The sequence below is a fragment of the Strongylocentrotus purpuratus genome, unplaced genomic scaffold, assembly GCF_000002235.5.
Source record: "Strongylocentrotus purpuratus isolate Spur 01 unplaced genomic scaffold, Spur_5.0 spur5_scaffold_4, whole genome shotgun sequence".
Lineage (NCBI taxonomy): Eukaryota > Metazoa > Echinodermata > Echinoidea > Camarodonta > Strongylocentrotidae > Strongylocentrotus > Strongylocentrotus purpuratus.
The window spans coordinates 13,922,621-13,994,709 of NW_022145610.1; the positions used below are offsets into that span (position 1 = coordinate 13,922,621).

General features: G+C 37.9%; 3 protein-coding genes and 1 pseudogene across 4 annotated transcripts; 2 read left to right on the forward strand and 2 right to left on the reverse strand.

Annotated features, from left to right (window-relative positions):
- The first annotated feature begins 3,384 nt into the window (after positions 1-3,384).
- Positions 3,385-37,381, forward strand: LOC585901 (short transient receptor potential channel 5). Its single transcript, XM_030997488.1, has 15 exons — positions 3,385-3,573; positions 6,649-6,773; positions 7,555-7,926; positions 10,204-10,332; positions 11,736-12,126; positions 22,126-22,262; positions 25,387-25,617; positions 26,445-26,588; positions 29,023-29,222; positions 29,689-29,896; positions 30,792-30,971; positions 32,976-33,020; positions 34,205-34,432; positions 35,170-35,439; positions 36,958-37,381. Exons 1-15 carry the CDS (start codon positions 3,402-3,404, stop codon positions 36,961-36,963), a joined length of 2,838 nt encoding a protein of 945 aa, XP_030853348.1. The 5' UTR covers positions 3,385-3,401; the 3' UTR covers positions 36,964-37,381.
- On the forward strand, positions 18,175-18,287 carry LOC115929407 (annotated as a pseudogene).
- Positions 37,382-41,980: 4,599 nt separating the features above from the next.
- LOC100889849 lies at positions 41,981-47,052 on the reverse strand. Its single transcript, XM_011666035.2, has 3 exons — positions 46,717-47,052; positions 43,413-44,246; positions 41,981-42,955 (listed from the first exon to the last, which is right to left on the reverse strand). Exons 1-3 carry the CDS (start codon positions 46,807-46,809, stop codon positions 42,050-42,052), a joined length of 1,833 nt encoding a protein of 610 aa, XP_011664337.2. The 5' UTR covers positions 46,810-47,052; the 3' UTR covers positions 41,981-42,049.
- Positions 47,053-55,315: 8,263 nt separating this feature from the next.
- Positions 55,316-65,463, reverse strand: LOC100889773 (midasin). 2 transcript variants are annotated; one of them, XM_003729531.3, is made up of 9 exons: positions 65,348-65,463; positions 62,486-64,299; positions 61,449-61,671; positions 60,937-61,004; positions 59,754-59,897; positions 59,149-59,231; positions 57,941-58,061; positions 56,304-56,429; positions 55,316-55,654 (listed from the first exon to the last, which is right to left on the reverse strand). In XM_003729531.3, the coding sequence occupies exons 2-9, from the start codon at positions 64,224-64,226 to the stop codon at positions 55,521-55,523; spliced, it is 2,640 nt and encodes an 879-aa protein (XP_003729579.1). In that variant the 5' UTR covers positions 64,227-64,299; positions 65,348-65,463; the 3' UTR covers positions 55,316-55,520. The 2 variants fall into 2 exon arrangements, with proteins under 2 accessions (XP_003729579.1, XP_011664338.1); XM_011666036.2 differs by having other exon boundaries at positions 65,281-65,417.
- Between the last annotated feature and the right edge of the window lie 6,626 nt (positions 65,464-72,089).

A 72,089-nucleotide genomic window follows, 5' to 3' on the forward strand; every position in this document is an offset into this window, starting at 1 on the left:
GATTAGTTGATTCTTTGCAAGACAACGGCCTCTTTTTACTCCTGACAAAGCTGGAAAATCAACATCACAAAGCAAATCGGAGCGATCGGAAGCATTTCAGAGTGATTGAAGGGCTGGAAATCAAGATTCACCGGAAACAACGACCATTTTCCAATTGACTGGAGAAATATTTTCTAGTCGCCGGTTGGTCAGTCCCGATTGAGAGGCGTTATTTCGTCATCAAAGTGGAAATCGCTGGACACTTGACCTTGCCCTCTGCTGACCTTGGTAGCTTTGTTACTCAAGGAAACGTATATTCTTGCTATTTTCTACACATTTTGCTCTTAAAAAGCAGGCTAATTGAATCAAATTCCATCTATCCTCCGTTGGGTGCGAGCCAAGAAGCTTATTCTCAGAACTCCATCATCAGTTACTTACACATTTTTGACAAGTTTTTTCTTCCTTCGTTGATCGGCGTCGAAACATAAGCATCCTTGCCAGGTGCCTCACTTCAGACCTTGTGTGTACACATGTGACGTTTACTTATTGATTGAACCAAGAACACTAAGCGTTATATCGATGACATTGTGTCGGGTTGCCGATTTGCGTCCCCATGCCGATTGGCCCACCTGCCTTTGGTAAACTTCCAACCAAAGACCGAAGAGAGAGAGACAGAGAGAGACTGACAAAATGATGGTGAAGAAGATGAGATAATGTAGTTGGATTTGATTTACTCATGGTTCTACGTTCCATTTGAGCAGAGCTGGGGAGTACTTATCCTCTTACGATGGCCAATGTTTTCGCTTTGTCTTTTTAGAGTAAATGGACTTTTGATTTACCTTTTGGTCGAAGAAGCATTATAGATTGACGGATTGACTACATGCATCACCAAAAAGCTTGGAAATGTACCGGAACATCAACATTCAATTGACATATTCCTCCTCAATGGTTCATACCTGAGCACAAGTTCCCTGTTTTTGTCTGGAAAAAAACGTCTCTGAGGTTGTTTCTATTCGATTATATTTTGTTTGTTCATCGCCTTTACAAAGAAGTAGCATTAGGCTGAGTGATAATTCTCACATACCTGTGCATACCTTCTCTGATGCTCCAATGTTCACCCTTCTTGGATAAATCTTTGACAGAAATAAATCTCCCTGGTTTTTCTACCATCCTGAGTTTGCATCTACATCGTACGTTGACCCTAGCTCTCTGTTTGAAAGGGGAGAGGGGAAGTTGACCAAAGCAGAGCGTTTGCAAACGTAACGTCTTACTCAAAATGACTGGCTCGATTCACCAACGGTTCCGTATCTCCAGGAAGATCAATATGAAAGATGTATTGATGATAAACAGTGCAAGCCCCATCCCCCAATATACTCTGCTAGCTGACAACTGACATACTCGCAGATAGATATAGAAACAGGGAGAGATAGAGTGAGGGAGATACTGACAAATATTTACCAGGATATACTTCTTCCTTTTCTGTGGATAATTCCTTGTGTAAGACATCACCGTCAGCCATGGAAACCAGTCGTGACAGTGACCGTAGAGGCGGTGTCCTCAACACCACAGAGACCGTTGTCAACCCAATGGACATACCGAATAACTCCAGTCCGCTCCTACTTCAGAATGAACTCACTCCTTTGGATATTATGATGGGATTTATACCCGGATCTACCGAAACACCAGGAGATGACGACAAAGGAGCAACGAAATCACAACAATCGGTATCTTAATATTTCCACACAAAAAATAGATTTCAAATTACTTCGACACGTAATTTCAGTTTATTTAGAACTGTTTTTCTTGAGAAAAGAAGTGGAAAAATATGAGTTGAAATTCATATTTTGTGGTACCCACCCGGTTTATTTTTTGCAGGAAAATTGATTGGAGATGTAGCTATCATTACCGACGAATTTTAAATTACTATGGTACAATATGATTTAAGAGGGTTCAATACATTGTGTTGTATTTCTAAGGAATAACTGAGGGAAAAGAGAAGGCCTCTTTCTTTCCTTCTTATTTGTGTATACTTTGTTTTTATTTTTTAAACATAGTCTGAATCTACGTAAAGATAAAAGCTCTCTATTTTACCGCTCGGCATGACAATCCTGACCCTTTCTATCACCGTAAAGTGAAGTAAAGTTAATTGAGAATTATTCTGACTTTCCTAGAAATAAATGATAAACATGCCCTCTGTGTGATCTCTATAGTAGCAAGCCGGTAATTGATGGAATGAAAGCAATGGGAATAGCTCCATGTAAACAATTAACAAAAACTCGACGTGGCTATTTATCGACGGTAAGCTGATCGACCAAACAATATGACACATGGAATGCCATAATAATTAAGCTTAAGGTAGACTTACCTTAGTTAAATCTATTTACTGAATACATGGTTGGCAAATTAGAACAATACACTCTTCATAATATTCCCAAAGATTGGGATTAGAGACGTGATGGTAATTTAAATGAAAATTTGGTAGGATATATATATATATCACTTAATCCTAACCTGCTATGTTTTACTCAGGAGTCAAAATATTTTCAAGTCAAATCTTAAACCCATCAAATAGATCTTTCTTGCTCTTGCTTGATTTTCTCCCGTTGATTTTGTTATTGTTTCGTATAGATCTTTCCTGTATGTCTGTAAGTTGGAACTCTCCAAAATATAATCATCGTCATTCGTCAAATTTACAACAAATAGTTTCTTCACCATAATAATGTTTCGGGCTACTACCGGCATGCATTTAAGTCAAAATAAACATGATAAAACTATTGTGATATTCAATTCCATGTGATACTGTGATACAAAAAACACACATAATCTCTACCTTCCATTTGTAATAAACGATACAACTGGTTGGTATTTCAAAAGGTCTAACACGTGTCCAACTAATACGTGTTTAGTAGCTCAGTAATAATTCGTTCAAATGTATATATGTATTCATTTGTATTTTAGCCTGTTGAGAGCTATAAAAGTGTTATTCCTGTGTTAAATGATACAAGGAAACGCCTATCTGGCTCTCAACAAGAATTGTTCACTGTAACTCCCGCTCCTTCCAGATTTTTTCTTTTGAACAGATTTGATATAAACCCATAATATCCCTGTCACGATTACCGACTAATAATAATAATAATGGTGGGTTCTTGTATAGCGCTCATCTGTCAGACTTGACACTCCTGGCGCTCCCGGTTATAACCCTGGCTTTAGCACGGCTGCCATTAAGGCGCTCTAGCATTTCAAGGAATTAATTCCTGCCAGGTACCCATTTACATCACCTCAATTTGTATGCTATTTGGTTTTTACTATTTGAAATGGATAACAGTAACTATATTTTCTTTTTTTAGGATGTTTATTATTTTCATTTACTCATATTTCATTTCTCTTTTTTTTTCCAACAGAAAGGGAGTCCAACTTTCAAGATGTCCCGGATGCCAGAGAACTCGGTCGAATCGCTCTTCCTTCAAGCAACGGAGAGGGGCGACCGAAAGGCCATTATCTTCGCCCTCGAAAACGCCCCAGACCTCAACGTCAATTGCACGGATGCCGATGGAAACTCCGCTTTGGTCGTAGCAATACAAAATGGAAACTCAGGTAAATAGTCATGTTTGTTCGTCTAGATATTTTTTGCAAGAGAAGTACTATTGTAGAGTGTAGTATATTATTCTAGTGTAGCACTGGCCATGTGTACTATTATATATACAGTACTCGTAGAAGTAGTAGAAGTAGAAGTAGTAGAAGTAGTATTAGTAGTACTAGAGAAGTAGTATAGTAGTAGCAGCAGTAGTAGACGTAGTAATAGTAGTTGTTGTTTGTGTAGTATATAGTAGTAGTATAGTAGTAGTAGTAGTAGTAGTAGTAGTAGTAGTAGTAGTAGTAGTAGAAGTAGCCCTGCAAAAATGTTTGGAGTTATTGTCCTACATGAAGGTAAGCATGAGTTCGACCAAATTTAAAGCAGTTATAGGCCCAACGTGGTGCGCTTTTTACTCACTTTGTAGGAAAGGCTGATCGTGATTTGGCAAAACATTATACTAACGTTGAACATGAAATTGCTCTAAACTGGTCGGGCACATAATAATCGCCATGTGGGGCGATTTCTTCCCAACATTTTTTGTGTAAAGTATTCAATGCATTTTGAAACACAGTGGTAATCAAGCAATAGAGTTATCGGTACATAATGAAGTTGTTCAGTTTACCTAAAACAAGATGTGCAAACATTATTACATGTAGCAGGTTATGTACAACTGTCTATGTTCACAAAGGACAGACAGCTACAAACAGACCGAAAACGAATAGCTACAAGTATTTGTATAATATCTCCACAACGTTGCATTGTTAATTACACTGAACAAGATCATCTTTGTTGAATTTTGATATTTACTGTTTGTAAAAATTAACCGATGGAATTCGAAAGAATGACGAAAAAGAAATATTGATCAATTTGGGAGGAGGAGGAGTCGAATAATAAGTGAATACTTAATATGCCGTCGTCGAGTTATTTATGTGTCTAGCAAAGTGCATCGTTCGAAGGACAAGTTTGATAACCCTATTCCAATTCATTATCCCTCACAAAATAGAAATGCCAAAAGCACTGAATATATTAAATACCTTTTAATATCAATTACAGTACCCCCTATGATCTATTGCGATGCAAATCCTCGCGAATTATTGTAATTGCATGATCAGAAATCCCTCAATGGCCGGCGCGGTAATTAATCATTACAATTTAAAGCCTGCATACAGCCTGAGCGGCTAAATTAGATCAAACGGACTTAATTTTGGAACAGTTTATCTCTGTATCCGTGAAAGGCGAACACACTTTCATAAATCCATGGCATGTTTTGAAGAAAAAATCCATTACAAATGACCAAAATAGAATTCAATTGGGCAGAGTTGAAATTATCTAAGGCACGTGGGTCTATTGTTATACAAATGGCAATTAAGACCCATTAACACGTCCACCTTATCCACGTATTTTGTTCCAGTATTGTTTTTTTATTTTATGTTTTTACGATATTTCTCTTGTACAGCTAGCAATTTGAGAATTAATCTGCATGTATTACTTTGACAATGTGAATATCCTGGATCAATCACCGCACCAATTAATAATACTTTAATCTTTCTAAACGTTTTTATTAAATAATCTCCCAATTCATTAGTGATAAATACCTTTCCGACATATATGATGTAGCACCATTGTTAATCGATCCAATTCATTTGCGCATGTCCGGTTTCGGCCTATATTTTCCAAGTATAGTACTTTACAATGGTTCAAAATTTGATTTGCTTTTGTAAAAGACAATCCCATTGCCTAATTTTATTAGCCAAAATTTTCCTGTATAGATAGTCCAAGTGATAGTGTTGAAGGTTGAAGGTGGTTATTTTTATTGGTCGTAACATAAATGCTTGTAAGTAAGCAACCAGACGGCCGACGGCTTTAGGTCCGAGGGACCTGGTAATGAGGATTAATGCCTTACCAAATGGCACTAGCGCATCGACTTGGTTTCGAACCCGGGTCACCGGATTACCAGACCACTGCTCTACCGACTAAGCTATCGCGGCCAATATGTTCTCTCTTCATAACCCCCCCCCCCCCCCCCCCCCCACCTAATAAAAATATTTGCATATTTTATCTAAATGTACACTTTTACATGAATATTTACCTTTAAATAGACCATCAGATCCAATTTCCTATACTGGGGCGAAGTCATAAGTGATCACAGACACACAGAGAGTCGTTTATCCCGGTAACCCAGTTAGACCCATATTCCTCCGACAAAAAATAATTACCCGTTTGATTACATGGTTAATTAACAATCCTATTTTCATCCACATCATGAGATATGACAACAGAAAGACCTAAATCCATGAATTCAGCCAGATTAGTATATAATTAAGCATTTGATAAGATACGTGTATGGCTTTAAATGGCGTAGACATCAAATCCCCTTTTGCGACCCGCAAATAGGCTAATATGAAATTAAACTACAAATGTAACTCGCCTTTCCCATATCACTGTAGATATATCAGTATTAACAGGGGAAATCCTAATTAACGCACATGATTGTACGCCGGGGATAAAAGTTAGGGTCGTGAATTTTAAATGCATGCATCAGAGTGAGAAATGGAAAGATAGAATACAAATGTTTCCGCGGAGTATGACTCTAGGAATTCAGTTAACACAGGTAAATAAGAAATTTAGTGTTCACATTCTTTTCTTCATTTTATCAGTCAGCATCAATTGCGAATGATGACCTTTTAAAGCCCCACTGCACTACTTATATCTACTTGCGTCCTCTATGTAGCAAACAATGCCTAATCGGTGACCGTTGGTCCCCCATGGTCCCCTTTTTCTTATGCCAATTGAAAGCTGATTTGACGAGATAACCACCTGTCAGTGACCATGCAGGGAGGTATAATCCCTCCTGGCCAAACTAATAGGCTTTAAACGTCGTGTTTTTAATCCAACAAACACTTGTTTTAAATTCTTAAAGGTAATACAAAACCTGGTCACTTTCCACCATGTCCACCTGAATGAATTTCAAATGAAATAAGGATATTTTTTTCATATGCACTTTTGCTGAAATAAATTCATACAAATTTATCATAGATATTTTTCTAATTAATATCAATTGACATTAATGATATTTCTTGTATCTTATTTTTCAGATATAGTAAAGTTATTATTGGATCATAACATTCAGCTTGGTGATAGTTTACTACGTGCTGTAGATGCTCAATTCACGCCAGGTGTACGACTCATATGCGATCATATAAAGAAGAAAAATATTCCAGTGAGTATGGCTAATAATTTGTATTACATTAATTAGTATGATAATTCAGAAAGCGGATGGTGATGAGGATGATTCTGATTCTGATGATGATAGCGGATGACCACTTGTCCGTAATGATGATGATGGGGGAGGTGGTGCTAATAATGTTGGTGGTAGTGGTTTTGATGAAGATGATGATGGTGATGATGATGATGGAGGTGGTGAAGATGATGGTGGTGGTCGTGGCTGTACTAATGATTGTGGAGATGGTGATGATGATGATGATGATGAACATGATGATGAACATGATGATGGTGATGATGGTGTTTTTGTTGTTGTTGGTGTTGGTGGTGGTGGAGATGATGATGATGAGTAGAGGAACAAAAAATGAGGATGATGATGATGATGACGATGATGATGATGTTAATGATGATGGTGATGATGGTGGCGATGTTAATGATGATGATGAAGATAATCGTGGTAAAACTGATGGTCACTATTTTGATGATAAAGAATATGACAATGATGATAATGATGATTATGATGATTATAATAATGTTAATATTGATGTTATATTATGATCATGGTGATCGTAAAACTGATGATCAAAAATTAATGATGAAGATGATGAAGCGGTAGATGAAGAATTAAGCATATAATCATGTTCATTTGAAAGAAAAGAAGACGAAAGACGAGGTAAACATTTAGTGAAAAGAAGGTCGTGTGTCCTTTCGATACAGGCAAAATTTGGCAATCGTAGATCATGCTGATCCTAAAATGTGTCTGTCTTTCTCTATTGTAGGAAGCGCTGAATTGCAAGGCGCTGAACGGTGATTTTCACCCCGACGTCTCCCCGCTTGTCCTGGCCGCTCAACACAACAACTTCGACACGATCAAGACGCTCCTGGAGGCAGGAGCCAGGATCAAGGATCCCAGGGAGAACCTGGACCAAAGCGAGGTCCACACCCTCGAGAACTCTGTAGGAATGCTCAATCTCTACAAGGCCTTGGCCAGTCAATCTTATATCTCCCTGACTTCGTCGGATCCCTTCAACACCACCTTTGAGCTGTGTGCCAAGATGCGAAAGCTCATGAGGACCAAATACGAGTTCTGCGATCAGTTCCAGGAACTGGCAGACCAGTGTGAGCAGTTTGCTGCAGACCTACTTGATCAGGTGAGTTTGACTTCATTTCCTGCATCATTTACCGCTAACGTTATGTGCAAATTTGTACAAGTTGACAGATGAATTTTAATACAAGCATTACCTTCTGATAAAAGTGTCAATCTCTTTCAGTATGGGGAGGGGCTTCCCCCAATTGACTACATTATATTGTTCTTTTGCTTCATATCTCATGGTTAATGTCATCCTTCCAAACTTGTCTATCACGGCCACGCAAAACAAACCAAAAAAGTAGTTGGCCACTGTAGACAGGAGGTTCTACAACGCACGTTTTGTTTTAATTCTCGAGGGAGGCAAAATGCATGGCCACTACAGACAGGTGGCCTTCGTAGAGAGGTGGCCACTTAGGCAGACTTAAATGAATACAGCTTTTTATCAAATAAAGTCGGTAAAATGTATATGTTTGAATTTGAGTTTCGGTGTTGATGGGAAACAAAATGACTAAAGTCAAATCAACTTGCCAAATGAAAATATGTAGGGTAGAAAACTTTTTTGTTTGTTTACGGTTGTCAACATGGACGCATACACATTGTCCGTCCCGGTAAATATGGATTGCAAAAGGTTTTAGGAAATTTGTATAAGTGTTGGTGGTCCGATTGACCCATCTTTCGCATGATATACAACGTATTGAACCAGATTCTCTCAAAATAGAATGTCATCGATAAACCTAATATTAGTTTATAACGTTTATCGCTATTTGCTGCAGAACTTGGCATGTATTGCTTAAGCAAAATGTCAATTTATATTTGTGTCGGTCATGGAGGAAATGCGGCCAAATCAGTGCATGGTGCAAATATTGAATCATGTTATTTATAAACATTATGTAGTCATCAATAAATTGGCTTCGACACATTTGCGTTATAATCCCCCAAAATAAAGGGGCGCCTGCTTTAATATACAACATAAGAACAAAGTTGCAATTGCTTCAAAATAAAAAGATGAGAATGTGTGAGCGATGACGTCAGAGGTACGCACGTGACCTAATCGTGTTTTGTTTTTGTCAACCTGTGCTGTGGCGTCGCCATCTTGTAGACGGAAACAGACGGTTGGTATGGCATTGTGACGTCACCTTAACATAGCTATGTGTGATGAAGTTGTCGAAGACCTGGTGGATTCCTCGAACAGTCTATTTACACGCTTGGCGTGGTGTCGCTCATTCCCATTGGTTCAAGCTAAAAATAGGAGATTGTTTTTAATAATACTGGATAACATGTGTTCAGAGTATCTTGGTTTTAAGGAGAAAGGGAAGATAAGTTTCATTGCATCCAAGGGCCCATTTCTCAAAATGGGGTGGCGATCTTCCTTTTGGGGGGGGGGTGGTGATGACAGATTTTAAGAATAAGAGAAATTGATCCCTTTATGTCCCATGAATTTGAATTCTTAATATTTCTGGACAACAAAACTTTGCCCATCTTCTGGAAACATTTCGACCATCTTGTCAGTACATGTGGCCTAAAATACCCTATACCCAACCCCCGTACTACGACACCTCCGGTATACCGAATGTCTTAATATTCTTATATTATATATACTTTGTAAGAGGGGAGGAAATTAGTAACTCACAAAATTCTCTGGTAAAACGGTACGAACCAACAAAAAATAATAATAATCCGCATTCAAATATGGATATTTTAATGGTATTGTTTAATACAATGTTCTTGGTATTTTGGGGGCATCTTAATATAAACACCGGATCGAAATATTCGCTCATCAACTGGCAAATGAAATAATTATTCCTAAATCTAGACTTTCATCTACCGACCACTCTGCAACGTGGTACAGTGGCTGCAACTAAAACGTGGCACAACATCCCACTGTGCCTTAGAGAAATAAATTGCCTTGCCACTTTCAAAATACTTCTTCTAACACACGTCTTCTCTCATTGGTATAACTGAGATTTATTTATTTCATGATTCCACGCATATAATGTTTATTTCTTGTTTCTCTTCAAATCCTGTGATCTTGGAAGCGCTATGATACGTTTTGTTTTTAGCTCTCCTTTAAATAATCTGCATTCAAACCTGTCTATGAACGCCATCCACGGAAAACACAACACGTGGCTACCTTAGACAAATGGCCTTTCTAGACAGGTTCTAAAACACACATAGGTGGCCACTATAGACAGTGTGGTTTTTATATAGAGATTGCCACCTTATACAAACAGGTTTGATTGTATATTGTAAATTAATTTCTATGAGGGGGACGCTTTTCAGATTATCCAATGCTAATTATAAGGTTTTAATTATTTTAATTTTCAATTTCCCGATGCAGGTACGAGATTCGGGAGAGCAAGCCTACATCTTGAACCATGACTCGTATGGCTGGGGTAATCCAAACTCGAACTCTGCCGCTGAGCAACCGAACAGAGTCAAAGCCGCCATTCACTTTGAACAAAGAAAGGTACGTACCAATAATAACAATAATAATAATAATAATCCGTAAGTCCACTCCAAATTTTATTAAACCGAAAATGGAAATTCTTTTAGCCCAATTGATCGTGGGCCCGGCAGCCACTGCATGAGCAGCGCCAGATCGACGTTGCTCTATCTCGAATGACTCACTTTACCCTGAAGCGTCGACATTGATCACACAATGTACCTTGATGGAAATTCGTTTTATAAAAACATTAGCCGACTTTCCCTTGTAGAAAATGTAATTGGGCTAAAGTCCCATTATTGCTCTTGCCCCATATGCGTTATGATACTATTGATGCAGTGAAAATACAATAACACCGAAGATTTCTTTCCGCCCGGTATACCTACCAAAATTACATTTGCCTTGAAATTAAGAGGGAATAATACACATTGTAACTCCAGTGTCAATCTTTATTAATGTTTCCAAAATGTACCTGCTAATTTATGTGACCCAAAAAGGATTTTTTTTTTTCTGGTCACCTTTACTAGTGGTATTTGTGATGTCGCAAATTTGCTTTGGTGTATGGAGATTGGGGCTTTATTTCACGAAACCTGTCATCAGTGAAAAATGGCAGCTTTTGTTATATTAAGCTTGTGAAATCCTTGCTACTGATTGGTTAATAGCAGATTTATCACTGATTCTTGTCATTTTTCATTGGAAAAGAAAGGCTTTGTGAAATGGGTCCGTGGTCATGCAATTTCATTATGAAGGAAAGTGTCTTGAAGCCAATTGACAATTAGGCTTGGTCACATGTCAAATAATTATTGTTGAATAACTGTGAGGGTCTGGAATCATCAAAATGATAAGAACTTGGCCCAGTCTTGCTAACAGTCACGTCCACCGTACATAGGAGCGTACTATATGGGACTACATAAACATGTGACATGAAACTGACAAAAAGTGTCTGTGGTCCACATATTAACTTGAGCTGTTTCGTATCATTTTTCGAATACGCGGGTGTTTGAAGAGCCATCCTCTTCAGGGGACATTTTGTGTATATGATATCATTCTACACTATTATAATAAGAAAGAAGAAGCTTAGAAATTACCATTATCATTATTTTTAAGCATGGTATTTGTATTTTCATAATTATTAGTATCATTATTATTGTTTTTGTTGTTGTTGTTGCTATTATAATCATTATCATTATTATTACATGTATTATTATTATTGCCTTTTCATAATAATAATAATCATCATTTTTATACATCTTTTCTTTTCCTTCTTCGTTACTTCTATTGATTTAGAGTTGACTATTGACTAATCTTTATATTCATGTTTTTTAAACACTCTTAAAAGAGTTCCCTATATCAACATCCATATCTACATCATCCGACTCTTTCCAATATCCTATACCATCTAATCTCACTTTTCTCTCTCCCTGCAGTTTGTCGCCCACCCTCACTGCCAACAGCGTTTGATCGAGCGCTGGTACGCCGGCCTACCGGGCTGGCGAGACATGAGCTCGTTAAGGTCGGGGTTCCTCGTTTTCCTCATGGGTCTGGGTTTCCCTCTCCTCTCCATCGCCTACATCATCTACCCCCGCGGGCGCTACCGTGACTTCCTCTCCATCCCCTACGTCAAATTCGTCTGCCATACGTCATCCATGATCTACTTCCTCCTCCTGCTCCTCTACCAAACGATGGCCGAGAACCAGGTGCGGACGGAGACGGACACGATGACGGACGGTAACGGGACGACCACGGCGACGAGGGCCATTGATTCCAGGTCGGACCCGCCGACGATTACCATGCTACTCATTGTAGCATGGGTAGCAGGTTAGTTAGTTTGTTGATGTGATCAGTTCAGTACCCGAAAATCATAGGTATGGAAAGTAAACATGCAAGATGGGGTGAGAATAAAATTAATCAATGCCTTTCTGAATTAAGAATATACACCCCACCTCTATTAGTGATTAATGGAAAGGTGAAAGTGCTTTAGTCTTCTTTAATTTGTGATTTTTCTTTCTCTCTCTCTCTCTCTCTCTCTCTTTCTCTTTGTCTTTTCATCAAATATAGAGAAGACAAAAATTCCAAGCATATATAGTATATCCAGATAAAGACGATTAACAATGAAAAATCATAACATAATAAACGTAGATAATATAACAAGAATAAAGACACCCTTAAACTCTTCTTGGGTTTACAATAAACACTACTTATTTCAACCTCTTTTTCTCTATCCCACCATTGCATATAGTAGTGGTATGAAACTGTGTATATTACTAATATCGTTAAATGGAGGAATGGAGCTGCATCTAATGACGGCATATACTAGTATTATTATACATGTCTTGAAAATACTAGTATATCTCTTTGAAACTGGGTTTTGCTTCTGTTAGACGTCGTTAATGTTGCATGTGTTTGTATTCTGCTGTTGCCGTTGTGGTATATGTCTTTATCTCGGATAGTCGAAATACTGTAAGAGTTGTATAATGATGTATTCGTTTTAATGCCATTCATGAAAAAATGGATTGCGTGTTGATATCAGAGTCCCTGCCTTCCCCGATCTGTATTTCTGTCGGTAATAAAAACCATAAAAGCTGCCTTGCATTAGTTAAGGAGAACCGTTCGAATCTAAGAAAGATTCCAAAATGATTCATGGTGAAGGAGGGGTATACATGACCACATATTCATTATCGGCAACGGATGGGAAAAGTTAAATTCTGTTTCTTAGGCGGGAGAGGGGTGTTTTGGGAAATCTTTCAATCTTTAACTTAAGGATAGTTTCAACAGAAAAAAAAGAATGGAAAAGAAATGGAAGGAAAAAAAACATCCTAGGCCAAATTGTAAAAAATCTATACATTTCTACTTCTCTTGATCAAAAGAAATTGAACGATAATGTATAGTTTGCTGCGTATAATATTCAGTACTTGACATGACCAAATACAGATTTATTAAAGATGATCAAATTTCACCTAAAGGGGAACAAATTTCAACATGTTCAGTGCAATCAATACAATACAAGTCTGTGAACCCTGGTACTATAAGTCTGCTGCAAATTAAGTCAATATGAAAACAATTCTAGACAGACATTTATCGAGTCATTCAACGTGAAGGCTCTCGAGCGAGACCCGAGACATTCCTCAAAGCATCTACAAAGTGGACTAAATTGATGCCGAATCGATATCAGTTTGTGTATGATAAGGACGTCGACGGGGGAATGCTGCTCGACGCAGGTGCTCAAATCGGCTGCCGTCAAAAGTGACACGAGGCGAAGTGTCATGCCTGCGCTCTGCCGACCAATCGACATCAAGGTCCCCTTTACACGAGAAAAATTATTTTGATAATATTAGCCTACCCAGGGAGGCCTCGATCATCAGCATCCAAGCTGTTCTTCACTCGGTACTGGAATTACTTTTATCCCAGCAATTGCATATATACACCTGGGTGGAGGGTGGCAAATATGGATTAATGTCTTGCAAAAGGACGTTTAATTGTGCTCCGACTATGTTAATTGCAATTAATACCAAGGTCTTATTCCTCACGTGTGAAAGTTCAGCTGATGCTCCGACCGTGTCAATAGCAATGATACATAAACTAATTGAGATCAAGGTCCTATTAACATGTAAAACTTAAGCATTGCTCCGACTGTGTAATTTGCAATGCTAATTGAACCGTGCTAATTAGTAGCAGATCCGATCGGTATGCGTATAATTATGTATGCGGTATGAATTAATGCATGATCATTAGCTGGTTAATAACCATATAAATTGCTCTCTTACCATGCAATCTGAAATAGTATGACTTTTATCTCTTGAAATATCTTTTTTTATGAATGATATTGAAATGGCAATTTCATTAGCGTATAGCAAGGGGTTTCGATAAATGAGGGGAAATCTTTCTCTCCCTCCCCCTTCCCGCCCCATAGTTGATATCTTTTATTTTCCTTCTTCGCGCTTAACATTCGGTTTGTAAAAAAATGCCGTTATCCCGGTGCAATAGCGTCGACAAATTATTTGTCGAGGCATTTCACTTGAAATGTTCTTCCCCCTTCCCAGTCATGTAAAAAACATTAATCCTTTTACGCATTATTCAGTTTATACTTCATTTGAATACACCCTCATTCCTGATTAAGAAGAAAAAAAGTAAATCAGTTAAACAATTAAGTTTACAAATGTACAAATTCAAATGAAAAGCTTAAACTTTTGTCATCTTTCATAATGTTGGTATTTTTTTTTAAAGATCTCTCAGTAGATTGTGATTGATTCCATTTTTCTTCGACGCTGTAAAATCCTATAACAATTTTGTTTATCATTTTGTGCTCACAAAGGAATGACAGAGCAGCGCATTATAAGCGGCAAAAACTTGCATTAAAAATGCTCGAAAAACATTCTTGCAAGAAATCTTTTTTTTTTCGAGGCCATCTCAATTCTATATTTTTTCGAAAGGAAGGAATTCGTGAAGAAGTGCATGAGATTCCAGCGTGAATAAATTATCTTACATTCATGTCCCTTTCTTCATAAAATCAAGGTATTGGTATTTCGCATGTCCCTTTAACAGTAAACGCTTATTGAGGTTATGAAAAAAGGATCAATCGCACTATTCTCTCTCCCTCTCTCTCTCTATCTCTCTCTCTCTCTCTCTCTCTCTCTCTCTCTCTCTCTCTCTCTCTCTGTGTGTGTCTCCCACCCTCCCCCCCCTCTCTCTCTCTCTCTCTCTAAATTCCGAAAGACTCAATTTTCATGATATTGATAGGCCGAGTGAGACAGGGTCTGGATTTGGGGCGGACTGTAGCTAACTGCAGTTCTGGGCGGCGTGCCAAAATGAAATTGGTCCACATCCAGGCAGCTCTCCCGTTATATTGCTCAGGATATCGTGATGAATTATTTTCCGAATCACTTCACGTGTTTGATTAAACCATTGCGATGTACATCACAAGCCTGCCCCTACTCGGTGGGGCAGTAATTGATCATTTGTAGCGGGGTAGCTAGCTGGTCGACCGCTTAAAAGCAGTGGCGTACAAGTCTCTTATTTCACTATTCAGGGGTGGGGTGTGTATTTGTTGGTAGATTATGGGGGAAGCCTCAGGTAACCTTAGCTTTAAGTGACTATATTCAAGTGAGAGAGAAAAAATAGACAAAACCAAACGGAAAAAAAAAATTACACTGTCAATATATATATGTTTTTTAAAAATGTTCGATATAAGCGTAATTATGCGTCATTTGGTGAGGTTTGCTAAATCCAGTGAGAGATTGATATCTACCGGTGTTAAGAGGTTTTTCATGGAGTCATTCAAGACCGGAAATTGCTAATTTTTCAAATCCATTGTGTTGCACAAAGAATCCCTCCGTCAACTGGTGCCTACCGTTTTGTGCAAACCTGCACATGTGGCAAACGAGATCGAGACCGTGCAGAGAGGCAAGGAAGGCATATAAAGTGTTAAACTTGAAATCACAGTATGGCGTTTGTTTTCGGGAGAGGGGGCCGGGGTGTACCCAATACCACCACCATCCCTCATCCTTCCCCATGGACGTCATACCGGCTACTCGGGCGTAAGTCAGGCAATGCCTCCCGCTTACTGCCTCCCATCAAACACACCCGAACAATTATTACTTCCTCAAACAGGTCCTGATTTCAGGAGGGAAAAAATCCCGCTGTTGTTACTGCTGATAGAGGGAAGAAATTTAATGTGCTATATTATTGGCTTTTATTGCTTCTAATTAACTTGAATGTGCTATTGGACGTGTTGATGAAATTAGAACCATGAATGAGAGATAGTCAGGAAAAACGGCAAAAAATAATTGTTAAACGTTGCGTTGCCGGCGGGGGTTCACATCTATCATGTCTATATTTAACTAAAAGCATTTATAAATAGAAGCTAGCAAAATTGTGTATTAAAGCTAATCTTGAGCTCTGATATGGGCATCGTATGTCGAGAGAACATGGCTATAGTTCATTCTGGAGTAGACTGATTGTATGAACCAATAAAAAAAAAAAAACTCACAAAAACTTGCTGGTAATCATCTTCAATAAAAACCACAACTCCCATTTGCACATAGTGACTTATTTAATTTAAGCAAATGGTGTCGGGCCTATACTTACCTTGATTTCCTTATCTTTCTATGCTCATTACTCAGCCCCTATACATTTCTACTAAAATCGTTTGGCACATGTCTTTTTTGTAATATTGAACACTCAGTGTAAGTTGTGTTTGATTCTGTAAAAATTCATTTTCTATCATAACAAGAACTCAAGCATATCTTTAAGTCAATCCTAAAAGAGAAAAATGTTTAGAAAGGGATATTTGATTGGTAACCAAAAACGTGTCGGCATGAACATGAAAAAATGTAACTCGATCGCCACATGCTTGAATCAGATTAGAAAATAAAATATCATTAGGCAGTCACTTTCGTCAGCTTAGGATTGTGATAATTATCTGTTCGAACATGTGGCAAATATCAACAAGAAAAGCATAATAATAGACTCAAAATAATGTTTAAAAACAGTCTTTGTTTACACATGCGGCGTGTTAATTAGAATGTGGGCCCCTAGATTCCGAAGCACGCCAATTATTGTCAGATCAAAAATATCATTTATTTGAATGTATTTTTGTCTTGACGATGAATCATACTTGTTTTGCGTTATAATTTTTAAAAATGTAAATCATGGTAAACAAAAAGGGCATTGCTCCCCGATTTGTGTGGATAACATGAGCACATACATTCGCAGGTGGGTCTCAATAGCATGATCTAATTATTGATATGATCCATTTGCTTACTGAATATTTACCCTGATTGCGGTCGCGTCTGGGTAATATCATTATTAGTTACTATCTATCATACCAATATTCAATTATTTCAGAACGACTTCTTTTCATTAATATTCTTAATTTCCGGGCCATGTATCATGTGGTCATGAGCATGATGAACGAGATCATTATCTTACATTTGACATATGTATCCCTGTGCTAAATTGTCGTTTGTTTCGTGTTATCTCATGATTCATGTACAGAACTCCATTTTTGTTATTATCACTTTACTAAATATTGAAATGAAAAAGGAACATAGCATAAATCGAGCAAAAGAATCACGCCCACATCAATCAATGGTTAATTACATGCAGGGCATCAAAAAAGTATAAAAAAACACTGTTGGCTTCAAAGTTGGAATGAAAATTTCTTGCCTCTGTTCATGGATTAATTGTGACAATATGGTTTATTCCTTATAGCTAAAGTTCATATCCTTTCGGGGAGGAGGAACATAGACAGCGAGAGATAGAGAGAGAGAGAGAGAGAGAGAGAGAGAGAGAGAGTGAGAGAGAGAGACGCAAAGGTCAGATGAGATTTAGTACATAATTAAGGGCACTTGTAAATCAGAGAGAGAAAGCTAGAGAAAACCAAAAAGATCAGACAAGCGTGACAGATCAAAGAGATACATGATAAAAAATAATGGGATAGATAGAATGATATATTGATAGATAGATAGATAGATTGATAGATAGATAGATAGAAAGATATAGAAACAGAGGACGGAATAATCAAAAGTTATATGACATGGGATGGAAACAAAGCAGTAATTTCTCAATAGTAGCTGGGTCAATCAGACGTTCTCTTAATTAAAAGTGAATGGGTATCCTATTTTCTACGTTCATCCAACTATCTAATGCAGTTCTCATATGACCTTTTCCCGCCGAAATGAGAATGTAATTACACTTTCTTTTCTGACCTTTTATGACAATGACCCCGTATATATATATATATATACAACGTGTTTAGGTCCGGTCACACCATACCGTCAACGATAAGTGCAACTATACCTCAAATCTTATACCGATATTTGAGAGGTCACACCGCAACCACATTCACATCGGTTCTAGATTGGTTCCGCCAATCAGGAATATATTATTGACACATACTGAAATTTAAACTATTAAGAGAACATTAGCATGGCCCCTTGCACAAAGATTACACGAGCAATCGCGAGGTGTGCTGATTTTTTTTTTTAAAGGAAAAATACATGATTTATCATGCATGTAATTAAATAGGTAAGTTTTAAAAGCAATTGGTCATTTAAACGAGAATCGATCAAAAAAGAATAATGAAAAAGACAGGAGGGAAATGAATTTTTGTCACTTAATGATAGAATGACTAACATAAATTGGTAAAGGTCAACTTTAGTTGAGCATTGACAGTTATGAAATGGAATTTTTCGTGAAATAATATTTATGTCAAAAATACTGTGAACTGTTAGTAATCACAAGGGTTGAAATCCAATGAACAAGATTACAATATATGTAATTCAGAGGGTGCACTTTTATTTTGTGCTCGCATTGCCATTTTCACCCCTTCACTTTCGCCCACATCAGCGTCTATTAAACTACATAACGTTCCTACGTTGATTTATCATACTGACTCCTTTTTTCTTTCTTTCTTTCTTTCTTTCTGTTCATTCTTTCTTATTTCCCGTACCGATCTTTAAATGGTACACTGAACATGAAGTTATATTGGTAATCGAGTAAAAGCGTTGAGGTCCATTAAAGAGGTGTCGAAAATGCGGCGACCGTAAGACGGGGCAAAATATGGCGCCCTCGGTCACCAACTCACCCAGTCACGTGACCTGAATGCCATCCATCTGATTGGAAGACGATTTCCGCCTCTTGTCATCGCGATAACACGGTTGATCGTGCTTCTCTTGTCGTTTGTATTGACCTAACCAGAGAAGTTTACTTGCTAGCGTGTTGGAATCCTACTCAACACTCTAACCGCATGCCTGGTCCTGCCATATCGAGCTCTCTCTCTCTCTCTCTCTCTCTCTCTCTCTCTCTCTCTATCTCATATTTCTTTTTCTCTCTCTCTCTCTCTCTTTCTCAACTCTTTCTCTCTCACTTTCTCTTCCTCTCTCTCATTCTCCCGATCTTCTCCTGCTCTCTTTGTTTATCTCTAATTTCCCCTCGTTTTGTATCTCTCATTCTCTCTCGCTTTCTTCTCTTTCTCTTATTCTCTATCTCACTCTAGAATATGTCTGCCTCTTTCTCTCACCTGTATATTCATCTATCTCTATCATTCTCTCACGACTATGTTCTCCCTCCCTCTTTTCAGCTTTTTCCTCTCGAAGGACTTGAAAAATGTGTTCATGATCATTGTTTCTAAGTCCGTGCTGCCGTCGCTATGCTCGTTCGCCAATACCTAACTTTGCTACAAACTCATTTTACGTGTTTCCATGTTTCTTTCTTTTGTGTTGTTTTGTACTTGTTTTCCTTTTATTTCGTCTGTTTTGTCGATGTATGTACATTTTTCTTATTCATCTAACTATTTGTATTATTATTGTTTGTATAATCATCTTCATTTTCTCCCTCCCCATTCTCCTCTCCTTCCCAACTCCTCCTCCCAACTCTTCTTCCACCTTCTCCTATTATTCTTCGTCTTAATTTCTTCTTTTTCTTCTCCTTCGTCTTCTTTTTTTAATTCTTCTTCAACCTCATCGTCTGAATCGTTTGAATAATTTCTTTCTCATTTAATCTAGGTTTTCTTTTTCAAATTTCGATTGTATCCCTCTTCAGTGGGAACTTTTTTTTTTTTGCATGTGCATTTTCTTTCTTTTTTCATTGTAAGCATAAATTACAAAACCAGATGGACTGGGTAGATTGGTACAACTGAAATTGAACCCATTACACTTGCACAAAAAACAACATTCGTGCCAGGGTTTTTAACAAAGAAAAATTACACCATTTATATATTCCATTGTCAGTTGTATAAGTAAAGGATTAGTGTTCATGAAAGGCTTTTCGAAATTACATCATAATTCATCTCAAACAAAAAGTCAAATTTCGGTCAAGCACTATTCAAAATAATAATTGACAATTTACCTCTTTACAATAGCCTATATGGATGCAAACAAGTGCATTTTAGTATATACAAGAGAACGACGATATTTGATCGAGTGTTGTCGATATTGACTTAACGGTACTTTAAGATTAACGCTTTTAAAATTGGCCTTGAATTAATAAACCAGCCACTAATATTTCATAAAATGAAATCAGCCAGTCATCATTTTTCATAGTTCTGTTTGGAACGCAACTATTTCACGAATGACTGGGCCGAATAATTATCTTTACTTTGCGTGCGGACCGGCAATATTGCGCAATGGAGTAGATTAATTTATTTCCGTCTTTAAATATGCTTTCGCGGCGTTCATGAGGTCATATAGAGTGCTTATTTCGGAGTCGCAAAATTGTTGTATTGTCATACTAAGATGACCGGTTATCATCCACTACCTAAAAAACTGATACCAATGTATGCATCATTAATTAAGGACAAGATAATTGACATGGCATTTTGCAGGCGTACACTCATAAATCGGTATTTTAAATTATTTTGCCAACCCTTATTCAGTTTATGCAATTTCAATTTATTGAGCTCTGTAATTTATTTGGAAGATATTTTGATATTGCAGTCATATTATTATATAAACTGTTGGTGGGTGCTGTTAATTTCCTTCAAAATCTTCAAACTGTCATAACCTTCAGCCCCATTGGTCTTAGTAGGGACTTTTAGATGTGCACGTCGCCGTATACTGCTACGTGTGACGTCCTTTTAAGGCAATGTGACTTCCTTTTAAGGCACTGCCAGTGCGTTAAAAGGACGTCACACGTAGCAGTCCACTATGTCGATGTGCAAATCTAAAAGTCCTTATTAGCTCATTCCTTATACTTTTGTCAACTCTATAGAGGTCAATGCCACTCTCAGACAATTCTTTAAAAATGTAAACTTTTACGCTGGCGGCCTCTTAAAGGCACACTGCCATACTTATAGCTACTTGCTCCCTCTATATAGAAAACTTCCCTAATCGGTGCCTGTTGGTCCCCCATGATCCTCTTTTTCTTATGTTAAATGAGAGCTGAGTTAATGAGATAGCCACCTGTCACAGTGACCTCGATGGCTCTCTGTGTGGTCTAATCCCTTCTGGCCCAGTAGTGGTGACGATCTTTAACAGTGTTTGTGTACTAGGCACCCTTTGAGGTAATGGTACTTACAAACACTCTAAAGGAGATGTGTGTTTAAAAGGTGCTTACTAACACCGGGCAGCTGTTGTGACAAACTCGGAGACCTTTTAATGGCTCGTCATAAAAACAATGTGATTGACAGGATATCAAACGAAGAAGTGCTTATTAAAGCCCCACTGCAGTACTTATAGTTACTTACGCCCTCTATATAGTAAACAATGTCTAATCGGTGACCATTCGTCCCCCATGGTCCCCTTTTTCTTATGTTAACTGAGAGCTGATTTGATGAGATAACAACCTGTCATCTTGCAGGGGGTCAAATTCATCCTGGATAAACTAGTGTAGATGGGCTTTAAGGGATGTGTCGATAGATCCCTCCTTAATATCATAATTTTATGAGAAGAGAAGGCACAGAAAACAGGAAAACAGGAAAAAATTGAGGGAAAGAGAAGCAGACGGAGACAGCATATCAAATACATGGATGAGTTCATTGGGCTGACTGGTAACAGAAGTAACGTCACATTACAAAGAACCAGAGATAGAAATAGATGGAAGGCCTTGATCGCCAATGTCTTGACCAGACAATGCATCTAACAAGCGAGCGGGATTATAAACATTCCACCCTATTAGTGTAGAGTATTGCAGATGTTATTAGACATTGTTAAAGTAAACATTTTTCAGATTATTGATATGTGTCTTCTTCTTTTTTTGTTATTGATGATGACATCATTTCACTTCCGTTATTTTTTGTGTCATGCTTTCTTTCATCATGTTGATATGACACATGCGAAAAATCAAATTAAATCAAACAATTGTATTCTTCTTTTCTTACAGGTCAAACGTGGCAAAAGTGCAAGGAGTTATGGTACAATGGCGCTAGATTCTTTGTCAACTTGTGGAATTATTTTGATTTCTTCATGCTCTCTCTCTTTTGGAGTTTCATCGCACTCAGGGTGATGGTCTACATACAGGTGAGTAATAAATAAAATCAAATAAAACTATTTCCGAATTAATTAATTCTTCAAATACAAATAAACAAACATTGCGTTGAAATTTCAAAGTCAAATTAATGTAGGCCTATATACTTAAAAAACAATAGCATGTTAAAGGGGATGCGTCCATGTAAGTTCTAGAAAAACAAAATCTGAACGGCGCTAACCCTATGTTAAAGCAAAAGAGTTAACGTCTTTCTGGCTTTAAAGAGAAAATTAAGGGTTATTTGGACTGCGCCAATAATCAAGAAACTATATATTTCAGAAATAAATATATTTACATTGTTTTTTCTGTAGTGTGTAAGAAAATTTTCAGAGATAAATCTTTAAGTATCCTTATATATTTGAGAACTTCGTAGATTATAACTCGCTATAACAAATAGGAATGAATTCTTGAAAAAGTTCATGCAATTACAGGTGAATATAGCTTTTAAGCTGTACAAAGGGAAATACAAAGCTAAACAACAGAAAAGAGAAAGAATAAACCTGCATTACAACAGGAAAATGGGTATATTTTGTACGATATCAGTATTGTTATGGAAATTCTGCAACGGTAAAGCCATTTCAATAAATTTAGGTTATTTCCGTCTTATTCATTCATAAATTTTGATATTGATATAAAAAAAAAACCTGCAAAAGGGTTAGATCTAATATTGGACAATCGATCTTCGAGCCCGAATCAAATATTTTGATTAAGGGTTTGTCCTAAATTTAAGTGCAGGAATGCTAGGCCTATGTGTCCAGTAAAATAAACATGAAACTAGTTTCTTTCTGCCTAATTCATTCATAAAATGCAATATTTCTCAAATTTGTTTGTTAAAAGGCTTAAGTCTAATATTTGCTAACTGATGCCTTGGATTAAACCCGGTTCTTGAGAGGGCAATCTAATTCCGCTAATTCTGTTTGACTCCGGAGCTGTTCCTGTATGCAACCATGATGGTTAAGGTTTTTCTGTTTGCCTTCTTCAGCTTACACTTCATAATGGTTTGCATAACCTCTTTTCCCAGTCTCCTGTTCGTTTCCTAAGGGTGCCGATGCGTGTAATAAGAGCGGGGGCTGCCGGATCATTTGCGTCACCAGCCTTTGACACGTCTAAAAACTCCAACCGATGTATTTTTATTTTTTTAATAAATGGCGGGTCACCATCTTTCTACCCAGAGGTCATGCATATGGGTTTCTTACAGTTTCACGACTGTTCGTTGTCGGTTTATACATTGAAATTGAAACGTGGAACATGGATGATGAATGATATTATTAAACATAGCGAAACCAACATGCATAACCGCGTCATTGTTCAACCATACAAAGCTTGTTTACGCATCATCCATTTAAACAGCACACATTGTGGTAGAACAAAATTCAACATCAATCATGTTGCTTGCATACCGATATATTGCCGAGAAGGAATTTGACACGAAAATAAATGTTCCGTTTAATGAGCTGTTTTAACAATGATGTTATTAGAACCTTTGATGGTTGCTGCTTGCTAGTGTGGTATCTCATATTAAGTGTGCTTGTAAATAAAAATTAAATGCTTATTTTATTACTCTTAACAATGAATAATGGATGTTCATAAGTTTATTGTTTGTCTTTTGTGGGGGGGGGGGGGGTCCTCACAACGCTGTGGACCTGATACAACCAAAAACGTACAGTACCCTGTATTTTTTTAAAGTAAATTAGGGTATAATACTTCAAAAATTAATATTTCTTAGGTTTTATTTTCAAGGTCAAACAATGTGTTTTAGTTTTGATGGATATATCGTAAGACATAATATGGGCATATTTTTTAAAAGTTTTCGAGTAAACTGTTGTCTGTTTATCTGGGTAGGGGTCTTAAAAGATTTTTTTTTCTTTCATAATTTCCTCTGAATATTCAAACTAAAAAGGAAAAGTGGTTAAAATGCATTGTACAATGAATACGAGGGGGAAGCAGTGAACGCCTCAGAACACAGCATCCTGAGCAGTAAATTCATTGTGTTCAGAAGAGTCTTGTAGAAAACACACTCTTCAGAGGACCCGCGATGCCAAGACAAGTTTGACAGCGCAATAATGTCAATAAATCTTGACATCAGCGCTTCCGAAGGGGCCCAAACCTCTTCAACGGTCCCACGCGATCAAAATGGTGTTAGTATCACCGTCACAGTCCAACATAAATGCCGCTTCTCCGTTGCAATCTGCAAACAAGTGCGGGTTATTCCCAACCGACTGCATGCATACCGGCACTTCCGTGAATGCTTCTTCAATAATCTTGGGCAAATATTGCGGTGTCAATAGCTTGCCTTGAAGCACACTCAAACTCTGATGACAAGATTTGTCACATTGCCACTGACAATCATGACAGCATGATGAGGATGATTTAGACGACTTGCTATATACGATGGCCCACTTGAGCTCCGCAAGAGAGCGTTTATCTGTGGTAGATGTAAATACATTAAGTGCTTCGTGTGATGCTCAAGAAAATGATGTTTAAGGGTAATCTGAGAGAGGTGGTAACCTTTTCATTGCTTCGCCTTTCTGTATATCTTTTCTGTCCCCTCCCTTTTCTCTCTCTCTCTCTCTCTCTCCCTCTATCTCTATCTCTTATCTCTCTCTTCCTCTCTCACTCTTCCCCTGATTCCTATTTGATCCCTCAAGATTACAATAATAGTTATTTTCGTGTATTTTAGGTAAGGAGTTAATAAAAAAAAAAGCTGATTATCTTGTATATTGTTTTTTGTTTATTTTCACTTATTTCAGGTTTTGTTATTTCCATTTCCTTCAAACAGTTGTATGAAACAATTTGTAATTTGTAATGTCCAATGATAACAACCTTTTTTGGTCTAATTTTATTTATTTTTTCTTTGGGTATGGGTTGTTTGCGTTCAATTTTAATATATTATACGTCTGCGCGCGCTCTCTCTCTTTCTCTCTCTCTTCCCTTCCCAGCCCCCCCCCCCCCTCCGGCTGCCAAATCTTGAATATTTTCACTACTTTTTCCAATTGATGAATTTTTAAAGGAACAAAATCATACTATACAAATGTATCACCATTCATTCCCATTTTGTATTTCGATTTATCAATTATAATCATTGTTATTATTATTATTATTATTATTATTGTGCAGGCACTCGCAGCCGAAAACGCATCATTCCACATCGCACCGCGGTCGCAGGACCTGAACGCGACGCTGCCCCCGCCAACAAGTGCCAGCTCGATGGACACCAGCGTGCTCAACGACAACGCGGTGGTGACCGAAACCCTGGACGGCATCCAGGACAACCTGCAGGGTATCCACGATCGTCTTGACCAGCTGGGAGTCGGACAATCCCAGATCAAATCCATGTTCTCAGCAGATGTGAGTAATATTTTTTACTTTAGGAGCCATATCATCTTGCTAAATGTATTACTCATTGCGGATATAATGTCGGAAATAATATCTCTAGCGATATTCGTTTGTCTCGCAATGTATGGTCAACACGGGATCTAAGAGATCACGACGTTTCGTTCACCTGACGTGTTGTAGTGTTGTAGTGTTGTCAAGTGTTGTAGCGGCGCACGAAACGTCGTGATCTTTTAGATCCCTTGTTGACCATACATTGCGAGACATAATCTTATTGCCTTTATATTGACCAATACAATAGAATGTTCTACATTATAAGATCCTCGACATCATCATTTACATGTTCATGATTTGAGTCTTTGATCAAGTAATTACAAATAAACACATTTATTTTGATTTAGGTTTTATTTGTTTGTTTTTATTATTTACATATTCATCCACTCATTGGTTTAATTGATTGATTTACGTTTAATTGAAATACAGATGTACCGCACAATGCTGTACAACTTGAAATGTGAACATTAGCATACATTCTTACTCAAGTAAAGCCTCGGTCACAAATACCATTACGAACTGCTACGAACGCCGTACGAACGATTTACAGACAATGGAAATTCGGGAAGACAATGGAAAAACAGGAAGATTCGTACGAAATTATCGTTCGTACAAACCTTTGTGACCGTAGCATAAACATAATCTACAGTTGCTTGTTTAAAACGTTACGATTAAACTTATTAAAGCATAATTGAAACCATACACATAATATGTTTTATATTTACTATATAAGGCCTTTATGAATACATAAAAAAAACAAATTCTGACCGTTTTTTTCTTGCCTGTAGTCGGGTGAAGGTTCGTCAAGCAGAAGACGGGGCAGTGGCGGCCTAGCTAAGACCGACATCACGGAGAATGAAGACTTCGAACGGGCTAATTGGGGTGCTTACGATCCGGTCCTTATTGCTGAAGCTCTCTTTGCAATAGCAAAGGTAACTTTATATATTTTTCTCTTAAAAGCATCGTTTAACAATGTTTCCAGTTTTACAAATCTGAGATGAATGGCCCTACGTGTTATCGGAATCTGTGATACAGTGTTATATTGAGGCCATAAATAAGTTACGCTTCAAAATGATCATGAAGTGCCTCAAAAAAGTAAAAGTCTTTTAGTGACCGGTTTTACCATACTTATTCCCCCCAATAGACTGTAGTGTTATAAAAACCGCTGGGAAAAAGGGTTTTTGAAATTTCGATTTCCAATCATAAATATCTTGATAATCAGAAAGTCGATCGGCTTGTAAAAGTCATGGGATTCCCGACTGACCTAAAGGTTTATAACTATGATTGCAGCATGAGCTAAATCCAGGATTTTGTTTAGAATCCGAGGCAAAGATACCCAATCACTTTAATGTTTTTTTTCATGTTAAGATCCCTGAAAGCCTTCTATCCCCCCACCAACGACCTCGTTACAGTTTACATAGGATTTGTAAGACCACTCCTCGAATATGCCTGCCCTGCCTGGAACGGAGCATTGACTATCGCCCAGTCCAACAAGATCGAAAATGTTCAAAAACGGGCATTAAGAATTATACTAGGTAGATATTACATATCCTATTCAAATGCCCTATCAATGACCAAGCTTCAAACTCTCCATGCTCGCCGAGAAGAGCTATGTCTCAAGTTTGCCCTGAAAGCACTGAAATCCGACCAATCAGACTGGTTTAAACTGAACGCCAGCACCAGAAACACACGGAAATCACGTATCTGTATAGAACCTAAGTCCAAAACAGAACGTTACAGGAAAAGCCCAGTCCCATATCTCACCAGGTTACTCAACAACGCATAAATTCCCCTGATTCCTGCCCGATTCCACACCTCTTATTCAAATCGTATGCCTTTTGTTGCTTTTAATACTGCTCAACTTTATACCCATCAACTCATAAAGATTAGTGCATGTAATCCACATTGTAATTAATGGATACACTTGTGTTTTTAACTGTCAAACTGATTAATTAGTGAATATATTTTTTATAGTTACGCACGTTCCCATGTACATTCTATGTCTTTACATATTTAAAGTTTTTACGCATATATGATGTTATTGTCTTAGTAATGCATGATAGGTAAATTGTACTGTTTTTCTCTGTAAGGGAAACTTTGTATTTTACTTTGTAATTTCTTTCTAATCGCCTTTTCCTTGTCGTCTTACTTTCATCATCATTCCGCTTCTCCATGTCTTCACAGTTCCAACTGTTCCATTCTTCTCATTCCACTCCCTCCCTATCTCCCTCTCCCTCTCCCATCTTCCGCATGTCTTCCTATTTTTCTTTCTAACTTAACTCTCTCTCTCTACATCGTTCTCTCCCTAACCTTTTCTCTCCCTTTCGGTAATTGTTTAATCATGTTTCTATGATAAATCCTTATATATTGTGTAGCTTTATAGACATTCAATGTGCATTACGGTTCGAAGTTAAACAAATCTTCAGTACTTACTAGTTATAACTCCATTAATCAGCCTCAATTTATATTTAAAATATGAATATTCCTCACTTAACAATGATTACAGAAAAAAAGTAACGCCGAATCTATTTTATTTGTTTCATCAATTTGTTTGTAAGTAGGGAATATGTAATTAGTTATGATCTAACCGACTGTGTATTATGTGTACTTGTCCATATTATCTAAGTTTGTTGAATTGATTTTTAATACATGTAAAACTTGCAATGTAATTTAGCTTTCGAGCTACCATTTTGAAGTTGTCTAATAAAAAAACCATTCTACATTCTACTACTACTTAACTTGTATTACGAAGGATTATATTGTATAGACACGATGGAATTCGGATTTGGTTAAGAGGAAATGACGAAATATATTTAATTAATATTTTGGAAGGAGCAATACATAATGATAAGGATAATTTCATAAGTTGTAAACCCAAATTGTATTGGGCTTGTCGAGAGGAAAATGACGGTCTTTATGATATGGCTTGGACGATCATCGACGAAACATAATTAAAACAAAATTCATCGTGTTATCTGCAGACCTTGAACACGATTAAAGGTTCTTTCGAACTCATGAAAATATAGTGTTAAATCTTTTCAAAATTGTGATGAGAAGCATGATTTTTAAATGAACTTAAATTGTCATTATTAAACATTGATTATTTACATTTCTAACAAGAGTGATAAACGCTCGAATATTTACACGATGTTGTCAACAACCAAAAGAAACTACCGTAGGTTTATTTGCACTTTTTTGTTTTGTTTAATATGAAATTGTTTATCGGTCTATAGCGCTTTGAGACTTGGTGGTAAGCGCTTTAAAAGCAACGTTTTTATTATCATTATTATTAAAACTCATCTATAAAAATTGAAATGGAAGCTCTTCGAACTAACTCTTACCTTTTGTATTTATTTCTCGATCTAGGTATTGAGTTTTCTTCGACCTATCTGTATAACCGTGGTCAATCGCCATGTCGGGCCTATGCAGATCTCACTTGGTGGTATGATCATAGACATCTGTAAGTTTCTTCTTATCTTCTGTTTCGTCTGGTTCGCTTTCTCCCTCGGTATGAACCAGCTTTATTGGTACTACTCAGCCTTCATTACAACGCAGCCATTCGGAACGTGAGTATTATTATTTAATCCACCTCCCCATAGTTTTTCCTCTCCCTCTCTCTATCTCTTCGTCCCTTCTTCTCTTTCTCTTTCTATTTCTGTCTTTCTGTCTTTCTATCTATTTCCTCTACTCTTCTTGAGTTTACATTTACGATACAACGTACATCATTACTTGTGTTCCTTGAAAAGGAAAACTTATCCAATAAAAATAAGTCTACTTTCATTTTCTTTTTTTGTATAATTCTAAATCTTGGATGAACCTTTATTGTCACTTCGGGTGTTTGATAGTATTTAAGAATACGAATTGTTACGTTTCTGGTATGTTTCCCTCATATTAATGATTAAACATAAATATGACGGACACGATTGTAAGCATTGTTATAATGATATAAGATGAAATCTAGAACAGCATTGAAATATGAAATTTGTTCATTGGGTTTTGGTTCTTTTCTCGCGCTGTGTGTTTGTAATACAGGTTAGGGGAAACGATGGCAACTCTTTTCTGGGCTCTGTTCGGGCTACCCGATATGAATATCGTCAACCTGTCCAGCCAGGCGAACATACCCCACACCTTCACGCAAACAGTGGGAAACTTCCTCTATGCTACATATCACGTGATATCTATCGTGGTGCTGCTGAACGTGCTTATCGCTATGATGAGCAACACGTATACGCGTGTTGAGGTGAGCATTGCGGAAATAATTGCTATCGTGATTGTAGTGATGTGATCGGATGGAATGTCGTCTGATCAAATCTAATCCGGAAAAATGCGATTTATCGAAACTGGTACCCCCCCCCCCCCCACTCAGTGTTATTTAGGATACGCATATGCTTGTTCCCTCTTTTTGAAAGCACCCCCTATCTGAGGACTGCCAACATTTCCGAACCCCCCTTTCGCGGGCTTTTCGCAGGCTTTTCCTGGCTTTTCCATATCTTCCAACAATTATTGTGCTTTGACTTCACTAAGTTTGGTTCTTATCGATACATGTCTTCGAGTACAGTTGAATAGGTGTGAATGTTATTGTCTCCGCTGATTTGTTAGACACACACACAATGAAGGGTAAAACATACCCTAAAATAAAAACTTTCTAGGATGCCCGGACGTGTCGGGCGTAGGCTGACAGTGGCACCACGCTAAACCCCCTCAGCTATGTAACTTTTCACAAGGCCCGCTCGATCCATGTTATCGATATCAGGGGTAGTCGAACGTGTCTGCTGCTGGTCTTCGGGCTGTCAGCTTCCGAGCTTATACCATCTAAATATTATTGTGTTACTTGTGTCGTATTAGTGAATGAATACCACTTCATAACAAACTTGTTTTAATTCTCAAGGGGTCTATAAAATACACGCCATGCTTTTTTAATAGACTCCTCCACTAAGTTTTAACCACTGTGCAAATCAATTTAAACAATTGTATAATCATTTGTAAAATGTTTGGTTAATATCATGTTATTGAATTTGGTATATATTTCATATTCATTTGATTATCATGTGGAAATAAAAAGAAACCTTGAAACCTTGATAACAAAATTTGCCAAATAAATAAAAAATTAATATTAAAAACAAATCTTTTCCTAGATGGATGCCGACATCGAGTGGAAATTTTCAAGGTCTAAACTCTGGATGAGTTACTTCGACGATCTTGGAACAGTGCCCCCACCGTTCAACATCATACCAACTCCCAAAGCCTTCTTCTATTTCTTCCGGTGGTTATTTTGTGAAGTGGTTTGCAGAGGAGAAATGGCAAGAGCATACAAGGTATTATAGTGTTTTGATTCAAAGACATGCTGCCCAAATATTTGTTTAGGGTAAAGAAGAAGAAAAAAAGGCCCATTTTCCCTTTGCACTCACATGATTAAAATCACAAAACTTAGAAGAAAGCCGAAATCGGACAATATGACTGTAAATATTTTCCAATTTCGGTTTAGCTCTAATCTAACCCTTTATTTTTCTTTTTATTAAACGCTTGATTCGTTTTAGTACCAATCATCCCTTTTCCGTACAAATGAACATTAAGCTGTGTAATTAAAATTTTAAAACACGTTTAATGTTTGAATAGATGCTTGACTAAAGTTATTCAAAAATGGTTAAGCTAAACATTTTAAATATCGAATCCGAATTTTCAAAGGCAAAATGAAGATGACACAACAGCTAATTAGTAAAAGAATTATTTTTATAACGGGTGTATTTTCGGATGGAAATACTTCCCCGTAGCTCATTTTAGCGAACCAATTAAACATTTCTAAGAAAGACAGTTCGCTGATGATTGTAATCTTAATGAGTTTCTCAGGTTTGGTCTGTGTGTTAATCAGCGATGATTACATATTCTGTGTTATGAGATCTTATGACTCATACTTTGCTTTAATGAGATTTTCTGACCGTTAAATCGACAAGGCGTGACCAAATTATTACGAGCCCAGCTGATGTGTAACATTATGCACCGACGAAGGATACCTCATAACGCCAAGGACGCTGGTCGTCCATTAAATGAGGGATTTAAAGTCGTAGAAATACATTAAACAAAGCATCTTATTACTTCATCTAGCCTTGAAGTTTACCTTATTGACAAAGGTTTAGTTTGACTTGTTAAAGAGTAATAAGAATTATTAAAACGAACATGGATGACGAGATATATCAGATTAATGTTAAACGGGCATGGTTTAAAGTCGTAGAAATACATCAAACAAAGTATCTTCTATTACTTCATCTATAGCCTTAAAGTCTACCTTATTAACAAGAGTTTACTTTGACGTGCTAAAAAGTAATAAGAAATATTAAATCGAACATGGATGCCGAGATAAATCAGATTAACGTTAAACGGGCATGGTTTGAAGTCGTAGAAATACATTAAACAAAAGTATCCTATTACTTCATCTAGCCTTTAAGTCTACCTTATTGACAAAGGTTTAGTTTGACTTTTTAAAAAGTATTAAGAAATATTAAAACGAACATGGATGACGAGATATATCAGACTAATGTTAAACAGGCAGAAGAGTATATTTGTATAAATATTGAGCATTATAAATCTTCTGCACTCGTTATTATTTATCTATTATTGTAATCAGGGCGCTGTCAGGATTGTCAAATCTATACGAAGTCGTCAAAAATTAGCTTTAAATTTGTATACGTAGTGATTGTATGATGTGAAATAATAAATGTTAAGCTTTTTATTAACAATCTGATTGATCTGATTAACGAGCCCTAAAAACAACAACATAATGTTCATTTATTTGTGCAAATTGCATAAGAATACATTGATCATGATAAAGACCTTAATAGTGCAGGCATCAATATCCATACTCCGCATTATTTTAATCAAGCTAAGACCTTGTGTCAAAAATTCATAGTGTCATTCTTTTTAAGAAATAAATTATACAAATAATACACAGCAGTGAGGGCATTAGTAATAATTACCCACACAAGGTACCTTTGGAACAGTCTAACACGCCCGAGGCGTAGCCAAGGGTGTTATGTACCGAGTTTGGGTAATTTTACTAATGCCCGAACAAAATGATGTGTATTATTTTGTTTTATGAGATGATGTTTTATTCGTTTTATAAAATGAGGTTTTATAACATGATTTTAGTAATGACCGGTCTTTAGTATTTGCTAATGACCGGTCATAAGTAAAAAGACGTGTTGAGCAAAATAAATGCCTGGACACGTATACCATCTTAACCAATCATTTTATTAGGATCCGCTTCATCATCTTATAATCTTTGTAGCATGACCTAAAGTATTTTCAATTCTGTGATTCTGTAGGAACGATTGAAGAGCTTGGTTGATGAACGACAGTTGCGTTTCAAGGTAAGAAAAAAATGATTTTGTAAAGTTCCCAACAAAATTAAGAGTAGAATATCTGTTGATATGATCCTACTGTAAGACAAAAAGTACGACGATGAAGACAACTATTACTACAATACTAGAGTAATACTACTAGTAATGCTACATGTTTTATTACTGTTGCTACTGCTACTACTACTAACACCACAACTACTAATACTAGTACAACTAATACTACTACTACTACTACTACTACTACTACTACTACTACTACTCCTCCTCCTACTGCTACTCCTCCTACTACTACTACTACTACTACTACTACTACTACTACTACTACTACTACTAATATTACTACTACTACTACTACTACTACTACTAATAATAATAATAATAATAATAATAATACTGATGCTGCTGCTACAACTGCTGCTCATTCTAATAGTGATGATGATGGTGATGATGTTGTTAATAACAATAATAATACACAAAATGATAATGATAATGATAATTGAGGCTATATATGACTACTTCTTCTATTCACTCGTTCTTTATGCTACTATGATATTTTCTCAAAACACCTTCTACTCCTCTGCCACACCTGTTTCGTCGTACATCATGTGCTAACTTTTACTCCTCTTCTTTCCTCATCCGAATATTGTATTGTAGTAATAGTTGTCTTCATCGTCGTACTTTTTGTCTAACAGTAGGATCATTTTAACAGAAAATATGTGAATAATGAATTCCTAACCATCTAAACAATCAACCTTCCGTAAATAGTTTTAGACGTTCCATTTATTGTTTGTATTAAATTTCAGCAACTTGAATATCATATTCGATTTATGACGTATATATTTGTTTATGTATTATATTTTCCTTTTCCCTTCTACTGTTACCCCTGCTTTCTTTTTCTTCTTAATGTGATGTTAATTATGTACTTTCTTAAGGGTCAACGTTCAATAAGGCTAAATGCTCTTTTTTGGTTACCCCTCATTTGAAATAAATTTGCTTTTTGAATATATTTCCTTGGTAATTTTATTGTATTCTTAGTATCTATAATGTTACCCTTTTGCACGTATCTATGTATCACAATTTTTTGTTGTTTTGTTGTAATACTCTGTATGTATTGTATATGTTTTTTTATGAAGAATGAAATAAATACCAATACCAATTAGGAATAACCCTCTCCTCTATTCCTCCCATCGCAGGAAGTCTCGGACCATCTCGTCAGGAGGTATCACTTCGAGAAGCGTCACCAGGAGGAGGACGATGACCAGGCCAACATCCTGAACGAGCTCAAGCAGGACATCTCAGGTTTCAAGTTTGAGATGTTCGAAGCCCTGGGTGAGATGGACAAGAAGATTCGACAGGTGGAGGCCAAGGTGCACGACAAGGACTTGGATGACGATGGCACACTCGGTACAGGGATGTTCCAGGTAAGATTAACCCGTTGACTGCTGAATAGTCCCATTCACATAGTCTTGAAACAGGAGCCAGCCGATTCCCGTGGGGAATGGGTAACTGTTACTATGATTGACTAGGTAAAGTCGATCATGGTGAGAATACTGATGATGATGATGAGGAGGAGTGAGGGGGAGGAGAAGTAAAGAGGAGGAGGAGCAGACGGTGGAGGGTGGAGGTGACATTGAGGAGGGTGATGATGATGATGATGATGTTGATGAGGATGATGATGATGACGATGCTTAGATGATGATGATGATGATGATATAATGACGTTAATGATGATATAATGACGATAATGACGATGATGAATTATGATGATGATAATAATGATTGTGCCGATGATGGTGATGATGATGATGATGATGATTGCGATGATGATGATGATGAATTGTATGGCGATGACGATGATGACGAGGACTATTATGATGATGGTGATGGAGATGAAAGCGACGATTACTTTGTTCTCTATGAAGATGATGATGATGGTGGTGACTCCAATCATTATGATGATTATGATTAAGATGATGAATTTGAGGATGAAAATAATGAAAATGGTGACAATGACGAAGATGAGGTTGATGATGACGATGGTGACGATGAAGGTGAATATTTCCGATCATGTCGAGCTGTAACTGCAAAACAAACACAATATATTACCGTGTGTGTAACGTAACGTAACGTAACATGAGTGTTTTTTCTTTCTTTCTAGGCTTTACGAGACGCCATGAAAGAGCCCGAACGGCGGGACAGCATGTGTTCAGTATCATCAGGCTGTTCAGTAGCCATGGTCGACATGGCCCAGGCCAAGACAGAGAAGAAACCTAAATGGCTGGACGAAACCGAGTTGGAACTCCAGCCGTTGGTCCCACCGGTCGTCACACGAGAAGAATCGTCGACATCACCTCCGAACGGCATCCACGCCAACCAACTCCGCTTTATTGACGAGGACGATGCGCTAGGAACACATCGAAACACAGAAGTATAGTTTTTTGACGTTTTGCTTCGGCCTGCTGTTAAGTTCTTCTTGCAATGCTTCTGTTTCTTTCTATCTCGCAACCCAGTAGAAGCTCTCTATTAAAAGTCTAGACCACTCTTTGATTCTTCTCTTTTATACCATGCACGATCCTTCTTCAGTTATAGAGATTCAAATGTAGTCGCGACTCTGTATGGCGTACAATGAATTAAATAATGCCTGATTTGTATCACGTGCTAAGAATGGAATGTATGTTTAGCTGATAGTGTATGTCCTGATGACGTAACATCGTATGCCATTATGACGAAACAATGTACAATGTATGCCGTCATGACGAACAATCTTTAAATATTGAAATCGTGTATGAACATTACTATGCGAATGGATTTCGTAGATTATTATTAATCCTTGTAGAAAACGGTAGATAAGCCTCTATTCATCGCCTTTTACTTTCAAATGCCCTCTTCTTTTCGCTCTCAAACCTTCTGAATCTTTCTTTAGAAAAAGTGAAAATGATTGAATCCTGACAGCTTTGCATCCTGCTATCTTTCTTTAATTATCATGTAATGTTTATTTCGATCACAGAGAGTGTCTTACTAGTTTTTGTATGAAATGTAACCGCTCTGGAATTCAGTACAATAATAATAATAGTAATAATCTTTTAACCGAAAGTTAAACCGAAAATGGAAATTCTTTTTGCCCAATTGATCGTGAGCCCGGCAGCCACTGAGCAGCGCCAGATTGACGTTGCTATATCCCTTATTGTTGAACGCCAAACAAGGTAGCAGCATCTTGAAAAGGAAAACAGTCTGTCCTTTTGGAAGATATTTTTGAAAACTCTATCATAATCATATTGATTCAAACAAATTTAATATACATTTGAATTTGGGCTGATATGAATTCGTCAAACACTTACTTTTACGGATCACATTTCTAGCACCCCTCCCCCTCCTTTTCAGAAAAATAAAGACGAACTAGAATTTATGCTACTATGTTATATCTCTCGATTGTCATCACTCTTATATCAGCCTTATATAAATCGTATTTTTAAGAAATCTTTAAACTGAAAATTGATTAAGAGACAACCATAGGAGATTAATTTCCCTTTTCTACATAAATGAATAAATAAATTATCTCTCTGCGTTTACAAATCCCGTGTTTAACGAATAAATTTGAATATCAATGAAAACTGTATATACTTGACTTACGCTTAACTTGCAGCTATTTTCATTGTAAAATCTTCATTCAAGATAAACAGCACTTTGATCTATCTACAATATCGCGACTTGTTTGTTTACAATAAATATAAAAAATGTGATATACAAGATTCTGCGTTTGATCTTGAAATATGGTAAGCATATAATCACGATAAGTCTGTTTTCCAAATAAAATTGTCACTTTGGCTATAGAGATTCAGCGTTCCACGTAACAATTTGTGGACCCTAAAGAGAGGAATGACAAACCAGATCCAGATAGTGGACTAGATTTAATGATGTCATTCCGTTTTATTTTCCCCATGAATAGGCGTAATGATGGCATCATCAAAAACACTGGCCGATCGTTGATGATGATTCCTGATTGGTCAGCTAGCTGGCATCACGTGGTCTACTAATGCCGTGACTCGTACATTCGCTTTTCAATACACAATGGGCATTAAATACTGTGTCAGTTTTATAATGACTTTGACCGACTTAATTCGAGGGAAAGAGATCTTTGAACTATTATATGTACAGTGTTTTAGAGAAAGGCAATGGTTAGCCTATCGTATAAACTTGGCAAGGTGACAGCATGCTTTGAAATGAGGTTTTATTCAATGACGCAGCGTACTCAGGATGAAGCCAGTAAATTACATCCCACCCCTTCCCCATTTGAAGGTGAGGGTCGGACGATCAGTTCAACTGGAAATATGTCTACAGGATATGGGTTTTTCATGATATTTTACCCCCCCCCCCCCCCCTCTTACAGGCTAATGAACATGACAAAGACTATGGTCATCATCATCATTATTATCATGGTAATTAAATCAATATTTGCTACAAAAACACATTAAAAATTACATCTCACGTCAATGAGTTGAGAGCTGTGTTTTAATTTATGGTTATAATGTCAGTAAAACGAGCATCGTATGCAGAATTATTCAGCAAATAAATTAAAACATTCATTGAGAGGGCCTGCGGTCCTGAAATGCGCTATATAAGGACGAACTATTATTATTATTATTATTTATCTCACACAAAAAATAATGTATGCAAGCAATATTTGGTTGAAGACGAAAGTGAAACTTCCGGTATATCAATGTGGGGTCTTTTTATGCCTGCTCTGTTCTGTTATTTCTTGTAGAATGAGCATGATGAAGGCGGACGAGAGAGAAAACGACTTGGAAATATTTAAATAATGTATATCTTGTCAGATAACTAAGACTAGAAGACTTATAACTTCAGATTTGATTTCGCTTTGTAGAAGACAGACTCTGCTTTGTAATCGTACCACATTTAGTCGATTTTATATTTTTAGAATTAAGTGGAAATGTATTAGTTGGATTCTTTTTGTTATTGAGTTATAACAGGACATTTACTACAAACCAACGTACTAAGTATTAGAATTGCTACAGATATCGATTGCAAAGTTTTAAAAGCGTTTTCGACGAATTGATTTTGAAGTGGCTTGAGTTACCAACGAATTTTCTTTTTCTTAAGATACTTCATTTTGTGAGATGATGATAATAGGGTGCACAATCTTGCTATAAAATAATCCCTGCTTTTGTAGGGAGGTGGTCTTCGTGTTAGCAATATTGTAATTAAATGATATCTGTAACTATTATATTGTTATTCCGATGTGTACATATATTTTATATTTCTTTCTTAGCTTATAATGGTAATTATATCATTTATGATTAGGCATCAATTATTTTGAATTGTTTTGCTTACATTTACAAATTATAACTTAGGTAATAGAAATATGTAGTCGTTGTGACATTTATGTTTGTTCTTATAAATTGACATACTCAAATTAAATTGAGTTTATTAAACGTAGGTTTGTGTCTCAAGTTCTATTTTCTTAAATCTTGTTTGAAAGCGTGACAGATGTTTTTTTTTTCAGGCTTTCCTTCTAGTTTTACAAGAAGCAATTCTAACAATGAAAAAGCTAAGGTGGCAAGAAAACCTTTTTCGTTTTTTATAGCTTTTAAATCATTCAAAACCCTAGGTTCAAATTTATCTCCATAGTGGCTAATATCAACAATTACATGTTTATAATATACATGTATTCAACACTTTCACAGCGCCATAGTATAGTGTTCTTGTTCAGACTGGGGGTAACCCCCCCCCCCCCTCCCCTATCAAATGGCGAACGATAATAAGAAGACAAGGAAAAGAGGTAGAAAAGGCAGTGATTAGGAATGACTGAACCCCTTCCAAACCCTTACCCCTCCCCTAAGCGGTTATTTTTATTCCTTATTTTATTCAACAATAGAGACCGACTTTCTTTCTTGTTCTTTGGTATTTCATTCACTAAGAAAGAAAGACACCCACCCCATTCCTCTGAATATACGCCCGTTCGTTCGGGAAAATTATACATTTAGTTTAACATTTATTTGTGGACACTTATATTAAAGGCAATTATTCTCTGCAGCATATGCGTCAATCCTCCTTGTTTTCCAAACTAATAACAGAGTAAATAAAATGAAATTAACTCGACTATATATAGCAAGACGAGGGGGAACAACATTATCTGCAATAATCACTACTTTTTTAATAAGCTTTTCAAAATAGTGTTACATAATTTAACGCTTTAGATTTATTCCACGTTAGAAATTGAAACCATACCAACAGTGTTATCACTCTTCATTCGAATAGTAAATCGGTGAGGATTTGTTGTTGATAGGAACCGGTTGCTTTAATTTAGTTTAAAGGCAGGATATTTGACTGACATTACTTCTGACTTACGTTTACTGCCATCTGCTACTAATAATGTCTTGACTTGTCGACAGCAATGTCCCACAATTCATCACCAACTACAACTACGCGCGCTTAATGATGCTTGGGTATACAGCAACCGAAAATCACTCTAGATACTTCACCGAAAGATGGTAGGCCTACCATTTGAAATTCATTTCAGCAGTGGTATCTATGTTGGTAAAGTACGCTGCTTTTAAAACAAACCATCGTTATGGCTTAATTCTTTTTTTGGTAGTTATAAAACGACCTGAATCTTTGACGAAAATAAAGACTTTGATTGTATATTACGAGATTTTATCAAAGAAGGAATTTAGGATTTATGTTAGAACAGATGTATTGCATTTTGCGTAGGTTATTTCGACATTGTGGAATAATTGGGGACAGTGCAAAGGCGAATACAATGTAATACAGCAATACAAAAGCAGAAGACTGATTTCATATATTTCTACAAAATAGTGTTAGCAATATGAGGTATGTGTTACAAGATGTTACAAATTTCATATTTTTACTCACTAATAGTCTCCTTTTCTTTCATTCTATTTGCTTGCTCTTACTACTCCTATCAGAACATTTCATTATTTTCTATTTATTATCTTCTTCAATCTTTCATCTCATTGCTCAATCGTATTTAGTTAAAATATTGTACTCTATTATTAGTTATTGAATATTTGTTGTGTATTTGCATATTCATTTTTGAGCAGTGTAGGACGACGTGTTTAATAAATGATAACCATTTACGAAGATGAACAAATTGCTCTGTGGACTGTACTATAATCATAGGACTATTTCATGTATATATTTCTTGCGGATTGTAATTTACATAATATATAAATCTAAGCTTCTTGCAGTAAATGATTTTGGAATGTATATCAAATGTGTTTATCTCAATTATTGGTTATGTGTTTTGAATTGAATGTCGTATAGTATAATTATAGGAATATATTTGTACAACTCGTAGCGCTCTTTCAATGTCATGTAGCTACTGAGAAAGAACACTATCTTTATATGAATGTTTAATCAATTAAAGACAACTTGTATGAAAGATATACAAGGTGCTTAATTAAGATCGCGGGTATCATAACTTTATCATATTCAATAAAAACAATGTTCCCTCTTCGAAGTCACAGGGTGTTTTTTTTTTCATTTTATGTGATGGAATTGTTTTTCACTGAAATCAAGGGAGAGAGAGAGAGTGTGTGTGTGTGTGTGTGTGTGTGTGTGAGAGAGAGAGAGAGAGATAGAGAGAGAGAGAAAGAGAGAAGAGAGAGAGAGAGACGGGGAGAGAGAGAGAGAGAGAGAGAGAGAGAGACGGGAGGCAAGAAGAACAAGGTTGATGCCAGTAGTCTGACCAAGTAATAAAATACCGTCCTAGAGAGGAAAAATACCACAAAATCAAAGAATGAAGTAAAAGAGACGGTCATATAAAAAGAGAAAAAGGAGAGAGAAAGACAGGTAGAGAAAAAAGGAGGGTAAGAAAGAGAAATGGGTGTGAGAGGGGGAATGGAAGACAGAGGGAGAAAGAGACAAAGAGAGAGCAGGAGACGAAACGGAAAGAGAACGGGGTTGATGTCACAATTCTGAAGTAGACTGTCCACACACAACAAGAGGAAACAATGAACAATCGAGGTTGAAAGAGATGAGAGGGAGGGTGAAAGAGATATTCATGTACAAAAAATCAAAGGAGAGACAAATAGAGAAGGGGAGACAGAGAGAGAGAGAAGAAAAAGAGAAAGAAGAGGGGAAGAGTTAACGTTAGAGAGCGAGAAAATACAATTGAGTGTGGAAGAGCGAGAGAGAAAGAAATCGAGGGAGGGACAGAGGGACAGAAGGACGGAGAGATAGAGGGGAACGATAGAGTAAAGTTAAGAAAGAATTAGAAACAACCAGTTTTCGTAGATACAATCTGCGTGTAGGTAAAAAAAAAGTTAATTTCTACCGCCCCCCCCCCCCCAACAACAAACACAAAATAAAATCACCAAATAAAAGAATACCAGATGAAGTACAAACAAAAAGAGTAATGGTAACAACTATGATTTGATGAAATCGAAGATGAAAATGATCGGGAAAGGGATTTGTTGTGATATTCAGAGATAGCAAAGAAATTAAATTTTTAGGGTTAGTGCTTAAAAAGGATAGTTATTTTAGAACCATGTATTTACGTACCATTATTCAGACACGTAAGCTCTTGAGACATTAATGTAAAATCAACGCATGTACACGTAATAGTAACAAGTACAAACACAATAAAAAAAACGAATAAAATGAATTGTAGGTTGTGTGTTTAATCACTCAATATATAACGTAACGTATACATTCAACTGCAGATAAAGAAAAAAAAATCAAAATCCAGTACCATTTTATGGTTCGTTTAAAATGAGTTATATAAAAGGAATAATCGATGTCGTACCTACAGTAAAACCAAATCATCTGAGTGCTATCCTTGCAACACAATTTATTTTCAACAGAGAGTGAAGCCCTTTGTAGCCTTTTTTTCAACTTTGCAGGAAACCTTTTTTCCTGAATGAATATACTTTTGTTTTGTATGTAACATAAACTAGTACTTACTAGGAATAAAACTTAAGGTTCATAAGTGTATGTTTGAAATTCCATCCATGAACATAGATTTAGACAGTGGCACCACTGTAACCGTTGTCGATTACCTAGTTCAGGAATGAGTCGAGGAATTCACGAATCCTCAGTTCTAGTTCGTCAATATCGAGTGGCTGCGCAGCATCATTCTCTTCGTCCTCATCTTCATCGGATTCGGCGGAGGTCGATGATGTCGGTGTTCCACTCTGCCCTTGTTCAGCAGGTCTGTTGTTCTGCATGTTCTTCTGCGTGGTGTCCTCGATTTTCTCCGAAGATTCTGCTATGTCAGTCCTTGACTGAACAAGGTTACTCAAGGCAGAGGTGGTGTCCTCAATCATCAGTTGGATGTCATCGGCCTCGTCGTTGTCGGCGTCGTTGTCAGTATTGAGTGACGCTGCCTGAGTGATAGCTTCATCCTGATCATCGAGGGGCTTCGTGGCGGGTTCTTGGTCCAATACTGCACCGTCCTCTTCCTGCGACAAGTCAATGTCGATCATCGACGTATGGACTTCGGGTTCGATGACGGGCTGTGGTTCGACGTCAGGTTCGAACATAGGCTTAGGTTTTACCTCGACTGGCCAAGAGAGCTGTTCAACGATGGATGCAACTGCTTCAACGTCCTCAGAGGTTGCGCTTGGTAGGCAGAGGCGATATATGAGGTACTCAATGACGTCATAGCGATTCTGGACGTCCGCAATGTTTTCGATCTGGTTCGGATTATTCAGTCGATCTTTGCAGAGAGGATTAATAAGAGGTTCTTCGGTGACAGGCAGCGATGTAGTCATCAGGTAAGCCGGAGCTGTAGAGACGACTGGCTCTTCTGGAGCCAGAAAAGGTTCCTCGAACATATTCACATCCTCCGTATCCCCCTCCTCATCTTCATCCTCCTCTTGGTCCTGCCTTTTCATATGAAACCAAGTAGTGAATGTCCTGTCGACCTGCAGAAGGAAATTCCGCAGGATTCCGTTATCGTCATCCTGAAATAAAAGGCATGTGATGAAATTGTATTAGATAATATGTACATAATGCAAGGGATGTCAAACTGAAACAGGGTAGTAACCAGATCATTGTGAATATGGGGGGGGGGGGCTGTCGGACCAATTTTAGAGGATATGGAATTTATGTATACGATATACAACAAAGTTTTACATAAACGCCCTTCAGCCCTACAAAGGGGCGTGAACACATTGTTGACAAATTTTTAAAGTTGTTTTGACTTCAAAAGTAGGATATGTAAATAACTTGACAAAATTAGACGCTGTAGGGACAGACAAATAGCGCAGGTAGTATCAAAGAACTTTAAAACATTGGATTGCTTTCTTCTCTATGCTATTGATCGTATATCTGTTATGCAGGGCACAAGACAAAAAGTTAATTCATGAAGGATTCACAACCATGGTTACATCAATGGACAAAATTAATTCACTACTTAACTGATTCTTCGAGCTGTGTGACCTTCTCGTCATCTGCGATGGTGGTTATGCCGTCGTCATTGATTTCATCATTGATGTCGGGATTGAAATCGTTCACCTGAGTCCGTGGCATCTCTTGGTCATCAAGCTCCTGGTCTGAATCTGTGACTGCCTCTCCCTGCAACAGGTCAATGTCAATGGCCAACGTTTGGACTTCAGGGACCAACGTTTGGACTTCAGGGATCAACGTTTGGACTTCAGGGACCAACGTTTGGACTTCAGGGATCAACGTTTGGACTTCAGGGACAAAGGGGTTCGGTAGTCCTATTACCGGCCTGCTGTCCAAATCTGTGTCAGCTTCTAGTCCCGGCAACAGGTCAATGTCAATGCTCAACGTTTGGACTTCAGGGACCAACGTTTGGACTTCAGGGACAAAAGGATTTGGTAGTCCTATTATCGGAATCCTGTCCGGCGAAGAGAGACGTTCGACGATGTCTGATACTGCTAGGACGTCCTCAGCGGTGACAGTGGGTAGGCAGAGCTGGTAGATGAGGTACTCAATGACGTCGCGGGGATTCTGGATGTCATTGATGTCCTTGATCTGATAGGGGTTATTCAGTCGTTCCACGCAGAGAGGGTGGATGATTAACTTTTGTGGTGCTGGTGTCGGCATCTCAAAAAGTTCTGGCCCTTCTGTTATAAGTGTCAACAGAGTTGTCAGCCGTTCGTCTTCCTGTTCTAGTGGCTTCGTGGTAGAGGTATCTTCCTCAGAGTCTCTGTCCAGCCCAAGCCATTGGTCAAGAGTCGTCTGGTCAGACTTGAGTAGTATATGCCTCAAGACTGCACGCACGTCATCCTGAAGTTTAAAATGACAGTAGAAAAATTACATGATTAATGAATACGTCACAAAGTAGAAGGAGCATGCATTAAAAAGTTACATCTGGGTCCCATTTCACAAAACTTGTCATCAGTGCCAACTGACATATATTGTTATTAAGCTAGTGACTTCCTTGCTTCTGATTGGTTATCAGCAGATTTGTCACTGATTTTTGTCATTTGTCATTGAAAAAATGCTTTGTGAAACGGGTCCCTGAAGTCAGTATTTTTGCCAGTATCTCCTATCTATCTGACATCAGATGTAAAAATGAGAATTGTGGCACTTTTAATTGCAAAGAGTTTGTCGGTCTCGTGAGCTTTATGTGGCTGTTAGCAATGCATTCATTACAAAAGCATTTTAGACTATAAAAGCGTATACCATGTCTAAAACAAAGGGATGCGGGGCATAACCTCCCCACTCAAAAATGTTGAGGATTCGTATGATATTAACTATCAATTTATGTTACTTCGTTATTTTTATCTTAAAAACTGTCGCCTTACTTTAGAATCTGGTGACCATTTTTTTAATTTTCTTCTTTCAAGAAAATTGTGTAAAAATCATTTGACACCATCGACCAACACATTCTTTTTTTGTTGAAAATCCATTAAACATTGACCCGATAATAATAATCTATGTGATATATGTAAGATTCCAGATACAACTAACCACCTTCTCCTGGCTTGCAAGAAGGTTTTGCTTTTTTGGAAGATTGTATCCAAATTAATTGATACTTCGTTTAATTTTAAAATCTTTTTGAACGAAGAAATTCTTTTAATAGGTTATGAAATAGAGAGAAGAGAAATGAATCTTGTCAATCTTATTTTAAACTTTGCTCAGTTTATTATCTATAGAAACTATATTAGAGAATGTTTTGGAAGTGAAAAGCACAGGATACATGCTGTATATTTGATAAAAGAGTTAAAGGTGGATATTCGCACCTATCTCAATATGAAATGTAATCAAAAGAAATTCGATACAAACGAAGTTACAAAAGTTACAAAAATGTTATCATTATTTTAGTTAGTGATTATGTCACATTAGTTTCATGTTCTGTACTATGTATGATATGTTACAACTGCATGGATTCTGTATTTAAACACTGTTGTAAATAGCTGTTATTTTATGAAATGAACAAATAAAGTCCCTCGAAAGAGGATAAATAGAAAAAAAATTAAACATTGACCCGATAAGAATTAAACACAATGTATTATTTAGTTGAAAGGGACAACAAAGTAAGAGTGTTCTGTGCCCGGTTTTTTGTGTGACATATTAAAAATAATTAAGTTATTGCATGCATAAAATCATTTAAATTGACTTATACACTATGAACATCACTGACAAAGAAAGCGGACAAAATTTACAGTTCCTCAGGCAGACAAAGGAACATCCCTTCACTGCTATTATGTAAAAATGTGTAGAACAGGTGTCACATGCATATTCACTTTTTACATAATAGCAGTGAAGGGATGTTCCTTTTTCTACCCGAGGAACTGTATATTTTGTCCGCTTTCTTTGTCCGACATATTCATAGTATATATTAACGATTTTTGACCCATCGACATTTACAAGACTGCAAAACTTCCAGCAGTTTTAAAGCATTTGGCCATCCCCTTGTAATGGTGTCTCGCGTTCTTACATTCACAAGTTAACTTAGTTTAACCTGGTGGTTATAATACATTTTTATTTCAAAATGGAGTTTATTGATCGATGATTATCTTAAAGGCAATAGAGTACTGAAGCTGGGACGTCATACAAATCTATTTTTAGAATTTCTCGATTTTTTTTTTCTTCATTTTCCGAAAGAGCATCAAAAATGTCGAAAACCAATTTAATATGTCAAGTATTGGCTGAGATATGACCATCTGAATAAATATATTTCCAATAGGAACTCAGTGTTATATGCTCTGGCTCCTAACCATTATGAGCCAGAGCATATAACACTAGAGTTCCCATGGGACATTGGTTTTCGACATTTGGACATTATTTGTGATGGCTCTTTCGGAAAATGAAGAAAAAAATTGAGAAATTCTAAAAATAGATTTTGATGACGTCACACTTCACCACTCTATAGGCCCTATCAAAATCGTAGTTTAAAAAAATGTCATTCATAACCTTATCTAAGTTGTTAGGCCTACTAAATGTAAGGTTAGCTGCATTTTTTTTTTTTACCCTAATAAATCTTTGAATCTATGAAAAATCACTAATAGAAGAAAATGTAATAGCAAGCGTCGAAATATTTCAGAAGGAAATGCCTTTCTTTTACTCCGTTCTTTCTTTCTTACAGATGAAAATGTTGCCTTGAAAATGACAAGCTTAGCAATTATTTTGACCCCCAAAAAAAGGTTTATTAGCACCGAGTAAAATTTGTAGCAACTAATGCAACTGTGTTGTTTTGTTTTTGGGGTATAATTTCTTGTTTTCTCAAGGAAAAAATCTGTTAAAAACTTACCCTTAGCCTTATGTCATTTTTAGGCGTTGGAGCAGCGGTAGTCACGTGGTTGCCGCAGACTACGAGGACGATGAAAATTGAGAGAAACTTCATCTCGACTACAGTCACTGAGTAACACCAACTTAAGTTTAATTCGACGGATTTACGGGGTAAAGTCGGGTTTCTAGACCTATAGACACAAAGTGATAACTGCACACATATGAAGCAGGCGAAACAGACTGCTACACATGACAGTAAGTCCTCAAGAATTGAAGCTTTATTTCCCGCCTAGACGTGTAGAAAGTAATGAACGCAATGTGATGCTTCACAAATGATTTCGATTCCAAAAGTGGAATGTTTCTTTTTCTTTAAATGATAATTATTCATGCGAATCAAAGAAAGTCGACATGGTTTTACTGGGCGTGTGGCCAGCCTGCTTGTCGCGTCACATTGCTATCTAAAGAATGTGTGCACCTGTTTCATTTGATCTTGGAAGAAAAGACATCTAGACGACAGTTTGGTTACGCATCTCGTCACCATTACGACGTTATTATATATTCCAAAGATGTGCATAAATTGTCTGTGAAGTTAATTTGTTTCTCATTATGCAAACAGACAATTCATAAACTAAACATTTATTCATGCTGTACTACAACAGTGACTAAACAAGGCTCCACATTTGTGTCCGACATAGCAACAACTATTGCACGTACGTAACACGTGCATTCCGACAATGCATTCTGCTACGGTTGGATGCAATACATGTAGTTGGTAACAATACTCTCGGGGGGGGGGGGTAGCATCCCAAGTTTGTAAACTATTTGTGAACTGTTCCCTGTGTATAGTTTAATCATACTTCTATCGAGATGACGACAGACCTGCAAAATAATGATGGCGTCTGCCATTTCCCTTGCAATAGGCATTTGCATACATTTCGCGATGTTAGCTAGCTAGGTAGGGCAAGCCATAATGTTTGTCCTATCAACAATTTATGTAAGCGATTCGCATTCTGACTATTGAAATTCATTATTTGTCAGATGTTTGCATTAAATTTGATTACATTACGAAAATTTCCGCCCCGCCCAACCGATTTACTGGGTGGATCTGATATAGTCACCCCATTTATGTCATCAAGCCAAAAAGTAAGAAAACACCAAAAATACCAAAAGTAAGAAAACAAAAGAAAGTGATTCCACGTTTTTAGAAGAGAAATTACAAAAGATCAATGAAAAAATGTGGACACTTAACGGTGAGAAAATGCAGGAAACTATTAATGAATATGAAAAGACTTCCGAAGAACTAGAACAAATATACAAACATAGATGTAAAGGCTCAATAATCAGGTCGAGAGTCAAATGGTTTGAAGAAGGAGAGAAAAACTCTAAATATTTTATGTCATTGGAAAAAAGAAATTTTGATAAAAGTACAATTTTGCAACTACGCAACGACAAAGGCAAAATTTTTAGTGAGCAACAAAATATAAGAAAATGTGTTCATCAATTTTATTCAAACTTATATCGTCAAAAAGAAAGACAACATGATTTAGAAGGATATTTATTTGATTTACACAATTCTGAATTGACCGAAGAATCGGCAGAATTATGCGAAGGCCAATTAACAGAAAAAGAATGCCAGCAAGTTATTTCAGAGTTTGCCAAAAACAAAGCGCCTGGAAGTGATGGCCTGAATATTGAGTTTTATCAATTTTTTTGGACAGAAGTTAAATGTTTGCTTGTAAACTCACTAAACGAAGGATTTGAAAATAATGAACTTTCTAGCACGCAAAGACAAGCTATAATTAAGCTATTACACAAAAAAGGTGATCAAACTAATTTAGAAAATTTTAGACCAATCTCACTTCTTAATTATGATTACAAGATTGCGGCATCAGTCCTAACTAAAAGACTCCAGAAGGTAATTCCCACATTAATTTCCAATGATCAAGTAGGGTACATCAAGGGTAGAAGTTTAGCTGAAAATATCAGATTAATCGAAGATATATTTTATTATGTCCAAAACTACTCAGACAAAGGACTTGCATTTTTAACAGATTTTAGAAAAGCATTTGATTGTCTTAGTTGGGATTTTCTCTTTAAATGTTTACGGAAATTTGGATTTAAAAATGAATTTTGCAGATGGGTCAATACTCTGTACACAAATGTTAAAAGCAGTGTCAATGTAAACGGTTGGTTAACAGAACAAATTAACATAACAAGAGGCGTACGCCAAGGGTGCCCTCTCTCGGCCCTGCTTTTCATACTCGCTGTCGAGGTACTAGCTATTAAAATAAGAAACGATCTAGACATCACAGGAATTACCCTTTTGATTCAGTCGAAATAAAGATACTGCAATTTGCAGACGACGCAACAATTTTTGTTAAAGACACAAAATCTTTAAAGAAAGCTATAAAGCAGATAGAACATTTCGGTTTATTTTCAGGTTTAGAGCTGAATAAATCAAAGAGTTCCATAGTTAACATTAATGGAGACACCACTGGTGAAAACATTTATGGCATTCCATGGACCTATTCTGATGTTAAAATATTAGGGGTTCATTTTGGGAAAAATGAACAAAACCTAATAAACCTTAATTGGAAACCCAAAATATCAAAGATTGAAAATATAGTACGTCTATGGAAAGCGAGGCGCTTAACTTTTTCTGGTAAAATAACTATAATCAAATCATTTCTTGTTTCTCAAATTATATTCAATGCTCAAATGATTTCCATGCCGGAAAATGTAATGAAACTCATTGACTCTTTACTGTATACTTTTTTGTGGAATGGAAAAAAACACAAAATAAAAAGAAAAGTGGTTTGTATGAGTTATGAGTATGGAGGATTAAAAATGGTTGATTTGAATGCTCTGTTACAAAGTTTTATATTAAAGTGGATATTGCACTACTTCTCCCACGAAAACTCAAAGTGGAAAAAGATAATTGATGGTTTCTTTAAAAAGTGGGCAATTTAAAATATGTGTTAAATAGTAAATGTACAAAAGATGATATGAAGTTTTGTTTAAAGAATATAAAAATGCCCCAATATTACAAGAATATGGTATATACTTGGTTTGATTTTAAAGAGATAGTAGAATGTAAGACGCCAATTGATTTACAATGTACTAATGTTAGAAGTGAAAACATATGGTTTAACTCAAATATAAGAGATCACAACAAAAATGTACTATTTATTAAAAAATGGTTCGATGTAGGCCTTTTGAAAATTAATGATGTCGTAAAAAACTCTAGATTTATGTCTTTGAGAGAAATTGAAGAAAGATTTGAGAAAAAACATGCTTCTTTGTTTCAAGAATATTATATCATAGTAAATGCAATTCCCAAAGTTTGGAAACAGAATATGTTAAAACAGGTACATGTATATGATGCGACACGAGAAGAAAATGAAGGTGTCATGAAAAATGTTTTAATGAATGTTAACACTAAACGAAAGTCGAAGTTTTTTTACTCTACGTTGTCTATTCATTCAATTGTTAGACCTCCAATAGAAGAGAAATGGGAAGAAATGTTAAATAGTGCAGAGCAAATCGACTGGAAAGTCATATGGTCGTTTAATTTACAAGCTATGAAAGAAAACAAAATATCAGAATTCAATTTTAAGTTATTACACAACTTATTACCAAATAGGTATAATTTATTTAAATAGAAATTGTGTAACAATCCCTTATGTTTATATGATGATCAGTTACACGACAATCTCCATTTATTTGTAAAGTGCAAGCACACAAGATTGTTTTGGTTAAAATTTGGAGACATAATTCGAAAACTTTACAATGTTAATTTTTCTTTTGACAAGTTCGTTTTAATTGAAGGTTATAAATTGAAAAACAAAATATTTAAAAGTTTAAATTTTCTTATCATATATGCAAAATACGCAGTTTATTTAACATTTATGCAAGCAGAAAATCGCAAACTCATGTTTCATGAAGTCTCTATTCTTTGTATTTTCAAAAGACTAATCCACAATCGATTAAAGATCGAAAGGAACTGTAAAACAAAGAAGATATGCATTTTTGAAAACACTGTTATTCAAGAAAACGAAACATGTTTTATTTGAACTATGCTAAGATGCTACGATGTTATTTCAATTGATTGTGTATGATTGTTTGTTTTGTTCAAATGCATATATTTATCAATAAATTCATTTTACAAAAAAAAAAAAAAAAAAAAATGTGATGCTTCACAAATGATTTCGATTCCAAAAGTGGAATGTTTCTTTTTCTTTAAATGATAATTATTCATGCGAATCAAAGAAAGTCGACATGGTTTTACTGGGCGTGTGGCCAGCCTGCTTGTCGCGTCACATTGCTATCTAAAGAATGTGTGCACCTGTTTCATTTGATCTTGGAAGAAAAGACATCTAGACGACAGTTTGGTTACGCATCTCGTCACCATTACGACGTTATTATATATTCCAAAGATGTGCATAAATTGTCTGTGAAGTTAATTTGTTTCTCATTATGCAAACAGACAATTCATAAACTAAACATTTATTCATGCTGTACTACAACAGTGACTAAACAAGGCTCCACATTTTTGTCCGACATAGCAACAACTATTGCACGTACGTAACACGTGCATTCCGACAATGCATTCTGCTACGGTTGGATGCAATACATGTAGTTGGTAACAATACTCTCGGGGGGGGGGGGGGGTAGCATCCCAAGTTTGTAAACTATTTGTGAACTGTTCCCTGTGTATAGTTTAATCATACTTGTATCGAGATGACGACAGACCTGCAAAATAATGATGGCGTCTGCCATTTCCCTTGCAATAGGCATTTGCATACATTTCGCGATGTTAGCTAGCTAGGTAGGGCAAGCCATAATGTTTGTCCTATCAACAATTTATGTAAGCGATTCGCATTCTGACTATTGAAATTCAATTATTTGTCAGATGTTTGCATTAAATTTGATTACATTACGAAAATTTCCGCCCCGCCCAACCGATTTACTGGGTGGATCTGATATAGTCACCCCATTTATGTCATCACGCGGAGCTGTTATCTCAGGCAGGGTCGGATCTAGACCGAAAGCTTCAGTCTCTCTAATCGTCGGTTGTTCCACTGAGACTACGTCTGGCTCCACTAGACCTCCGATTATGACAACAAATGTCAGTTTTATTAAAGAAATGACCCAAATCAGATGGTTATTGCTGTCTAGGTCGGATCCAGCCGGCGGCGAGGGTGGGTGCATGCCCCAATTGGTGATAAAATATTTAGAAGCGGGGGGGGGGGGGGGGGGGGGGGGTGAGCACTACTTGTTTTACTTCCCCCCCCCCCCCCCCCCCCCTTGAGCAAAAAACAAAAAGGTAAAATTTTGGTTACCATCTTTATGTTTAACTTTTTTGCAAGGGGTGGTGGCCCGTCCCCCCCCCCCCCCACCTGGATCCGCCCCTGAGCTCAGGTATACTTAACTCTGCCCCCTGGCCCCTAACTAGGGGGGATTTTTCTTCCAACAAAGTTCCGGATACACTAGTAACCTTTGCAAGAAGGAGAAGGGTTTTTTTGTATTGCAAACCTTAGGTGAGTGGGAAACGATGATGTTGGCTATATACTTGACCGAAGTTATTTGAAAGTTAATTGAAATTAATACAAAATATTGTATAATTAACAGAACTAAATTCTGTATCATCACCACTATCAGTTTCATCATCATCCTCCTCGTTACGTCACTGTCATTACGTTCATCATCGATTATCATCATCTTCTTTTTCTCTTTCTTCGTCATAATATCACTATAAGTATCATTGCATCATTGCATCGCCACTGCTCATGCTTGTCATCATTGCTATTATCACCATTATCATCTTCTTTGTAACTATTATATTAACATCTTTATCATTATCATGCTTATTCTCATCACCTTCATCATCATCATTATCATCATCACTATCACAACCACCATGCACTAACACCACCATCATCATAGCCATAATCATTTACATCATCAACATCATTATCACCTCATTATATGCAACTTCTTTTCTCTTCTGTAACTCTACCCAGATGATGAATTCAACTGTATATTTCTAGCGACAACATCAAACCCCATATTCATACAATGCAAGAAATGAAGGAAAACCTTACAGTCTTGATTTCAAATAGATTCAATATTATATTTGCATATCATACAGTCATATTTACAGTATAAAGCCTCTTTATATAAAATGACACACTTGAAAAATAGAAATATTAGCAGTTTCTGGACGAAATTTGGACGGAGAATATTTGGACATATACATTGTTCACTTAACTACACAATTTTTGTTTACAATAACACTGTACATTTGGCTACTGATAAAAACTGAGAAATTTACAGCATATATAGGACAGAAAACTTGTCATTGGAGAAAAGTGATCTCAGGTTGAATTCCTTTTTAAAATAAAGACACAATTATGCAATATTGATCAGAGTAACTTCTCCGGCTCGGTGGGAATGAAAACAGACCTGGGGGTGTTACACAAAGACTAAGAACGACTTTAAGTTGGACTTAACTATATGGCAGGCCATTCATGCCACTGTATGCTCTTGCCATTAACTGGCATTGGTCTCTCAAAGGACGTACAAATCATGGTCACAAATATACAGAATTTTGGACAATTCATTATTATAGGAAACTAAAATATGTAAAGTTCATAATGGTGAGAGCAAACAGTGGCACGAACGGCCTGCCATAGTAAGTCCAACTTACAGTCAATCTTAGTATTTGTGAACCCCCCCCCCCCCCCCCCCCCTGTTATCACAGCAATCTTCACAACCTCAGATAACATGTGAAAATGAATTAAACACTGAAATGCACATATGGATACCAATTGTTTGTCCTATTTTGACAAGTGATGCAACATTTGCTCAGGCAACTGGCTCCTGGCTTCATTTCGTCAAAGATATAGGTTTACGGCAGCGATTGGGCTTTAGGTAAGGTGCTGGGTTCATGGTTTAAGTTCAAGAATTTGGTATTGTAGGAAATGGATGCAGAGGAATTGCTGCAAGAGCATGTGTCCAAATAACCCTCTAGACAAGTTGCGCATGAATGACTCTAGGTCTCTACCGCGAACATGAAAAGGCTAAATACTTCAGCAGTCACACCAACACCAGACCAGCATTATTAGCCCAACATGACATTCTGATTCCTGAATGGCCAAAGTTTGGTCCGTTTGGAGTCAGTTTTAAAGTCGATTTGACTATGTGGCCGGGTCTCGGATTTTCCTTTGAAGTAAGCAGTATCCCCACTTGTAGACTAGCTGGATAATACTTAATGATTTTGTCTATTCTCTCCATTTGAAAATATGTCAGGTTTATACAGGAACTGATCATAGAATAATGCAGCATTTTGCAAGATATCAGAAAGTCTCATAGGACTTTGCAGGATATTGCAGACCTACAGGAATTTTTGCAGCAAACACTGAACCGAGCAAGCAACGAAAAGGTAGAAAAACACATTTGATTTGAAATCCGGGCTACATTGTACCATATTGCAAGCTATACCAAAGTATCAATCTATTTCGTTCAGGATAATGTTCCACTGAGACTTTATCTCGCTTCACCGATTCGCTAATGTCTTGAAGGAGAGCGTCAAAAGATTTTTTTTTTAAAATTTAAACTCCTCCAAGCCGACACATTTTCTGTCTAATCATATGCATTCCCCATGTGAGGAGACCCTCAGACATTCGTACATAAACCAAAAAAAAATCTTTGACAAGCCTCTAAGGTCATTACAAATAACAACGTCTGCCTAAAATTGTACACAAATATAATTTTTAGTTATCATTATCATGTGACAATATAAAAGGAGGACATAATTAAACCAACTTGTCTTAGCTTCAAATCTCTCTGGCTATTATGCACCAGAATTGTGTATTCCATGCTTACATGCCAAGCAAAACCTTTCAGCAGTATTTGTTCAGCCTCTCTTTATTGCTTGTGTAAAAATATACTGAAATCGTGTAGATATTTTAAAACCACATGCTTTTAGACAAAATGCCTCTTTTAGATCCATACTTAACAGGAAAAATACTGCAACTATGATATGAATGAAATGCACGAAAAACTATATCATTGCTTCATTGTTTCGACTCACTCAAAGAAAATTTGAGGAATGGTTTCCTGATGCCAGTGATAGTGAAGGCGGGGTAGGTGATTCAAACCCTTGACCCTTGGATTGAGATACTCTTTTCACACTGGCAATATTTTGCTTAACCCCGTACTATAGGTGGGGTTAAGGGGGGTCTTAGCCCCACCTATAGTACGGGGTTAAGCCTATTCCACTTTCTGTTCAGACTGGTTTTTACCAAAGTGGGCTAAAGTTGGCTAACCCCACCTATAGTACGGGGTTAACTAACCCTGCAAAATAGCAGGGCTAACTCCGCAATTGTGGTGCTAACTCCTGCTAACCCCGCAATTGCGGTGCTAAGCAAATGAAAGAGAACAGAAACGAAAAATAGTCCGGTACTACGCAATGGTGCGTATCGCAGCTGGCCAGATGCGAAGTATGTCCAATCATAACATTCACGATATCCGGGGTTAACGAAATGCAGTGAGAACAGCAGGAATTTTCTTATTCCGGAATAGGCGCTAGTACGGGACTAACAAAAGCGTGTGTGAAAAGCCAAAAACCAGTGTGAAAAGAGTAAGAGTCAAGTGAATGAACCACTTTACCACCCTAGAGTGTAGCATGAGGCCCCAGTGCATGACTTTTAGGCTTCCTGGTGCCAGAGATGGTGTAAACGGGGTAGGTGATTTGAACCCTCAACTCTTGGATTGAGAGTCGAGCGAATGAACCACTGTACCACGACACCTCCAGGCCAGCCCTTAGAGTGTGGCATGTGGCCCCAGTGCATGACTTTTAGGTTTTCTGATGCCAGAGATGGTGAATGCAGGGTAGGTGACCTTTCGTGAGGTGTACTTGGTGTGAGGGTTGTAGTAGTTTGGGGCTGGCGTGATTTCTGTTGAGGCAAAGCATAACAAATCTCGAAACATTAAGCACTGAAAATGAATTCATGAACTAGAGCAATAAAGGTAAATCATTGGTGAAGATGGTGAAGATGGTTCGGTAATGGTTTATTTAAACATTTGTTTGCAGCCACATGGGCAAATTGCAGAAATGTGTACAGCATATAAAACACTTGATCAATCGCCAGCTGTTACAAAATCAAGATTTCCAATAAATTGAGGAGATTGCAATTTAAATTTCTAAATAAGCAGGATGAGTATAACACAAATTCTACTTTAACAGATAATTTGTGAGCATATAATTCAACTTTGAACAAAAGCTGCACTTCAGAGTAACTTGGAGCGGGGCTCTTAATCGACGGGGAGTGGGGGGGGGGGGGTGGCAACAATTACAAGATAACCTTTGTTTCTTGAACAGCATTATATACCAATGATAATAGGGAAAGAACAAAAAGATTTACAAAATTGAGACTAATCGATTTTTCACATACTTACAAAATTATAAAACTGGGTAAGGGTATAAATGATTTAGTTAACTGTACATGCAAGTACAAAGCTAAACTCTTTATCCTGTACTTTATCATTGATGGCCAAGTTTTGCATGAAAAAAAAAGTTGATTTTAGGATAGACAGTGTTCTTACCAGGTGCTCCAAAGAGCCTGCCCCGGTCTAGCTTGGCCCCCATACTGAAGGCTGGAGCTCGACGGAAGAGTAAGGGATCAGATCTCTGACGGTGGTACTGGTCTGGTCCAGGCTCATTCTCAGACCCTAGGGTAATAATAGACATAAGAAGATATAGTACAGATATTACTAAATTTTATGTGCACTGGAAAGCCAATATTGTGGTGCTAATTTTGAAACCAAATTTATTTGAGGCCAAAAATGAAACTATGTGTCAAAAATTGAGTTGTTTTCAAAGTTTTCATCTTTGTTAAAAAAAAAAATTAACATGGAAATTGAATTATTTACAGGATTTGTATAATGAATATTCTTAAATATTAAGTAACTCCAGATATTTACTATGATATTGCAGAAAAACGGAGCGCAAAAAAGTGATAAAATGAAGGAGATATTGTCGTTTGAAAATGTGCCTTTTCGGAGAGCTCTACGGTAGGGGTCGAACCGAGTATGCCATATTAATGAAATAAACATGTTTTTGCACGCCTGCCGTTAGGCTGTATGATGCGCATCACAGTGTGCTTATCATCAATGTCCTTGAAATATGAAATTACAAGTACCGGTATTGCATCGCTTCTGAACTTTGAAGCATCAATATGTGGATTAACAGTAGCGCTGCATTGAGCTTGCATAGTGTTGCACATAACTAGCATCTCACTGCTGCACAAAAAGTGCATAGCCGAGCACGATCGAAAAAAAAATTAAAGGAGAAACATGTGACTTGAATACAGGTTTGCCATTGGCTACATTCTTGAACCCATCTTATAAACTGCATCAATCTTCAGGATTATTGTAAGAAGCAGTTGCATCCAAACCAACCTCCATTGTTAAAGATGAAGTTGAGTTGTGGTCATGCGATTGCATTATGAAAGAAAACGGTGTGGAACCGACCAGAAAAGGTTGATCATCTAGCATATAAGAATGTGTGTGTATTGCAAGGTTCTGGAATCATCAAAATGATAAGAAATTTGGCCAAGTCTTGGAAAAGTTACAAACACTTGCACAGAAAGATGTATATGGGACTACACAAACATGTGGCGTAAAAAGCCGGCCCCCCGATTTTTACGATGTTACATGCATATTTAGAATATGAAGGCATTTGAAGAGCCATGCTTTTCAGGGAACATGTCTTAACTGATGTTCTTCCACACTTGCATAATAAGAATGAGTAATGCTCACAAATTATTTTTCACCTCTTCCCAGAACTCAACCTTCTATTTAAAGGTATTGGGTATTAAACATGGCCTCAGATTCTTAAAAAAAATCCTGGATTTAGTTCATGCTGCAATCATAATTATAACCCTTTAGGTCATACATGAATCCCATGACTTTTACAAGCCAATCACCTGTCTGATTATCAAGATATCTATGATTGGAATTAGAAATTTCAGAATTTGTTTTCATAGTGGTTTTTATAACACTAGAGTCTATTGGGGGGAAATGAGTACCGGTAAGATGAAACCGGTCCCTCAAAGATTTTAAAAACTATTTTTGAGGCACTTCATGATCATTTTGAAGCAGAATTTTTTAGGTCTTCAATATTACACCATATCATAGACAATCTCAGAATTGACATAGTTAAACGATGCCTTTAAGCTTACCTCTTTTGTTGATGATGAAGTTTGTTTTTCCTCTCATGCTGAATGAGGGATAGTCTTTCTTATCAGGAACCTTCCTACCAACCATAGATCTCCCTTTACCATAGGCGTTGGGTGAGGGCCACTGTCAATACAAACACACAAAATGCACTTTATAAATCAAATGTAAAATTCAATTTGTTTGTACTGTGAAACTTAACGTTTTTTCAACTACAGTTAGTTTGATGTTTGAAGGTTTGCATGGTGGTATGAATAATCACGGTAGAGGTTTACGGTACACCATGTGTAAAGTCCTAGAAGGACTAAGGAAAGTGGATAGAAATTAGAAGTGAAAATAGAAACTCAAACCTCTCATCCTATCTACAACTTTCTGGTTTACAGTCCTTTTCAGGACTATACTCACTTCTGAAAGATACTCTTCCTTCCAACCTCCACTTTCTCGCCTTTCTATTTTCACTTCTAATTTCTATCCACTTTCCTTAGTCCTTTTAGGACTTTACACATGGTGTACCGTAAACCTCTACCGTGATTACAGTTAGTTTGTTTGTTTGTTTATTCCAATGTACAGGGTATGCACAATAAGCAACTGGTACTTAAAAGTTAATCTTCACTTCTGGCCAACAATCTTCTTTTCTTTTTTATTCTATTTCATTGTTTTTTTATCTTCAAGAAGAAAATGTGACTAAATTGGTGATTTGAATCAAAATTGATTTTGTTTTCAATTTTTTTTTATCATTTCTGGTGACAGAAATCTTTTCCATGAAACCTCCTTCAAGTGTGTGTGTTTTTGTTTCACTAGAAAACTTTAATAACTTTAAGTTAATGAAAACAATATCTACTATAGAACCCATAAATATCATTGCACTACCAACATGAATTGGCTTCTCACTAGAGACAAGTTTCTATAGACACGTTCACGCTAATGAATCTTACAATCTGAGCCCTGTTTCATAAAACTTGTTATCAGAAACAAATGCTAAATTTCTATGGCAAATTTGCCCTCAGCCAATCAAATGCCATGATTTCAGTAGCTTATAACATTTATTGTAACTTGTTATTGCTAGCATGTATGAAACAAGACCAAGATCACATACACAGTAGTACCGAAAAATTTCATTCTGCTTATGTAATAATAGTTTGTCAGGTAGTAAACATGATTAGATTTAAATACAGTAGTGAAAAGGCACAAAAGTCTTTGATATCACACTTACCCTTCTTTCAAATCTTGTCTTGACCGTGTAGTTGTCGTTACTGTTGAACCAAGTCTTGGAGTACGCTGTGCGTCCGCCACCAGCTGAAGAGAAAAACACCAAAAAGTAGTTGTGATGAATTCATGTCCTTTGACAAAGATGAAACTACCGGTACTCCACTAGCATTAGCAAGCTCAAGCATGAGATTTACAACTCAAGTTTTATTGTCTATTAATTTACAGTCTATTTGGAGCTAGAAGGGGGTTACTTTTATACTTCAACACACAGGGTAAACACCCTTCTGGCTCTGAACAGACAAATTAGTAATACAAAAAAAAACATTCTATTGAAGTTTTGAAGTTTGAAGTTTTATTTATTCCACATTTTACATAGAAAAACAGTTTATATTCTTTTTAATTTTTTTTTATATAGGCGTATATTATTATAAGAGTAGATTTCACACCAGAAAAAAATTAAAATTAAGTTACAAGCCATGTAAACACAGACAAAATATGTGCTGAGTGCTGAAGGGCATTATCATCATTAATACCGGTAGATACACAATTAACAAAGCATGAAACAAAACAAAAAAGAAATATTAAAGGATCTAGCTATCCTGGGCTTACCTCTCTCAGGAAACTTCATGCCAAAGGAATATTCAGGAGCATTATCTTCATACAAAGGCTTGTTTCTGGGAGAGTATAGACATGGTCCAGGCGTATCAAGGTCAAAGGGCATTGGGGGTCGGCTGTTGATGGCTTCGTCCAGACCTTCAAACAAACACAAAAGCAAAATTACATAGTGGATGATTTAATGTTTAGTACCGGTTTCTTTGTAAAAAGTGTGTACAGTATATACAGTGTGAACATACAATTTGTTTCTTTGTTTCTCAAACTATTGTATACTTTACTTAATTTGTTGATAATGATGATTAATGATAATGATCGATGATAATGATGATTATCAATAAAGCGATATGGGAACAAGTACAGTTTGTATTTGGTAAGCTTCTACAGATGACCAGGGCCCTGTTTCATAAAACCTGTTATCAATAACAAATGATAAATTTCTATGACAAATCTGCTCTCAGCCAATCAGATGCCACGATTTCAGTAGCTTATAACAGTTATTGTTACGTGTTATTGATAACAAGTTTAATGAAACAGGGCCCCGGGCCCTGTAACACAAATCTTAGCGAATGTAAATTTATTTTTGTGACTGACCGCATTGATCACTATAGATGCTATTAAAATGCTGATCAATTTAATAGTTAAGACTTTCATTCCCAAGAAAATCAATCACAAAAATCAATCGTACAATCAAACGCTAAGATTTCTGTAACGATCGAAGCCCTGATTACGGCAACGTATGCAACTGCAAATCATCATGTATTATCTATTGATTTCTTCTTCTTTCTTATCCTGATGGGATCCCTATCTAGACTGTTCTTGCACATCATAATCACTACTGATACCAGGGGGGGGGGGGTGAAACTAAATTAAAAGGCTGATCAATTAGTTAAGACTTTCACTCCCCAGAATGTTTATCTGGCACTTTATTACCCTAATGTACAAAAAGATTACTTCTTCATACCAAGAGAAAGATTTTTTTTTTTTTTTAAGAAGAAGATTTTCAATACAATAGTTACCCTAATGGACCCATGAGCTGAATGGATGCAAAAAAAAACTAGTTTCTGGCTCATTATCAAGAGCAGAATAATTTATTTTTTTTAAATAAAAAAATAATCAATTCCCACAATATTAAAGAATGTTAGAGGCAAGGAAAAATCCATTACAAATGTAAGCTTACCTATGGTTTTGTGGAACTGTCTCTCCTCATAGTACACACTTGCATCTCTGTTCTTCACTGCCTTTTTCCTGAATTAAAAGTAGGGAGATTTTTTTTGAAAAGATTTAGTGAAATGAGACAAGTGTGAAGCCTCATTCTACAACTGCCTGAAATTCCCTGACTGTGCCTTGATTTACAGTTGTAAGTGATCTTTCTCAAACTCCATGACTGGAAAAAAAGGGAAGACATTTTTCCAAGTTTTCCCCAATTTCAGGATAGCTGGAACTCACATAAAAACTGTATCATGTAACTTTGCACTAGTTTGGCCAAGAGGGATTAGACCTCCCTGCATGGTCACTGTACAGGTGGTTACATGTACATGTATGTCATCAAATCAGCTCTCAATTAACATGAGAAAAAGAGGATCATGGGGGACCAATGGTCACCGATTAGGTATTGTATGCTATATAGAGGGCGCAATTAGCCAAAGGTGGTGCACTGGGGCTTTAAAACAAAATATTTAGCATTGTTACCTAGCATTGACCATGACCGAAGACATCTTCATCACTGACGGGGGCAGCCTACTGGATGTTCTAGTCGACGCCCTTCTCTCTTCATCTATCATCATCTGGGCCTTGACGTGAGCAGGCGGCGATGGGATGCGAGCAATCTGGACCATGGACAGACTTGTCGCCCGGCTCATTGATTCTAGCTTTGAGTTTGAGCCACTCCTAGGATGCTGCTGGTGATGTGGAGCTATGGAACAAACAGGTGATAATAATAATAATAATAGTAATAATAATGATAATATGTCTAATTGTATACCCAGGGTAGCCTCATCAGTATTCAAACTGTTCTTCCCGAGGGCCCTGCAATCATTTCATTACCCCGGCTTTAACTGGTAAAGATAAAAGGACATGACTCAACAGCTTTGAATTTAAAGAAAGCTTGTTTAGAGCTTGTTTTTAAAAAGTAGGAAGATTGAATGCGTGTATAGAGTTCTGAAATCCTAAATACATGATTTGTGTAAGGATTTAATGCATATTCCCTCACAAGTCTTAAGAATTTGCTATAGCTAAACAGGCCTAACTGGCCGACAGAATTGAAATTCTTACAAAAAGCAATGGGAAAATAAAAGGGTACCCGGTATGTATCCTAAGAATTAAAAAAAAAAAATTAGTGGCAACATGGCTGACTAATAAGTTTTTGTTTACCGTATTTGATTTTGGGGGCTGAGAAAGTACTTTGCTAAGTTAAACTTCTTGAAAAAGTCATCGCAAAATGTAAAGTATATTTACACAAAAGCACTCTGCCTTAATGAATACTTCCAATAATAACATGTTTTCTTTTTTAATTAATGTTAGCATGTTTCTCATTTTAGTCTGTGCTCCAAAGTAAGCTTGAAGACATGTCAAAAAACACAATTTCCATGTGTCAGAAGAGCAGGCAAAGGTTTGAAGGTTTTGTTTCTATTTTAAGCTCAGGACAATATTCCCAGTAACTTTCAATTCTTGCATTATTAGTCCTACACCTAAGATTATGAGAAGACAGAGGTAGATAAGGTACTCACATCGGAGAGGGGATGGTAATATTCCATGAGCTTGGTTGGCTTGGGTCAAGAGTTCAATGGGACTGAGACCTTCAATCCTTCGCTCCTCTTGTAGTTGGAGAATATCGTGCCTAACCATCTCTGGCTCTATAGGAGGCAGCGGATCAAAATCACTCGCTAATATCGGTTGTTGTTGTTGATACTCTGAGTAGTTACCAGTTGTTGGATCATCTTCTTGGTTAACCGAAGACAAGTTGGGATCTGTCTCATATGGGATAGACTCTGAAGGATATGTTAGGTCTCGCGTATAATTTTCATCCTGGTTTTCCTCAAAATTTGTATTTTCGTCCTGTAAAGCATCATCCGTGTGAAGTTCTATATGACTGTCCACTGCTCCATCTTTTCCATCGTCCAGTTTTTCTTGTTGATCACCGTTACCATCCATATGAACCTCTACTCCCAACACATTATCTTCAGCCTCTTGGCTACCTGATTCATGGTGTTCCTGACTAGTAGCTTCTTCCATTACTGTTGCTTCCACAACATCCTCAGGAGCACCTGCTAGAAGACCTGCTTCTGCTTCAACAAAAGCATTCTCAGCCTCGACCTCTTCGGATTGAAGAACAGGAACATTCTCATGTGTTTCAGTCTCTTCTCCTTCCTCTGTTCCTTCAACCTCGGCAATAACCTGCTCTGTGTTGTCCTCCACAGTTGCTTCCAGGGTAATCTGAGGAGCACTCGAGTTTACACTTCTATGGACAACTTCCTCATATTCATGGACCGTTTCTTTCCGTGTTTCTTCCATAGCTTGGAGTACAGGGATATCATCGAATATCTCATCTCCATCCTCTTCTCCTTGTTTGGCCTCCAGATTCTGCTCAGCTGTGACCACTCTCGCATCCCCGGAAGGTGCTGTCTCTGGAAGAGGCTGCTCTTCTTCAACCGCTTGACCCTGCTCTGTCGTGACTATGTCAACTTCTTCTGAAGCCTTCTCAACATCAGGAACTGCTTCCTCCATGGAAGCAACATTTTCAGCAGTATCCAAGTCAGATTGCTCCTGCTCACCTGCTTGAGGTGTAGCTCCAGGAATGCTTTCAAGTTCATTGCTGTCTTGTGCTGCTGAAACTTCTTCTTCTGAATGATGTCTATCTTCTGCTCTTGCCATGTTGGTAGAGCTCCCAACGGCCTCTGTTTTGTTGTCCTCAGGTTCAACGATACCTCCAGTGTCATCATCTCCCTTATCAGCATCCACACCACCATCATCATCCCCTCCAGTCGGTGTCCACTGCTCCTCAAGCTCATCTTCATTCAGGACTTGGACTTCACTTGCAAAGGACACTGTGGTCACTTTAGAAGACACTACCTCATCCCCCTCATCTTCCTTCCTTGACCTTCTCAGCTCATCTGCTATATGGATTTCTCCTTGCTCTAACTTGTCCTCACTTTTCACCTCAGTTTCTCCCTCATCATTTGCATCATCCCGTTCACCTTCCCTTTCATTTCCATCTACATGTATGTCTCTCTCGGCTTGTTCTGCAGTTATCTCAGTCTCTTCATTTGGATGAGAGTCCCCTGCTCCCTTATCACCTTGCAGCGTGGTTTGATCTTCACTTACTCCTGCATCTTCAGCTGTCTTTACATCCTCATCTCCACTAACACGTTGCTCTAAGGTCACTTCCACATCGTCTGTCACCTCTTCACCTTTGACCTCATCCTTGACCTCTGACCCATCAACCACACTAGGTTGAGCTTCTGCTTCCATGGTGCTTTTAGGCTCCAGCACAGTTGGCGACAATCCTCACGTGGATTCCATCATTTTCGTTAACATGTGGCACCTGAACATGAGAAGCAAAAAAAATTATGCATATTTAGGTACTAAAATAGTGTATTAATCAACAGCAAGGGTCACGTCAGCTGATAAACATTTTGTCCCAATCAATTCATTGATATAAAGTGTGCATGGGTCTGCAACAGATATCTAGTAAAATGCAAACAACTAAAATAGTCCAAGGTTTTGCTAAATACAGCTACAGGTCGCTTTCGATGCCGGCGAGTCTGGCCAGGCTAGGAACTTTAGGGTCCTATAGCCTAGGGATATGCAAAATACAAGAAATTATGGCTCACATTTCTCCTAGAATGAAATTGCTAGGTCAATAGATCTAGGTGTGAATGAATTAATAAGTTTGCAGTTCATTATTTTAAAATAATAATATCAATACTCTCCCCTCAGTTATTCTTCTTGTTTGGTTGCATCTGCCTCCTTCCGGTTTAGAATTAGAGTCGAGATTCATGCAGATAGTTGACTCAGTGTATTTGGGTAGCTGAGTTTTACTATTTAAACAAGACCAAATTGGCCCGCCATGGCAATTTAATAACAAGAACTAGCTTAATTGGTAAACATCACGAAGGGTCGAAGGCGAAGCATTCAAAATATGATAATCACTAATTGTAGCTACAACAAATTAAAGTAGTACTAGTAGTCTATAACTGCATGTAAGTCTAAATATCAGAGGTATATGATACCATATACCCAAGGCAAGTCAATGTAAATCAAAGGTAAAGTGACCAAGTGAGTTCCATAATGTCCAACACCTTCAACGGCAGCTTGCAGCTGCCAATGCTCAGCTAGCACCATGCGTATTGCCAGACGGGAATTCACAGATAACTGTGCCTACAGCTCCGGGCAAAACGAGTTCCGAGGCGCGCTGACACTTGCAATGAACATGCATGCAAGTGCCCAAAAGTAAACAATGATTGTTTGTTTCTTGTAGGCTTTGTAGCAAGTGAACACAGAATAAATATTAATCACACATCACCTGTATCCTAATATTCACATTGATAGGCTATGAACATTTCTGAAACATTAATAAGATCAATATTTACATGTTCTTGTAAAGTTCTTCGGCTTTCCCTAGACCTAGCGAAACTATCATGCACCTGCGATGCAGCATGCAGCGTCGCCGCGGGTTACCAAGGCAACATCGCTTGCACTCGTCTCGAGTTCGCGCATCTTGCGGTGCATGTGTGGCGATGTAGATATAAAAAAAAAAAACCTCTTGAACATGATATTTTGATTTGATGGTATGGCAAGACAGTGTCAAATGACAGGGGACGGGGCATATCCTGACCCCCCCCCTACTTTAGTGATGGGGCATCATGCATTTCCCCCACCATCCCAACTTTGGGGATCAAAACAATTTAACAATAGGCCTATAAGCTTTTTAAGTAATACACAAATTCTGCTTGTTGACTCTGCTATATATGCTCGAAATGTATGATAAATCATAATGCTAATTCCTTAACGAAAGTACTTCTCTATAGTTTGTAGTTGTACCACCATATGATATACTAAGTATATCTCTAAATAAATGCCCCCTCCCCCCCCCCCCCTCTCTCTCTATCTCTCTCTCTCTGTTTCTCTCTATATCTCACTCTCTCTTCCTATTTTCTTTCCTTTTTTTTCTGAACATCAAATAATATTTGTCCTTACTAAATATTCATCATTTTTAGACAGCTTTCAGAGAATATACAAGACCACCCAACTAAACTAAGCATTAATGAGAAAAATATGAAGGCATTAAAAAAAATGCTGACAGCTTATGACTTGTTTCATTTTTGTGACCATTCTGTCACACTTTCATATTCATATTCATATTCAAATTTATTGTCCAATGATTGGAAATTTGTTTCATTTGCATGTCAGTACAAGATTACACATTATAAACATCAATAAGATACAGATGGGTACAGAGTAGAACATTTAACTTGGACATAGGTAACAACAAATGGGATAGTTCAACATGCAGACTAAAATTCGATTCATAAATTCAGACTACCGGTAAGTAGTTTGTAGCGACAAATGTTACAGTGCATTCATTTATAATTCACTGGTATACATATTGTGTTTTTAATCCAAAATGGCCGCTTTAGAAGTCATTGAGAGTTCGAGGATTTGGTATTACGCCATGTCCTCAGAACTGGTTTTAACTCGATTTATTATATAACGATGTTTATTCATTAGTATTTTGATCACATGACCAATTAACATAGATGTACGCGTATTTATTCATAAGTATTTAGATCACGTGCCTTATTAACATACATGTGCGCTTGTTTTGAACCAATCGCGCTGTAGTTGATTGGCGCTCTTCTGATTTTCCTGTGCGGGAATCAGTGAGCTGTTTTAATATTGGTATACACACATGCTGTTATTGTGTTGATATTTGTACCTAGAAAATTGTATCCAACGAGGATTGAACTGCTACGTCCCCGGACGCGCTCCCCGGACCATTCCCGGTGGACGTGCTCACCTATTTACATCTTGTACGTTTTGCAAGATATATTTTGACTCTCTCGATGTTCAACATTGACGACACTTTAATTCACCAGCAGTGAGAATAGAACATTTAATATGATCTAACGTTTTTCTCACCTGCATTATTGTTTGACAACCTTTTATCATCGACTTCATATATATTGTCTCGACATTTGATTCTTCGACCTGCATCGCAAGTCACTGAAGTTGATCTATTGACATTGACTGCATCATCATTGTATTCATCTGTTAACTGATTCATCATCGTTGTCTTCATCACCGTTGTCTTCATCATCGCTGTCTTCACCAGCGTCGTCTTCATCGTCGACTTCATCATCGCTGTCTTCACCAGCGTCGTCTTCATCATTGTCATCATCATTGTCTTCAACATCGTCTTCATCATCGTGGTATTCACCTAGCGTCGATCATCGTCTGCATATCCTACGCGATCGACAACCAGCTCGTCGACCACTGTTTTCGACTAGCTAGTTTCTACATCTACCTAGAACTTGAAGAAGATCTACTTTGAATTCAACTCCAATGACTCACGTAACGTTAATTATATTGTGATTTATGCTTTACATTGTTTATCATTGTGAGGCCTTATTTTGACTGACTGAGTGCCTGTTGTTGAGTGCGTACGCTTACTAACACATATTTTACATGTTTATTATTGCACTAGTTCTAGGCCTATGCCTGGTCTACTGATCTGGATCTGCTATAGTCTAGATCCACCGATATATTGTTGTATTCTCGTGTTGTGCATTCCGTACACATACACAAGTAGAGATTTGTTTAGCGGTTTCTTGAACCACAATATTTCGTGCCTATGTAGTATGTAAGTAAATCTAAACGCTGTCTAGCTTAGATTTGAGTAGTATTTTCTTGACTGTTATTATTCATGCAGTGGGAATGATATTTAACTGACTTGTTTTAGTACTGTTTTAAGTTGTACTGAACAGCTAGACTCCTGATATTTCGAGACTTGTATTCAGCGGTAATCATTAATACCATAGTGACTAAGTTGAGTCACCTTTACATTAATGTGCTGTTGGAAGTTATCTATGTTTGATTATTAATAGTAACTACCAAGGGCCTAGTGATAGTTTAATTGTCTGTCACTGTTGAGATAGACAGAAGAGGTTTCTGATAATTCTGTAATCATTGTATCTTATGTGAAATTATAGAATATAGAACCAGTTTTTAACCATAATCAATTTGTCTGGATGTGATCATTTATTAAGTGTTTTCTTGTCTGGAGGGATACTGCTTTTTAGTAGTTTAATTAAAAAAGGGAATTATGTGGGATTACTAGTTAACACGCAACATAGTCCATACCCCATGTAGTTTTCTAAATTGGTGACCCCGACGTGATCCCCCTGAGATAAGAAACATTTAGTTAGATTACCTTTGCTTATTAATATTTTTTTTTTACCATTAGATAATCACATTTCTTACTGATACATTGAATTTAGTTGTGTGAACAGTGGGCGTGGCGCGGCGTCATGACTGAACCCAATACTCTTCAGCACCAAGTTGCTGCGCTCACGAAATTGGTCAAGGAATTGACCGCCACTATCGGTTGCATGCGGAACCGAAGCAGCAGCATGAGCAGCAACAGGAAGCGCGACTCATCCGGCTATAAATCAGCGAGCACTTCTGAAGTTTGCTGGTATCATGAGAAGTGGGGTGACAAGGCTCACCAGTGCCGCCCGCCATGCACATATAGCAAGCCGGCGGAAAACAACTAGGCCAGGAGGTGGGCGCGACACCCCTCACTGGCCCTCTTCGTGACGGTCGCTTGTTCTATGTCACAGATAGAGATTCTGGGACACGATTTTTGGTCGATACGGGTGCCGCGGTAAGCGTAATTCCTGCCAACACCGCTGATAAGAGGCACCTTATGCCACTCGTTTTGCAGGCTGCAAACAAGACGCGCATATGCACATATGGGCAGCGTGAGCTCACAGTGTGTATTGGGCTGCGGCGTTCGTTTAAGTGGTCATTCATATTGGCCGATGTTTCGCAGCCTATCCTCGGCGCAGATTTTTTGAGGCATTACGGCTTACTAGTGGATTTGCGCACAAACCGACTTTGGGATGCCACCACTAGTCTGTCCGTACATGGCATCGCCTCCGACTTACCGTCGCTGAATCTCACAATAGTGCAAGTAGACTCCGATTCTGTCTACAAACGCTTACTTGCCGAGTTCACGGAAGTAACTCGGCCCATGTTTAAGAACTGTCCGTTGAAACATGACGTCACACATAGAATACTCACAACCGGCCCACCAGTTTCGGCACGACCTCGACGCTTAGCGCCGGACAAACACAAGATCGCTAAAGACGAGTTTGGCCGGTTACTCGATTTAGGCATTGTCGAGCCCTCAGACAGTTCATGGGCGTCGCCGCTCCACATGGTGCCAAAGAAGTCAGGCGGTTGGCGACCATGTGGCGATTACCGCGCTCTTAATCGCGTGACCGTCCCGGATCGCTATCCCATTCCGCACCTTCACGACTTTGCCGCACAGTTGCGAGACAAGTGCGTATTTTCCAAAGTTGACTTAGTGCGCGCATATCATCAGATCCCCGTACACCCTGATGATGTGAAGAAGACCGCGCTGACAACCCCTTTTGGGTTATTCCATTTCCGACGCATGCCATTCGGACTACGCAACGCGGCGCAAACCTTTCAAAGGTTTATTGATAGGGTCGTCCGTGACCTGCCATTTGTATTCGTGTATCTTGATGATATTCTTGTTGCCAGCGAGAATCCCGAACAGCACGAGACTCATTTGCGCCAGCTGTTCACAAGCCTCCGTGATTATGGAGTAGTAGTGCATCCTGACAAATGCCAGTTTGGAGTCGAAGCACTAGACTTTCTAGGGCACCATGTGACTGCCCAGGGCGTCTCCCCGATGGATGACAAGGTCGTGGTAATTCGCAAATTTCCGCGCCCTACCTCGCTACGCCAGCTGCGCCGGTTCTTAGGCATGGTTAATTTTTACCGCCGATTTATGCCTAAGTGCGCATCCTCGCTGGCCGCCTTGACTGATTTGCTGCGCAAGCAACCTAAGCGCTCTCGAAAGGCGTTAGATTGGTCCCCTGTGTGCGACTCTGCTTTCGCGGCTGTCAAAGAGGACCTCGCGAACGTCACGATGCTTACATACCCGTCTGTTGAGCTACCTACAAGCCTCGCGGTAGACGCTTCCGATCTCGCCGTAGGTGGTGTGTTACAGCAACTCCATGAAGGGGAGTGGCGACCGCTTGCGTTCTTTTCTCGCCGCCTCAAGCCTCCCGAGACTAGGTATAGTACCTTTGGTCGAGAGCTGCTAGCCATTTACCTCGGAATACGCCATTTCCGATACTTCTTAGAGGGGCGTGATTTTTTTGTTTTTACAGACCACAAGCCTCTTACCTTCGCACTCAAGACATCGCCCGATCGACATTCCCCTAGGGAAGCGCGGCAACTCGATTACGTGTCACAGTTTACCTCCGACATACGCCATATTCGAGGCGTTGATAATCAGGTAGCTGATGCACTTTCTCGCACCGAGATTGACTCAGTGCAATTACCGAACTCGATTAACCTGCGTGTAGTTGCGACCGACCAAGTCGATGACGTTGAGCTCGCTGCTCTGCGCTCAGACACGTCAACCTCGCTCAAATTTGAGAAGGTCCTCCTTCCGGAAGGGGACGCGCACATTTGGTGCGACATGTCCACAGGGCATCCGCGGCCGTATGTATCGGTAGCGCACCGTCGATCGTTGTTTGACAATCTGCACAATCTCGCGCATCCGGGCATTAAAGCTTCGCAAAAGCTTATAGCGGCCCGTTTTGTGTGGCGGGGTATGAACAAGGACATTTGTACATGGGCGCGTACTTGCATCCCATGTCAGCGCGCAAAGATCCAACGTCATACGCACTCACCGCTTGGCACTTTTGCCAACCCCGATGCCCGTTTTGCACACGTTCATATTGATCTTGTTGGGCCACTACCGCCCTCGAAAGGGCACATTTATCTGCTGACTTGTATCGACAGGTTCACCCGTTGGCCCGAAGCGATCCCGATAGCGGATGCCACTGCCGAGACAGTAGCCATAGCTCTAGTGGAGAACTGGGTAGCTCGCTTTGGAGCTCCAGCCACGATTACGCATGATCGAGGTCGTCAGTTTCAATCTGCGCTTTTCACTGCATTAGCTAATTTGCTAGGTTGTCGGACCATAGCCACCACGGCCTACCACCCGCAGGCCAACGGTATGGTGGAACGGTTCCATCGGCAACTTAAAGCCTCTCTCAAATCTCAACCCGAGCCGAACCGTTGGCAAGAATACCTTCCTTTGGTCATGTTGGGTATCCGCGCAGCTATTAAGGAAGACATCGGAGCTTCCGCTGCCGAACTAGTCTACGGGACGGCGTTGCGTCTTCCAGGCCAGCTGATAGTGCCTACGCGACACGATACTGTTGACCCCGCGGACTACGTCCAACGCTTGAAGGACCATATGTCTGTTTTAGCGCCTACAGCGACACGTAGGTCACCACAGACCAGTTTTGTACATAGGTCTCTCGATACTGGTACGCATATTTTCTTGCGTATCGATGCTGTCCGTAAGCCATTACAGCCTCCGTATTTGGGTCCGTTCAAGGTTCTCAAACGAAACCCGAAGTTTTTCGTTATTGAGCAAAAGGGCAAGCATGTTTCTGTAAGCATTGATCGACTGAAACCCGCATTTTTGGAAAGCGTTTCGGCTAGGACTACCGCGGCTGACGTGCCTCTAGAGGGAGAGCCTACCGTCTCCTCCCCTCTGCGCACAGCACTTCGCGCAACCTCTGCGCCTGCTCCTGCACCTGCTCCTACGCCTGCTCCTGCTCTGGTGAAATCGCAACCTGCTGCGCGTGTCACACGTTCAGGCCGCCACGTCCACTGGCCGCAAAGGTACGTTCAGGTTCACTACATTGAACGTGTCGCATAAATAGTGGTTATTTTCATGTATATTAATGTATTTTGTACATATGTTTCCTTTATATTTTTAAGTGTGTATTTTCGCCCCTCGGAGCTTACGCAAGCTCGGGTCTAGTAGGGGGGTTAATGTAGCGACAAATGTTACAGTGCATTCATTTATAATTCACTGGTATACATATTGCGTTTTTAATCCAAAATGGCCGCTTTAGAAGTCATTGAGAGTTCGAGGATTTGGTATTACGCCATGTCCTCAGAACTGGTTTTAACTCGATTTATTATATAACGATGTTTATTCATTAGTATTTTGATCACATGACCAATTAACATAGATGTACGCGTATTTATTCA

Coding starts and splice junctions, on each gene's coding strand:
- LOC585901 (XM_030997488.1), top strand. CDS start 3,402: ATGTCCCGGATGCCAGAGAACTCGGTCGAATCGCTCTTCCTTCAAGCA. Junction 29,223..29,688: donor ACAACGCAGCCATTCGGAAC/GTGAGTATTATT, acceptor TTTGTAATACAG/GTTAGGGGAAACGATGGCAA. Junction 30,972..32,975: donor AAATGGCAAGAGCATACAAG/GTATTATAGTGT, acceptor GTGATTCTGTAG/GAACGATTGAAGAGCTTGGT.
- LOC100889849 (XM_011666035.2), bottom strand. CDS start 46,809: ATGAAGTTTCTCTCAATTTTCATCGTCCTCGTAGTCTGCGGCAACCAC. Junction 44,247..46,716: donor AAAATGACATAAGGCTAAGG/GTAAGTTTTTAA, acceptor TTTAAACTTCAG/GATGACGTGCGTGCAGTCTT. Junction 42,956..43,412: donor TCACACAGCTCGAAGAATCA/GTTAAGTAGTGA, acceptor CTTTTATTTCAG/GATGACGATAACGGAATCCT.
- LOC100889773 (XM_003729531.3), bottom strand. CDS start 64,226: ATGGAAGCAGAAGCTCAACCTAGTGTGGTTGATGGGTCAGAGGTCAAG. Junction 59,232..59,753: donor CATGAAGTTTCCTGAGAGAG/GTAAGCCCAGGA, acceptor TTTTCTCTTCAG/CTGGTGGCGGACGCACAGCG. Junction 56,430..57,940: donor CTTCATCATCAACAAAAGAG/GTAAGCTTAAAG, acceptor TTATTACCCTAG/GGTCTGAGAATGAGCCTGGA.